The sequence below is a fragment of the Poecilia reticulata genome, linkage group LG5 (genome assembly GCF_000633615.1).
Source record: "Poecilia reticulata strain Guanapo linkage group LG5, Guppy_female_1.0+MT, whole genome shotgun sequence".
In the NCBI taxonomy this organism is placed as follows: domain Eukaryota; kingdom Metazoa; phylum Chordata; class Actinopteri; order Cyprinodontiformes; family Poeciliidae; genus Poecilia; species Poecilia reticulata.
The window spans coordinates 28165687-28217787 of record NC_024335.1 but is presented as its reverse complement, the minus strand read 5'-3'; the positions used below and the strand labels follow the sequence as shown (position 1 = coordinate 28217787).

Sequence of the window (52101 nt, the reverse complement as noted above, 5' to 3'; positions counted from 1 at the left end):
ACACACACACACACACACATGTCATCATCCCTTCCCTCACTGTCGCTCAGACAATGAAAAGGGCAGAAGGAGCCAATCAAGCTGATCTCTAATAAGAATATTACCTATCAGGTTGAGTGTGTATGTTGGTGTGTGAGTCTCTATGGGGATGGATAGATGGTGAAGGCGGAAGAGTTGCCAAGCTTCCTCTGACATTTATAAAATGAATTGCGCAGGAAATAGCGCAGATCTTCACATTACGCGAGGCAGGCGATTCCCCAGTCCCGCACTTGACAAATCTTGTACCCTCATGGCGGACTGATGCGCCAGCGGGGAATTAGATGATTGCATTTGAAAGCGTGATTGAAAGGGAGACGTTGTGGCAGAGGAAAGCTGGAACGCCGCTCTGGGCGTGCCCAAGGTGTCGCCAGATGAGGAAAAATGACAAAAGTTAATGCAGGCGAACAAGTTGTTTCCTTGACTTGGCTGCAGATTCCTTCAGTTGGACAACAAGGCGCTTCAGTAAGCCCTGTGGGGATTTGGTTGGATGTGGCCAAGGGGAATATGATCGAGATAAAAAGAAGAATGATGCTGATTGTAGAAGAGGAAATGGCAGGTTCGGAAATAAATGCTTCTGGTGTGCAAACGGCTGTGGTCACATTGTGAATTCCGTCTCTTTTGGGAAAACAAGAAAACCTAAGTGAAATATTCTAAGCACATTTCTTCATGGCAGCCACATTTTGCCTCTAGAGCAGTGGTTCTTAACCTGGGTTCGACCCGGTCTCAGGGGTTCGGCGGAGCCTCTGCCGCGGAGGTAAAGACACACTTGTGTAAAGTCGTGATGACGCCCCGCTTTGCCGTCACTTGCTGCAGAGGATCACGTTACATTGCTTAGCCAATCAGAGGATCACGTTACATTGCTTAGCCAATCAGAGGATCACGTTACATTGCTTAGCCAATCAGAGGATCACGTTACATTGCTTAGCCAATCAGAGGATCACGTTACATTGCTTAGCCAATCAGAGGATCACGTTACATTGCTTAGCCAATCAGAGGATCACGTTACATTGCTTAGCCAATCAGAGGATCACGTTACATTGCTTAGCCAATCAGAGGATCACGTTACATTGCTTAGCCAATCAGCGCTGCGGAGGAGCCCTGATTGAAGGAGCTCCACTCAGCATGGATTTGAACTTGTGTCTTTAATTACTTCAGCAAAGGTCACAGTTTTTACCAAATTGTGTAGCTTTCAGTGTACTTCTAAATCTGCTCTTTAGTCGCATCTTTTCGGGGTTGGTACTGCCTCTAGTGGCGTGGGAGTGGTAACACAACTATAATTACATTACTAAATCAGAATACCGCAAAGTCTTTATTATTTATTACTAATTTTTCATTCTCTTAAGAATGTAGAGCTAATTAAATGATCTAAACAAAACCTTAAAGTGGTTCCAGTTTCTCTCGATGGCCAACCTGTTGAAACTGTGGCAAATTTGAAATACCTTGTGTCATTCCTGGACAGTCAGCTCAACTTTGCTGAAAACACTGACTATGTTTTGAAGAACTGATCTCAGAGACTCTACCTTTTAAGAAGACCTAGTGATCATGGGGTGATCACTAGGTCACCCCTAGTGATCACCCATAGACTCTAGTTGGGTCACCGCTGAGTTTTGAATCTGGGAGAAAAAAATCAGATTTTATTAATCACTACAGAAGGGTTCAGTTAATGCGCATATGAAACTGGTGGGTGCGGTACCTCAAAAAAGGTTAAGAACCACTGCTCTAGAGTCTTATGTCTAACTGGCAACCAGTCATAAGAGATCACTGCTATACAGCTAATATTAAGTAAGTAGTAAAGTATCAACACCTGATGAGCAAAAGAAAAAGAAAACAGAATCCAACAAGAACTTCCAGACAATAGTATACACCGTCATCTAGGAGCTTTTTTTGGTACCAGAACATGGAGGAAGGTCTGTTTGTTAGGAGGAACCTGAACTGATCCTGTTGAAGAATGTGTTCAGTTCATTGGCTCTGTCCAGACCTCCACCTGTCTGCTCCTCCTTTTGATTTCAAGTCTGGGATATGAATCTGCCCTGACTCACTTTCAAACATTTATTCTATATATTTATTCTATATTTTATATATTTATCTCCAAGCATAATCAACAGATGAAATCTAAATTAAATGACCAATTCTAAGTTAAGACTAAGAATGATTAGTATATAGATGAATTAACAAGTTTACTAAATTAAACAAGACTGCTTAAATTTAACTGCTTATTTTTAAATGGTGAAGTTTAGAATCTACCTTAGGAGTAATTCTGAAGGAGTGGTTTAGCGTCTTTCAACATCTGTGAGGATGCGTGCGTCATTGAAATGTGTGAATCACTGCCTTATGGTAGAAACTATGGATCAGTCAGAGCAAAAGTAATGGATGTCAAAGGATTGACGTAACTGACACATATGTATAATTAGCTGGCATTTCTTCTACCTGTGCTGCCCTGTTTCTGGTAATGTGAGAACTCCAGTGCTGCTTGATGGACTGAGAAACCAACTTTAGTGACCAACAGGCTTTGGGTTGTGGCCTTCAGTGCTGCAACAAAACAACAGTTTGGGTTCAAAAATAAGTGTACAACAGACTCTTTAAAAAAAGTACTGTGATCTCCCAAATATTGAACGCATGTATATAATATAAGCTGTACACACTAACTTTGAAAAGAAATAAGTACAAATATAGGTCACACGTGTCTATAACCTGCAGGTGTCCAGGTTGTAACATGAGATATTTACACAGAAAATTGTTCCAACATTAAACGTTTAATACATACTGGTAAAATGGCTGCTCACGTCTGCAAAACCCTTTCTGTCAGAAAAACTCCATTGAAGGCTACGTATCTCCATCTTCCTCCTGGGCATTAAAACCATTAAATTTGTCTCCTTCGGTGTTAGAATTGAACATCCTCACACACACACTTCCCCACGTCTCTGTTCGTTGTCGGTCTTAATGTTCCTTCCGTTTCCAGGTGACGGCACAAGCTCCTCTTCATCACCCGTCGGTAAAAACCCATATGCTACCCACATGGCAATGTTCAAAGTGTGTGAAAAGTAAAGCTCAATAAGATCCACGCACATATGCCGGCTCTATGATCCATATTAGACTCAGCATACACGACCAAGGAGGAGATGTTGACTCTCAGTACAATAACACACGCAGAGAGGAAATGTGACCTTTTTAGAAACAGCGCTGAGGAGATTTTTTTTCACTTTTTCAGACACATGCTGTGTAAAAAAAAAGCCTCTGATGTTGTTTCTCTTGTTTTCTCTGTGGATGACCTTTAGGTTTTGGTAGATATGGTATACTGTATCCCAGTAAACAAGTCTTTAATTTACTCCAGATCCCGTCTGTAAATTAAAACCCATATGCTTACGTTCCAGCATGCATGTTCTTCCTGGGAGAGCGAGAGATGTGACAGTGCAACCATTGCCATGTTTGCTGGGATGAAGTTGGATTATTTGTTCTTGCACCTGTTTGGTAATTTAGTGGCTCCAAAACAAGCCTGTGTGTGCCGAGCTCCCGAGTGGCGCAGCTGTGGTCGTGCTATTGTAGCGCTGCATGAAATTGCACCTCTTACCTCAAACAAAAAGCTCTAAAAGCATTTTTGTCTATTTCAGTTGGTTGAAATCTGCATGCCTCAGACAAACTGTCACGAATTTGAACTTTTTCATGAACTTTTTCTCAGTAAAAACAAAGTCCTTTGAATCAGCACTCAATGTAAGGCTGGAAAATTAATTCACAACTTTGAACTTGTTGCGTCTTCCTGGACTCAGGCTTTCAGGAAAAGGCCAGCCTCAAAGCACTGCCATATAGTTGAATACTCAAACTTTAGAGTCCAGTAAAACATTACGTCTGATCAGCATTACACCACACGTATCTCATTAGATATCAGAACATTTTAGTGATGTTTACGCCCCATTAAATATTCAGTTCTTTCACAATTCTTCACATGTTAAAGTCTGTTTTTTATTTCTCCCTAAAAAAGTGATTTGATTACAAGTGGGTTTTTGGTTGCCTCTTGTATTAGTTGAACAGCTAACGGTGTTGAATTGACGGAGCGTTCCTTCATATTGTAACGCATTTCTTGCATCTTTCATCGTTTGGGCCAACCTGTCGGAGAAGCCGCAGGTTGCTGGATGGTATGGAACAGATGTCATGTGTCGCAATCTCTTGGTTTTCAGGAAAACTAACCGTGTTTCCATTAATGTTTCTTTTTCTGTACATTATGAAGTATCGGGTTAGGAAAGGTTGATGGAAACTGCAAAAATTTAAATAACTTCAGTTTCATAAAAGTTGTTACACTTGCTTGAAGTGGTTAATGGCTTTTCTGAAAAAGAGTTACTGCATTAAAAGGGAGATGGAAACACGTTTTCTGATGTCATGAACTCCTTAGACTGGTGGATCAGTGCCTTACTAGAGGCACCAAACTCAGATAAAGTCCAAATTTCCTCTATTTTTCCTGACGTGGTTCGTATTAGATTGCAACCCGTACTTCCTGTTTGTTACAGCCAAACGTAGCATCAACATCTGATGAAGTGACTCTTTGCATAGCCTGCTTGATTGGCTCCAAACCGCTAGAAAGAAACAAAACTAATTCACATTTATTATTATTATTATTATTTATTTATTTTTTTTCTTTTAAAGTTTGCTAAAAAAAATCTGCATGACAGTTGAATGGAAACAGGACTACGTGCAAGTGGACAACCAAAAGCAACCAAACATTTCTCCTGCCCCCCTGAAGGTTCCCTCCCTGACCACCACTTCAGGCCTTTTACTGTGCGCATCGACAGTTAAAGGAAACACTGTGTCCTCTAAAGGCCCTGCAGACTCGTTATCCACACAATGCCGTGGCTGAAGTGTGAACACCCAGGGGTGGAGAGGAGCTATGCACAGATCACTTTAGAGTTTGTGACAACATGAGCAGCTTTTGGCCCTTTCCTCAATCTATAAGTCAATGTTTGACCACCAGAAATAGCTTTTGTCTGTCCCTTCATCATACTGTGCAGCTACATCCAGAACTCAGTGCACGATGAAAACCAACTGCCTGATTACTTGAGCATAAAAATTATTTTGGGGGGGATCATGAATACAATTTATTTGTGATTGAATGTGTTTATGAAAATTATTTCCAAAAGGCTTAAAGTTGGATTATGATAATGGAAACGAAGTGAATGAAATGGTGATAACAGGATGAAGGAAATAATGCAGGAAGGATTAAAACAACATCAGGAAAGTGATATGTAATTAAGCTTCTAATTTGTGATTGTTGCCAAACAAATCTCTCCCATGTTTTCCTCTACGGTATTCGTGTGAAGCCAAAAATAATCTCGTCTAGTTTAGACTAACTTTGCTTTCATGTCTGCCCGGATACAGGTCTGAGACTTCACTGCAGGTAAAATAGTCTCTGGTGGATTTTAGACTGATAATAATTCAACAAGCAAATATTTACGAGGCTTTGTGTATAACAGATTGGTCCACACACCCACACACGCGCACACACACACACACACGCACACGCACAACCAGCTGCTTTGACTTCTGTTATAAGTTAGCATCCTCATGAATCAAATGTATAAATCAAGACATTAACACATAAATAACACAGCATATGAAGCAATACCTCAAGCAATTATTTTAAGATAATGGATTAAATGAAATACAAATTCTGTTCAATAAGCCATTAAAACAAACCTTGGGTTGTTTATTTATTTTAAAAAAACATTTAAAAAAAGAAGAGTTAGCCATAAAGGCTAGTTTTCATCTGTAATCCCTCAGGGTACAATCAATATACACATAATACATTACAGTGCAATACAGGCAAATTAACAAGCCTACTCCATCAAAAAAGAAAATAACGGTTTATAAAAATAGTCTTTTATTTAAAAAAAACACATCAGGTTACAAATAAAAAGTTATATATTGTGATGGACTGGCGACCTGAACAGGGAGGGGATAAATGTGTAAGAAAATGGAAGGATGGATGGAAAAAGTCACATAGCGCAAAAATTCACACAATACAAGCAATGTATAAAAAAGCAGAATAAAAATAAGAATCACATGTGGATGATTAATTTTTAAAATCAAGATTTGTGATTTCTTTCTCTTACTGCTGAGCAACAGTGTAAATCCTAAGTGTGGACATTTTCATCAAGAACAGCAAAAGGTGGAGGTGAGGGAAGCCAGTCACAAGTGAAGCACACTTACAGTCTTTAATGGATACTTAGCAAAAGCTTTCAGAGTGCATTTTGCCACCTAAATTAATTGATTCCACTTAATTGCTGCTTGGCTGCCAGCTATGTAATCTCATTAAAGTGGACCCACACAACACAATGACTTGCTTTGATTGGTCGCTCTGATCTTGAAATAACTGCAAAGAATCAAAGCGTGTTGTAGTTACTGCCATGTTGATGTGTGAAAACATAGCAGCAGTCCAATTTTTCCAAACTGTTTTCAACAATTAAATCACATTAACATTTTCAGCATGGCTTACTCTGACATTTCATAATGTCACTCTGTAGCTAAAGAGCAGATGAGCATATTCATGGCAGGAGGTGTGGGCAGTGACACAAATGTTAAGTTCTTATGACACACTAAAAAAAAACAACTAAAAAAAACTATCCCATAGGTTTAATGATCTTTATTAGCGAACGTGAAATATGAGACAAGAGACAAAATGGGGAAAGTTTTCTGACCACAGATCGACTATCTGATTTTTGAGAGTATTTGTCATTAATCCTTTAACAACAATTTTTATCAGTGTTGTACTGAGAAGCAGCTCCTATAATGAGCTCAGCAGATGTGCTGTTCCACCAGGTGTTTGCTAATTGCTGCTGGCTAGTCTGAAGGTACTGAGTGGGAAGGAGTCGCTGGAAAAGGCTGCTCTGTGAGGCAGAAGCTTGGAAACTTGTAGCTGCAGCTCTGAGGAGGAGTTGCGTCTAGAAGGCAGGGCTAGGTCCACCCAGGTGTTTGGCAACATTCTCCTTTTACAGCAGTCTGCTATCATGTTTGACCCTCAGTCTTAGAGTGACTCTTAGGAGGAGTGCGGCAAATGTCACGGTCAGACAGCCAAGAAGCGGGGGCGGTTGTTTCCCGATACCATACAAAAAATAAAATTCATAAAACTGCACACGGTGTCAGCGACATCCCTGCCGGACTGCGGTCAGAGAAAAAACTTCTGTGGGGTCTAAATGATCTGTCTCTTCAAACTAATGGAAGTATGAGGGAGTAATGTCAGCTGGACTCTTTCCTACTTCACCTGTGCTGATATGACTACACTGAAATAAAGTTACCTAATAGACTGAGACAATAGTGAATTTTGTCATACAGTAACATTCTAAGCTAATAAATTATGTATCTGATTAAAACAATCAAACAACTTTTACCACAAAATAATGAAGGCAGAATGTTTTCAAAGTCAATGTTTTATCATGGCGGTCACACAGTCCTGATCTCCGTCCTATGGAGAATTTGTGGTTAAACCTGAAAGGGCGTGAGAGTTGTTGCGCTTCCGTTAGCCATATAATTTGACATTTTTTAAATAAATCTGCTCAATGAAAATGTGACAATTTTGAAAAATAAAACCTAAATAAAAAGTTTTGGCAAAAGGCACGGCTTTTTTGGCCATGTCAATATTGCTTTATATCGCAAAACTGTGATGGAAAAATGTTTTTGCATCACACGAGTCACATCCATAATCAACAACCAGGCCACTGGCGCAAACCACGAACAAGAAAAAGACAGGAAGTAGTTGAAGGATGATGGCGGGACATGTTTTTTTAACCCTTGTCTTTACAAATGGGGTCCAACCAACCCCACACCCGTAAAACTTGTATAATTTGCCACAGTCCTCTACGTTTGCCTCAGTCCTCGCACACACAAGGGTTAAGAACTTATCGTGTGAGCAATCTTATTCGCAAATTACTTTAATTGTGTTTCTTATTTAATGGAAACACCACAATTGCAAAATTGGGTTTTTTCAACATTTTCAGAATACAGGCACACATTCGCAAATGAAACGCAACACCTATTATGTCCATCTACCGCCTCTTCTAACCAATTCCACGTATTGTGTCAAATGAATAATATATATATAAAACAATAGACAATAATTTGATTAAATTGTGTTGAATTATATGGAAAGACTTGCTTCTGGGAAGCACACCATTGAACTCTGATCTGCCAGAAAGTGATTACATAAAAAAACATAATCACTTCTCTTGAAATACAAAGCGTTCTTTGTGGAGTTACAATAATTAAATTTTTAACATCCGACAACCTGGATTGTTCGCTTGATTTTCTCTCAATCTGTGCAGTCTGAATGAGGAAAACTAAATGTCTAAGTGAATCTCGCAGAGTACTCATCGACGAAATGACCTGAGAGAGGCTAAAAAACTTTTTTTTAAAAAAGCACATCTGAGCTGCCACAGAGCGCCGGAGATCTTTTCTCCCTTTCCCCATTCGATTCAAGAAGTTTTCATCTAGCCTCCTTGAACAAGTGTTCAGCTTTCCAGCTTCTTCACCCCCTCTAAGAAGAGCCCATGCTCCATCTTGTGAAAGCGTACACGCAAACACACAGGGACACACAGGACACAAAGACTCACTTCCATGAACACACAGTCAGTGGGAACAATAGACGTAGAGGGGACACCTGCTGGTCTAACACACCCCGTCCTCCTCCCTCCATCCTTTCTATTAAGATTCTCTGTGGGTAGTTTAGCCATGCATGTCGTGGTGAAATCCCGTGAATGATAATGAACTGGGAAAAGTGGAGAGTTTTTGTGTGTGAATGGACCGAGAAGAGGTGGCTTGTTGAATCAGTCCCTCCATCCCCAGCATTCCATCCATCCATCCGGTCCTCCTCCGTTACCTCACCGCCTCCTCTTCCTCCTCCTCCTCCTTGTCGGTGGTGTGTCGGCTGGAGGGACGGCCCCCGTGCTCTGACACAACTCACACGCAGACACACACCTCCGCGATGTGTCACTACCCATTCCACCTGCCTCTTCCCGTCATTCCCCGCTCACCGCTCTGTCTGCCCACACTTGCTGCTCTTCCCTCCCTCGGTTTTTAACCCTTATTTATTCATTTCATTTATTCTGTCCTGAGTCCTTCCTTTCACTCTTCCTTGCCCTCCATCACCCCCATCACCACCACCACACACACTATACACGCCATGTGTCACCACCACAGAGAAGAAAGAAACATGCTCCAGTCGACAAGTGAAAGAGACGAAGAGGAAGAAGACAGCAAAGTGTGGAGCGCGTGCGGAGCCCGGCGACGCCACCGTCCGCCTCCAGCCGGAGCCTCCTTTGATGGAATATCCCGGACGGCGGAGCGCGAAAGGAGGGAGCAGAAGAAAAGAGAGGAGAGGAGAAGATTAACGGGGCTGAGAAAACGGGACAGGCAGCGATCGCCTCGAGAGGGTACGAAGACTCACAATGAAAGAAAAAAATATATATTTATGACGTTCTCTTGCCAATCAGGTCTCTTTAACAACTTCGGCGCTTTCTTCTGTCGCTTTCGGCGTTCTCCATTCGGGTGTTCATCTCCCGCTCTGCAGCTGCGGCTCCAGTTTTGTCCACAGGCTCTGTTTGGGACTTTGACTAATTGTGAAGCCATTTCCAGGACTTGGGCGAAGACGAGCCTTTCCTCCTCCTCCTCCTCCTCAACCTCCCCACTATTCATTTTTTCATTCTAATTAATTCCTCCCTGTGCAGACCCTCAAAGAATCCCGCTGTCTTTCACTTTCTGTAAGTCTAACTAATTCTCCCTTCAACCCCATGTGCTGTATTCTCCCGGCTCCCCCCATCTGTCTGCCTTTGAGAGGCAAATAATTGGACGTGGAGATTGGCTTTTCTCTGCCGAAGCCAGAGGACAGAGGCACAATTACACACACGCACACACACACACACACACACACCTGGAGCGGAGTATGTGTGCAGTGGTGCTCTGTGTTGTGTATTTTATCTCAACGCTAGAGTTGAAAGTTGCTTCAGAAATGTTCTGATGTGGTTATGTGGGTTATGTTCTGAAGACGATCCAGGCGTAGTGGGTTTTCTCTGACTTTTCCAAGTTGTATGTGGTTTAAATAACGTTTTGTTTGTTTTGTGTGGCTAAAGAAGGTGAAAATCATTCTTGCATCCATATTTATGTCGTTTTCCCACTTTGACCTTTAGGTATTTTGGCAGTTTTGTTTTGGGGTTTTTTTTGTATCAGAAACTTTCTCACATGCAAGCAAGAAAATGCCAAGGGGAATGTTTCGCACTAACTTTGATTGTTCCATTTTTTTCTGTTTTTTGTTCATACTCTTCAGTAACAAAATGTGGTTATGCGATATGGATAAATGTTACCTATCGTGTATCTAAAGGTCATGGTCTCTCATACTGCGGGAGAGCAGGCGAATCCAACCAGGACTGGAACCACAATTGGTGAAAAACAGGAGATTTTAAATATATTTATGATAATTTCTCTCCTTAAGTGATCAAAAATAGCTAATCAAAGAAATATACTGAAATTCAATGCTTAGATGCGTGGGTAGAAAATGGAAATAGATTAGGAGGAAATTGCAAAATCCGGGTAATGACTGGTCAAACCGACCGGAAGTTCTATATTGTAGGTAAAATATTGCGATTAAAGGTTATACAAAAAATATTCGCTGGTTTTGGTAAAGAAAGTACCAATGTTTAGCTAATTAGAAAAACATTTTGACATCCTCTGACATATTTGCCTTATTGGTGAAATTTCATTTTCATTCGCCAGCTTGTAAGGATTTATTTCTGCGAGTTTCCCAAGTGAACTCATCTGTACGACTTAAAACAATAAAGAGACTTGTTGAGGCGATGATGAGGAAGACGCAGCGGAGGTGTTGAAGTGGGAAAACCTGGGATGTGTTGCCATGCTGGCCACATGTGGCCTGTTGGAGGAGATTAGGACATGAATGGGAGGCTTTTCGCTCCGTCTCACTCGGAGGCTTGATGCCAAGTCTCAGAGACGTGACGCAAACTCACCAAAAAGAACCAATCAGATTGTCCACTGTACACATTTTCCTACACACAATTAACAAAATGGGGACTCTAACAGTGTTCCTGGAGTATCCGGTAGTTTTCTCAGCACTCTGTTCAGAATCTCATGCCGTATAATTCAGTCTTTTCTTCTCTCCATTCTCTCCACCTTCCCGCCCAACCATACATCTCCCTCCTCCTCTTCCTCATCCTCCTCACGCTCATACTCCTACTGCACAGCTCCATCGAGTCCAGCCTCACACACACACACGCACGCATACACACACACACTTTGCTGTGGAGCGTGCACATGTGTGGGCACTCACCACAAGTGCATGTGTGAGTGTGAGGATTCAGCCGATCGGACCGACGCAGCGGCAACTCGGAGGTGAGTGTTTGTCGTCCGTTTTGTTCCACAAGTTTTCCTCCTCTGGTCTCGTTACCTCAGGAAGTTTGAGTGCGGAACTAGTGACAGCGGTGGAAGGAGTTGGCATTAGCACTGTGAGTCAAAGGTGGCACTGGTGACATTTGGAGTAGATATGGAGCTAAGATTTAGTTGGTGTCAATTCCGTGTGTGTGTGTGTGTGTGTGTGTGTGTGTGTTGGAGTTGGTGCCACAGGGTGAGCCTGGCTCAGTCAGTACGTGCTCTGGTTAAGAATGACTGACCACAGCTTGAATCTTTTTCCCCGACCAGATCGTTCCACTTGGAGCCTGCGAGGCGTCCTCCCAATTTTTCCCCACTTTCTCATCTCTTTATTCCGTCTCCAGCCCCCTGTCCGTCCTGACTCTAATTCATTTCACTTCAGGGACTTAATTGGAATTCCAGTTCTTAGGCAGGCTCTTGCGTGCTAATTACGAATTTTCACAGAAATGATTTATACATTAAACGATCTCTCTTCGCCTCTTTCAACCCCTATCTTTGTTGCTCTCTTTTTCACTACCCCCTCCATCCCCCCTGACACACACACACATGCACACGCACGCACACACATGCTTGTCCGTGGCAGATTTGAAAATTTCCCGGCGGGGTTGGAGGGCGAACAGAAATAGATCTGGTTCTAAATCAGGACGAAGCGCTTGGCACATGCAGCCTTGCTATCCTCCCTCCCTCCTGCTGCTGCCAGCAGCTACTGCACTCAACATATAAGGGAATGAAAATAACAAAGTGAAAAGTTTAAAAGACTGCTTTAATGCAATGGAACTAAACAGAATTCCATTGCTGTTGGTGGAAAAACCAATCGGCAAAGCTCGCCAAATCCTACAGGCACGAATTCCCAGAGGACAGAAAAGGACATCCTTAATGTTTAAAGCGAATTTCACCTTTAAGACAAACTGCCAATAAACATGGGATGAGCTGCGATGACGTGAAACCGATAAATCGCTTCTGAACAGTCAAACTTTGTAAAAGATTCCAGGCGGCTTAAGCCGTATGGATCGCTCCGTTCCACCTCCCGCGGACGGATTAAGAATCTCAGGCTGGAATTGAGATACGGATCTGAAGCTGACTAGTTTCCAACCGCCCCGTCTGTCTGCCCACCTGTCTGTCTACCTGCCACATGTACGTATGACAGGTCTGATCCAGGAGCAGTGATAGGATAGGTCACAGCCCACCAGCTGCCTCCGGCGGTGCTGGATAGGCGACGGGAAGACATGATGTGGCAGAGGGGGGGAAAAAAAGAAGAATGATAGGAGGATGGGAGGGGGGTGCCAGGTTGAAGCAGTGAGTGTGTGTTCATATGTCAGACTCTGAGCTTGTGACAAGACAGTGAGAGATAAGTGGAATGGGGAGGGGGTTGTAGGGGTGGCATAAGATAAGCAGCACCTGAGTTAGACAGAAAATGAAAGATAAGAACAAACAAAGAGGAGAGGAGAGGAGAGGAGAGGAGAGGAGAGGAGAGGAGAGGAGAGGAGAGGAGGTGGTGGTGAAGCCCATCTCTTCTACCTAACCAAGGCTGGTGTCGCAGTAAGACCTACTTGTCCTCTACACCCCTTTTTTACTCTGTGCTCTCAATTTTTTTCCTTTTCTTTTTGTTTGACAATGAACTGACAGCAAAGAACAAAAGAAGACATAATGTATGCAAACCCTCCTTTCCCCTGCACTCAGCAGGGGAAGAGGATGCAGCAAGGAGAACGTAGGCAGCATAACGTACGGGCTGATTGCAGTCGATGCACAGCAACCAAAAGCATGAAGCAGTAGCTGCTGCACAAAGTAGCCGCTCCACTAAGGATTTGCGTGAACTGATTACACTCTATGGGACGCCGTACCTCTTAAAGAGGTGAGCAAAATAAATTACCTTCTTTTCATGACTTGTTAGAAAACACAATGGAAGGATTGAGTTTTACTCGGCTAAACTTACTTTTACGTGTCGATTTTCCTTCACCTTAAACCTAATAACTTGCTTGACCAAACGTAAAGAAGCACTTATATCCACACCTAGTGGCAGAAATGCAAACTGCAACTAGTCTAACAGCCACTGTCACAACTTTCTGTTTTGGAACATTTGATCTGCATCAGAAGTCATATCTGACTTTATGTGTTCTGGTTGCAAAAAGATCAGTGAGATTTGCTAACTGTTGTAACGCTAACTGTTAATGACAACAAAGGAGTAAGAATAGGGATAATTGCATCATGGTTTTCTAATTTAAAGACTGAGAGAAGCGTCATAAAAAGCTTGTACTGGCAATTTTTTAAATGCTGAGGTTTTGGCTACTCAAAATTTTTTTTTTTTCTTTGGTAGAAGTCCAAATATTCTTGCTATATTTTTGATTAGAAAGTCAAAATCCACATGAGAAATCAAATGCAGCGCATCATTAGTTAGACCTGGACGATATGGCTGAAAAACAAACCACAATACCACACGTTTAATTTCAGTCGATATTGATAATTATGGATTAGTTTTTTTTGTTTGTTTTTTTATATCTGAAGCTTTCTCATTTTATCCACAAATTTCTCTCCACGCTGTTACATTTTTAAGCAGTTATGAGGCAAGATGATGAAATCTGAAACTGCTACTGGGCAAGTTACTCAACGACTTGTTGCTAGGTAACCAAAGAGCGAGTTGAGTTAGTTGATGCCACCAGTTTTGTCATGAGAGGTTAAACGGTTAAAGTCTTTCCTCTGTCTGCATCCCCCAGAAGCCTGTGTAGTCGGGATCAGAGTTCAGTGAATATTCTGTCAGACATATTATCTATTGATATCTGTCATGCGTCTATGGCTATATATATTGTTATTGACTTATTGTCCAGCTCTACTATAAGGGAAGCATAGACTGGATTGACAGTACACCAAGGTTTCAAATCCTCTAAAATGGTCCATATTATTATTCCTTGTGTCTACACTTACTTTAATTAGACACCATACAAAGTGTTGGAGTGTTTTATACTGCTGTATGAAGCACAGGGTGGCAATGCTTTTGTTTATCAGAAACAAAACTCTTGGTTCAATAAAAATATATGTGAATCAAAATCTGCCAAGTGTATGAATAATTCTGGGTCAACCTCTACATATGCCACCTTGGCTGAGCTGATAATTTTCTTCGAGCTACTTAGTCTGTTTTTACTCGTTATTGCATCATGAGCATTTCATAGCAGCCCATGCTTACCATCAGGCAGATATATGCTTTTGTAACATTGTCAGTTCTGTCCTCCTTGGCTTTGATATCTTCTACAGATCCTAATAGTATCTTTTCTGTTTGCTTCCCCAGAGAACATAGTGTTCTACTACAAACAGAAAGTAGAAAATAAAATAAGAGTGGAAATTCATTCATTGGTTGGATTTGTACCAAATGGTACAGAGCAAAGTTAGCCCAAACCATGACATTTCATTCATTAAGTGAGCTACTACAGTTGAACAGATTAGTTTTTCCTTCACGTTTTTTGTCATCAGTGGTGCTTATGTACAGAAAATAGGAAGAGATTAATGGTGGGAGTTAAACCCTGGAGCGCTTATGTCAAAAACTAAGATTACGTTCACAAAGCAGGCAACTGGAACTCAAACCTGATTTTTGTTTTCTTGCCCAAAAGCGACTTTTTCACTGCAGTCTGAATGGCCCAATTCTGATCATTCACCCCCCCCAAAGCATCTGATCTGGGCCACTTCCGTATGTGGTACTAATTTGGATATGTGTATGGTAGTTTTCAAAGCGTCTGCCGTCTGAACGGTCAGGTCGTGTTTTATCTGACTTTTACATCATTGATGTGACATGCATCATAATTCTGCATGAGAAAGAGCCAGACTCTGTGAATGTGAACTTAAAGAAGGACCCAGAGTACTGAACAAAATGCTATTATTTTTATGAAACAGTATTAACATATTTAAGCTTATGCTTGTCTTTTGCCTGCCCAGAAGCAGGTGTGTATGTTACAAATAGCCTCAGACTGCTTGGCCAACAATCAGTGCCAAAGCAACAGCACTAGGGGTGCTTTAGCTATGTCTGGTTATCGGCCCATTGTTGTCCTCCAGCATGGTAAGAATGGTTTGGTAATGTCAAATAAGAACTGATCATTCTGGTCAGCACAATGGAGAGGTAATGAGTAGATGTGTCTGATACTTCATAGTTTGGTTCAGCGCTTACCAATACCAGAACTGAAACATTTTATTTAAATTTGATATAAAATCAAACTTTTGACCTTTTCCTTTGAATTATTTTGTTGAAATCTAGGACAGAATTAGGACCAAGTTTATAGGGGTCTACAAAATACTTTAATAACACATTAACATTAACTATAGAAAAACAAAGCAAATTTTGTGAATTTTTTATCTAAATAAAGTAAAAAAAAATTTAAAAAAAAGATAATTTGGGAGCAAGTAAAAACCAAATCTTTTTATAAGTAGAGTTGAGGTGAAATTTCAAGATGGAATTCGAAACTAAAGTATCGATCTTACCACGCCAGTATCAATCCGATACTGATATCGATTCGGTACCAACATTGTTGGTATTTTGGATCCTTCCTGTTTCCACCTCTAGTAATCAGGTTCAAACAGAACTTCTACCTGATAAACTTATAAATGATGGGATTGTTTTCCACGTAGATGCACAGAATTCTTTGGCTCCTCACTTTGGCCAGCCTCCCTTATGTCTCCCCACTAGATAATTGATGGTTTCTCACACACACACACACACGCACACGCGTGCGCACACACATGCACACACCCACAGGAATCCTACTTGACTGATGATTTCAGCTGCGATAATTAAAGAAGCATTAGTCGTGAGTGAATAAAACATGCATCAATCCTGCTTCTAAACTTCCAATCTTTCTGACCCCCCTCTTCCTCCAGTCATGGCTGTGGTTGTTTGTTTCTTCCTCTCCCTTCTCTTCTATTGGATTTTTTTTTTGTTTTATTTCATCTCTCCTCCCCATGCTATTCTCCTTTATCTTTTTATTCTTCTTTCTTCCGGCTCCTTTTGTCATCTTCCCCCTGCTATTTTTGTACTCATATCCTCTTCTGTTTTTTTTCTTCCATCTACCCCCATTTCCTAATTTATCATTGCCTCTCTGTTCTTACACATCACCTCCTCCCCTCTGATTCCATCCTCTAGCTTCTTGTGTTCAGCATTCCCAGGAGAAGCAACAACGTTCTTAGCCGAGCTTCATGTGCACACATGGAGACATTTGGAAGCACACTTTATCTAGCCCGCACACAAACACACACACACACACACACACACCTTTTCGACACCGCAGGTGCTGCATCAAGATAAATGAGCCGTCATTAGCCAATCAGGTCAGCCGGTGGGAGGGCGATGGAATACCAAGGAGCGAGATCAGCCGGTGGAGGTCAAGCTGCTGACAGGGAGGGTGTTTGTGTGTTTCTGGGAGTGTGTTTCTATGTTACCTTGTGCCACTGCACGCTGTGATATTGAGAGGGAGGATTCCCTGATTAGATCTGAGCTCCTACAAAGTTTTCTTCTCCTCCTCCTCCTCACAGCCCGAGCTTTTCCTTCCCTTCCTTCCGCCATTGCCGTTTCTTCTTTTGTTTTTTCCCCCCAGCAGCTCTCCTCTGGGAAGTGGAGGAGTGCTGCAGATTGTTGCTGCTGCCATTTGATGGCCTAATTGGTATCTCCGGCCTGTTGTTTTTATCTCCTCATCAGCAGCTCGTCAAAGTGAAGAAGGCAGAGGTTGAGGAGGAATTAAAAGCTTTTCACATGTTTAGCATCTGCCTCTGAATTTCCTGCAGGATGGAAAGGTAGACGCATAATTTGTGTTTTTCTTGGCATCATCTCAAGAGAAAAGGCAACTGAAGTTGTACAAAACAAAGTTAAACTGGCACAAGTTTGCGTAGCGGCTCTGTAATCATCCATTATCTATTGCATGTCAAGATTGCATTAACATTGAAAAAAACACAACTGAGCCGTTTCTATTAAATAAGGAATGCAATTAAAATCACATGTGAATAACTTAGTTCACATTTGAAAACACACCGCACCAACATCCTCCTCCTGTTTCCTGTCGTCGTCTTTGTCTTTTCCACCAGTAGTAACAGTCGACTGTTGATCACATGACTTGTGTGATGTGAAAGAAGGTGCTTCCATTGCAGTTTTGCCAAACATGATAATTTCCATATGGCCACGTTTGGTTTTGTTTTGGGGGTTTTTCAAAAAATTGGTGCTTTTGCATTAGGTGAATTTACTTTCATACTTCTAATTTGCGCAATGTCAGGGTTAATGGAAATGTAGCTACAGAGACACACACGACAAACAACCCTGCGCACCTAAGGAAAGTCAACCTAACAATCAGGTGTTTGGAATGTGGGAGGAAGCCTAGCTACCTAGAGAAAACCCACACATACAGAGGAAGAGCTGGTTCTGGTTTCAAGTACCAGAACCAACAAGAAGCTACACACATATTTGTGTTTCTCCTGATTAGTCTCCAAAATATTGGTAAAGTAAATGAATGTGGCTGTTCTCACCAAACCTAAGAATAGGGAAGGCAAAGAACTAGTCCTATAAAAACTTTGAATATGATGCTCTGAATCTACAGACCTTCAGCAGCTGCCCATCCTACATAGCACCTGAACCTTTAGCCCATCCCAAAAGTAGTGAGTTTGTGAGATGAGAGAACCTCATCCCTGACGCTATTGGTCAGGGACGAGGTTCTACAGCAAGTGGAGGGGTTAAGTATCTTAGGAATGTCTCCACAAAGAAAGGAATAATGGAAAGGGAAAGCAATAGGTTGATTGTTGCTTCATCTGCAATGATGCAAGTGCTGTACCAGTTTGTCGTGGTGAAGGTGTAACTCTAAATTTATTGGTCAATCTATGTTCCTATCCTCACCTATTGTCACAAATTTCAGGTAGTGACCAAAAAACAAGATTGTGGATACGGTATGTCAAAATAAGTTTCCTCCGCAGGGTGTTTGGGCTCTTCTTTAAAGACAAAGTAACAAGCTTTGTCATCCAGGGGGGACTTACAGTAGAGCTGCTGCTTCTTCACGTCGAGAGGAGCCAGTGGAACATGGCTCAGGGGTCTGGTTAGGATGGACGCCTCCCTGGTGAGGTGTTCCAGGCACATCGCACCAGAAGGAGACCCAGAGGAAAACTTCTTGGTCTGAGTTAGGACATGGAGGGACTATGTTTCTGGGCTGGCCTGGGAACTCTTTGGGATTCTCCCTAGAGAGTGTTCCAAAGTGTCCACGGAGAGAGAAGTCTGGGTCTCCCTGCTTGGGATGCTTCTCACACAACCTGATTATGGATTATAAATCCATTATTATAAGAGATAATGGATGGATGAAAGGGTAACTTTTTCAAGATTGAATGGAAATCCTCATTTTTTTGTTCTTGGTTACACTGTGGGCCAAGGTAATAGATAACTGGGTTTAGGCCTGGGTTATGTTTGGGGTTTAGGTTAGGGTTGACACATTAATGGTAACCTGATATGAATAAGTGACGTAATAAGGACTGATATAAATTTTAGTTTTGTGTGTGTGAGAGTGTGTGTCTGTGTATTTGTTCAGCTATCCTATCAAGGACCTTCTCTGGCATATTTACTAACCTAATGAAGACCGATGGGCCTCATATGGACCAAAGCCCGGTGCTTGATGGACCCCCTTGTTTAGGATGTGAATTAGATGTGTGAATTAAGTTTAGGTCAGGTTTAGTGTTAGGCATTAGGTGTAGGGTAAAAGTCAGAGTTGGGCTGTAGAAATGAATAAAAAATGAATGGAAGTCAATCCAAAGTCCTCGTGAAGATAGAAAGATGTGCTTGTGTGTGTGAGAGAGAGTTCAGTAGGCTTTCAGGATGGCTGCAGGCTTTCTTTGATCACTAATCCTTCCTCTGGCCTGACTTTCTGTCCCTTACACATTTTTCCGTCTGACCATCTTTGTGTTTTTCTCTCATCTCCACTCCAGCGCTCACCTCATGCGTCCCGTTGCCATGTCTGCATAGAGAGCAGCTTAGAGGCGGATATCTAGGGCAGGGTGTCCTCTCTCTCCGTCTTTCTGACTCTGTTTCTTTCTCGTTCTTTCACATGCCCCTACTTTAATGTTGGATTTTTTCTTCTCACATTTAGAATGTCAGGCTTTTCAAATACAAACACAGAGACTTTGTGTGTTTTAGTTCACTGATTTAATCCTGTGAACTAGAACACTTTTCCACCACCACCTACATGCAAAGTAGGTACAGGCACAGAGTTAGAGTTTGAAATGCTTCCTCACTTATAGGATATACTGCTTTAGATAAGACTACCATTACCTAAAATATTCATTCTGTTTGGAGGACAAAATTAGTGTTTAGGACCAGGACATTGGCAAAAATGTGAAATAAGTTATTTATTCCTATAAGCAGAATAACCTATAGGAAGATTATTGAGTTTGTCAAAGATGCCAGTTGTCTTTACCAGAAAAACAGATTCTCATGAGGATCCCTAAATCCTCGTGAGAGAAACTAATTACCTTCCTCATGTTCTGAGCTGAGTGTTACGGGATACATGACACTAGACTTTATTTGGAAAATATTTATTTTAGATGTAAAAATAATACAGCAGTAATACTGTAGGTTATTTAGCTTAAATATTGTCACCCAAACATCGCCATGTTGCAGTGCATTCTGGGTAAATGACATCTAATGGTCTAGCCAAATCAATAAGTAACATTATTAAGCCTTTTCAAATTGAACCAGAGCTCGTTGAAATCAACAGGAATGTAGACATCACAAGAGGTGATGAAGGTGAGGAGGACCAAACAAAAGAAGAGGACAGAGTTGCTGTAGCAACTGAACCTTGTTGTTTCAAGACAACAGTGGCGCCTTCGTATCATGATATTCATATTTATTTTTCACAATTCTCCATGTAGGCAATATTAATATAGATTTTAATGCCCAGAAAAATATGTTGGATGTTTCCTTATATTGTTATACGGAACACGACCGGCTAACTCTTTCAACACCATAAGGCTCCTGTTGACCAACCGTAGAATGTTTCAATACGTTGAATATATTTCAGACCTGAATTGCAGAAGCATTGTGAAAGACTAAGTAAAGGATTTGGATGATAAAGTGAAGCAGTGGTTGGCAGGTAGAACTAAGAACAGGTGGAGTGGTGATGTTGGTCTGATTTCTCATGTGGGTATGGAGGAAGTTAGAGATGCGAGTGTGTATGTGTGTATGTGTGCGTGTGTGTGCGCATGTCTGCGTGCATGTGTGTTGGAGACAAGCACAAAGCAGAGGCCTGTGGAGAAGGGAGAAAGCTCCTGTGTGTTACAGAGTCAATAGGCTCTTTGTTTGCTGGGCCTGGGAGACAGTTAGCCATTAGAACAGACTGGGACTCCACCATACTGAGCCTCACCTGAATATAACCGCACCTGATGAAACGTCTTGAATACCAAACAGTGACAGAATGTCAGAGATTATTTCCAACCATATTTCCCTTTTGGATGCACAGTTTTGTACTCTGAACCTTTGGAGGATCAGGGCTGCTGGTTTAGTTGTGGCCTTCAGTTAATCTGTGATTTTGGGGGAGGGTGGCGCCGGACAGTGTACCTGAGAACTGGATAGAGGGCATTCTGTGTTGAACGAGGGAGAGAGCAGTAGCGAGAAGGAGTCGGAAAAACAGAAAATGGGAGGAGTGGAAAACAAAATGAGGTGGAGATGGAGGTGGGGGTTAGGGGGCAGGAATGCAGCCTGTACAGGTAAAAGCTTTGTCCAGGTACCAAAAAACTAGCAAAGAATTCCCGGATCTGCACCGGTTTCAGTGTTCACGTAATGGTATGGAGAGTGAAACTCGGAACAAAAGAAGGATGCGGAGGTTGGAAAATCACCAGTAGATAGACTTCTGCACCACAGCCAGAGGATGGGAACTGGGAACAGTTTGGAATAGTTGGAACAAGATGTAAGTAAAAACAAAACATTTTCTGAGCTCTTCTGCTTTAAAGTACTCTGAACATTCTTTAGGTTGTAATCATCCTCTTCTCAGCTGTACAACTGCATTTAACTATCTAAATATCCGGATAGCGAATAATTTTGAATTATTTGTAAATTTACAAAGATGGAGAATGTAAAGAAGGCTTAGTGGTAGATGTTTCTCAGAGACAAATTATGCTGCAGTACAAGAAGTCAGACACATGTTAGTAAAAATTTTATAAACAGGATTTCTTCTTTACGTATCTAAATTTGTCCGTTAATATCAGACTTCACACTTTTCACTCTTATTTGATCATGTTGGGCTCCATGCCTGGTTCCTCTGCCACTAAGGCAGCTACCACTCAACTGTTGGTGCAGAACGGAGAAAACACAGCAAGTTACACTATGCGCCCTCACGACTGGTTGACTCAACATTATCAGCTTTGTGTCACATACAAAACAGTACAATGCGAACGCTGTTTCCTGCCGAGTGACTTCGTGACGTACAGATATGTCCATTTTGAGTCCTTGGACCTCCGAGAAACGAAGCATGTCCAAGTATGACGGTGACAACCTAACACTGCTGCTGCACGTGTTGCGTAACAAGTTATTGCCAGCTGATGTACCAACCTTTCATAGCTGGCTGTGAGAAGTTGAGAAGCTAAAGTCTTTCCTCTGTCTGCATTCCTAAGAGTGATGTTGTCAAAATTCTATCAGATGTATTTTTGTTGATATTGATCATATCCCAATCACAGTAGATATCAACGACATATCTTTCAATTTCCTTGAATTTGAAATAATTCAAGGAAGGAAAAGGCAGAGAACATATCTGAGAATTGATGTTAGAATATAAGGGAAGCAGAGCAGTAGCAGTCAGGCAGGAGACAGATGAGCATAAAAACACAGCAAGGAACAAGGAAGTTTGTGGTGATTTCCTTTCCGATCAAATACTGAGTAAAATTGAAGCTGATATTGGCGATACCGATACGATACTTTGTACAAACACTTAATTTACCTGTTAAATCTTGGCTTCATAAAATACAAGACATTACTGTAATGAATTCATTTCAAACACAGAATTACACTGAAGTAGCAGCCTCATTTGCTATGGCTAGGTTATTCAAGAACAGCAGAAAATCATACAAAATATGTGAAAATAGTGTTGCAAACTAATCCTACTGAAATAAATCCTTGTTTAATTATTAAGACCTACTGTAAAATAAAAACCGTCCTTATAAGGGGGAAGAAAAAGTAGTTCCCATCCATCCTGTCTCATTTAGGCAAGATCTCTATAATTAAGTTACTTTCTAACATGCTGTTAAGATACATTATCTCAAATAACTGAAGTATTAAAAGTATTGATGCTTTGTTTTGATCTTTTTAAAACTCACAGGTCTGATATCGGAAGTATTGATATTTTAGTATCAATCCGCACATGAGTACAAGAAACACAATGGAGGTAAAAAGAAAGGACACAATATTTAGAGAATCATCTATGCAATCCTTCTGCAAGACATAGGAAGCCTACATCCAAAGGCAGGTCGTAAGTTTGAATAATGGAAAAAGCTCTGGGTGGAAAGTCTTTGGAGTGTTGACCACTGGGATCGGCATTAGGATTCTGTCACTGAAACTGAAAGGCGCAACGCTAAGCTTATCTATGCTTTACGCACGGACACACACAGTACGCACACGCTCGCATGCCTGCGCGCTCTCCTGCAAACACTGATCGCCTTATCTCCTCGTCCAAACAAGAAGATAACAAATAAGGCACATTGTCTGTTTCCACAGTGGATCTCGATAAGACTCAAATCAGCTTAAATGCTCACAAACACACACCCATGCATATAATCACATAAAGGGAGGCAGAGTGTGTATTCACAGGAAGCAGGCTGAAAAAACTGGGATTTAAAACATGGATAGATGACTTTGACAGTCATCCTACCAGCTCCAAACTCTTTGAGTGCTCGTCTTTCATTCTTAAACCCTTCTTCTCTGCTTGTCTTTCCAGGCCTTTGACTCTCAAATCCCCATGTTTGTTAATAGAGCTGCCTTCTGAAATATAGAAACTCACCTTTTCTTTTCATCTAAAACAACATATTCTGATGCAGCAGATTATTATTATTTTTTTTTTAATCTGCACTGTTCTTTGTGATTAAGGTGATGCGCTTCCTAAATATTTCAGGACTGAAGATAGCTGCTTTATAGTTTAGCTTAAATATAAGAAAGATCAACAAAAATAAAAACTGATACATTGCTGGCAAGGAGTGGCAAAAAAGTGAAATGTTTGCTTTGTTTATTTAATGAGATTATTAAGAATGATACAACAAAACTACTTTAGTACTTTTTACTACAAAAGCTAATTCTACTTTTATAGCAACAATTCATAGAATTAGGTGAGACTTTCAAAACAATACAACCACGGTCAATAAAACTAGATAAAACACTTATATTACTTGAAACTTTTTATTCTGCTTGGGTTCCTGTACATTTTCTCTCATTGGTCTAATATGAGATTGTCATAGAATGGTAGTCATAAGGAAATACACCTTTCTTTGACCACAAGATGGCAGCAAAGTACTTTTAATACCATCCTTGGTATGTGTAAAATTTGCATTAACAGGCAACTTGTAGCCCTTTTCCAGACGCATTTCTGCTCTCTACACCGTTTGGTTAGTTTTTCCATTACATCCCCCAAATCATGCTACTTTTCGGCCACAGAGTCTGAAAAGTAGCATGATGGAATCTGTACAAGACGCTAACACAATACAACGCAACAATGGAGAACAGGGAAACTATAGAACATCTGCTCAGTCTGTCATTGTTCTTCAAAACTCCAAATATGCTCAGTTACCATTGCGAGTTTCCACAAATGAAGGGTTATTGTAAGGTAGTCAATCTTGTGTCACAACTGGTGACTCTGCTGCCTAACCAATCAATGTTAAGTAGGTGCTAGTGGGAAAGAGCCGAAGTGGGAGCAGTAAGGTGCAGTTCTCTGGGGCTAAATGTAATATTAACACATTGTAACATGACACAATGTCTCTGGCTCTCTTTGTTTAGGTCCTGGAGACCCAGAGTAAGCAAGTCTCTATTGGCCTGAGGAGTACACATGGTTTAAACTTGGCAAGTAGTTAGGAAATGTTTTTTGTCAAAGACCATTTAGTGCTTCAAACACCAATATATACATTTTAAAATCTATCCTTTTACAGGAGTCAATGCAGTGATTTAGGAACTGATGTTGTATCATCCATTGTATGGTGTTGGTAAGGACTCTGGCAGCAGCAATTGGATGAGCTAAAGATGCTAAACTGTTTTTACACAGACATGTAAAGATAGCCATCTTGTAATTGGATCTAAATCTAAATTTCCTTGCTGGACTGCAGGAGGTGTTATATACAGTCTGGACAGGTTACCAGTCCATCACACAGCAATACGGAGACACAGAAGACAAACAGCCATTCACAGACCTAAGAGCAATTTGGAGAAACCAGGTAACCTAGCAGTCATCAGGTAACTGCATTGTCATTTTTCAGGACTGAGAGGACGCCTGAGTACCTGTAGAGAATCCGGACACGGGCTGGGAGACCCTGTAAACTTCATGCTGAACGATAAAAGCATGTGCTCTTTATTCTGTGCTTTGTTTGGTCAGTACTATCCTTTATCTTTGCAATATTTTAAGATGGTCATATGATTTCCCAACAGTTTTTTTGTGGATGTTAAAATTAGGTCTGTGTTCAAAACAACACAGAGGTTTCTTGCATGCTCTTTGGTCCCAGACAGTCGAGTCTATCCTTATATTTATTGAGACCAAATAATAGTGGAAAGAAGTCATGTAGAAAGTTGTGTGTCATCAACAAACATATCAGAAAGAGGCATCATATGATGTTCAAATAAGAAATTTACATACAGAGGATAAAAAGACGCATCTACTTTTTTTCCTCATTCTGAAGTATGACTTAAAATAAGTTTGACTTTGTTCATTTAACATCTTAAAACTGGGAGTCTGTCTCTTTAAAAACTCCTGCTGAAACTCTGCCTTCAGGAAGTAATCACAACATGACTCCTCTATGAATCCTCTAGCAACTTTTTTTTAACCTTTATTACATTGAGAAGTAGCTCCCATAATGAGTTCAGCAAACTCGCAGTTCCACCATTTATTTACTAATTACTGTTGGCTAGTCTGAAGGAGCTGAGTGCAGGAGGTGTGGGGAGGGCTGCCCTGTGAGGGGGAAACTCGGAAACTGCAGCTCCAAGGAGGAGCTGAGTCTCTAAGGCGATACCAGATCCACCCAAGATGTTTTGCCAGCTGAATGGTTGCCATTGAGATTAACTGATTTCTCAGGTATGTTTTTAATGAGGGAATAACCTGATAACATCATGATGCAAAGCTCAAAAAAGTTGATTTTACATAATACTGCCCCTTTAAAAATATAATCGGTGAGCTTATTCTGAGAAATATATTAAATTTCCTTTGAACTCAATTATAATTCATGGCCAGGGTTACTGCTTTTGAGGTGACTGAACCAATTAGATGACATGGACACATGGGCACACCGCTCTCTCAGAATGAATAAAACTTTTATCAGATTACATAATAAACTCATGACTGATCCGTTGTTTTCCTTCAGCCAGTGTCCCCCCACACCCGACCGTACGCTGAACCATGCCACGGTCCCTCCAAGCGTCGGGCACGTGGCTGTCCGTTCTCCTTGCTGCACTTGCGGACGCTCGTGGGCCGCAGTCGCCTCCCTCTTCCTCTCTGGTTAACGTTGAGTCATCCACTTTCAGCCGCTTAATAATTCAGAGGCTCCATAAACTGTGTTTTCACCTGTATCATCTTATGCATCGTTCTGTAAAAGCACCCCCGGAAATGACAATCCGGCAAAACAAGAAATGGCCGAGGGTTGGGTGGGGGTGGAGAAGATGTTGAAGGATGTGAGATAGGGATATGTGGGAGACAAGAAGGATAGAGAGTGGAGAGAGACAGAAAAGGAGAGGGAGAGAGAGAGAGAGGTGTCTGAGCTCTGTTGTAAAACCTCTGCAGGGCCTTGTAAGCTGTCAGACAAGCTGAGGGTATTAAAGCCACAGAACTGGGAGAGATACACACACGCGCACACACACACACACACACACACAGATGCGGATCGTTGTGAGGAGAGAAAATGTTACTCCTGATACCACCATGACTGACTCACTGCTGTGTTTTATGGCTTTCTATTCCTATGTGATTTTCTCTGGCGTGTCACATAGGGTCTAAAGCCATTGGGTACAGAGTGGGAGATCTGCAGACGGGGATTAGATGGATGTATGGGATGGCAGAGCAGGGATAAAAAGAAGAACCCTCCCACCCCCCCGAGATTCGGTGGTATGTACGTACACATGCACACACACACAGCTAAGTACAGCTACGTACTGCCGGGGGCGGTTTTGTCTTTCCTCGTAGGCAGCTTGGAGCGAGGTTCAGCTAATTGCCCCCACATGAGCCGAGCCAAAGACGGCATCAATCCCTAAAGCCACACACAAATAAACACGCGGGCTTGAATGCAGAAATTTTATGTTCAGTCTGCGCCCGTGTCACGCACACCCTCTCTCCCCCCTCCCTCGCTCCCACTTGCATCCTACCTACATACACACATGCAACACGCGCATTGTGCGCTCGCTAGCGAGGCTTGCTTGCTGCCGCCGCTGCTGCTGACTCAGGTTCGTATTTAATGAAGCTCTCGGTTTCACTTCGCCTCTCCTAATCTCACTGCTCATTTGTGATTGGCTGCGAGCGCGCTGGCGAAAACTGTTAACGTTGGGAGTTTAGTGAGCCTTAAGACTACTTTGGTGGTGAACGGGGAAAAGAGAATGCCCGGGATGGAGAACCGGTGGGAGAAAGTTCTTTGGCTGCAGATGTGGGAAGTTGGAGGGGAAAAATGTGCGAAGAAGCATAATGGAGAAAAACTTTTTCTACTTGAGGAGTGCCAGGGCTCCATGTGCTGCCAGACTTTACTGCAGTGCATGCATGTGTGCGTGAGTGTGTGTGTGCGTGTGTGTGTGTGCGCCGATTCACTTATTGATGGAACCTACACAATTTCTGCTATTGACTGTACACACATTACCATGAAAAGTACACTCCTACGTATTTTCATTACAAATGTGCACAAAACATTTTTGATATTCTACTAATGTCAAAAAAAAAAAAGCACAATTGTGAAATTGCGCTGCGTTGTTTTACCTGATTGGTATAAAAATGCATCCAGCACACAAGTCCATGTCAGGTTCATGAGGTGATGTCAGATTTTAGCAATATCTCAGAAAAATTAAGATTGACATGAACCAGTTTTTTTTTTTATTATCATGTCAAAAGAACATTGAAGATGCTCCCTTTGTGTTTTCACAATCAGACTAAATGTTTGTTCAATTTAAAACTGTTGAAACTATTCTCTGTTGACTTTGGTTTTGTTGCACTCAGCTTTATTTTGGGGTTTTGTATATTTATATTCTGCTCCCTGTGTGTGTTCTGTCAGCCATTTCTCCCGTTTTCTCAGTTCAACTTCAGTTCCTTGCCTTCCCTCACAATTGCACCAAGGGAGTAATCAACTCCCCAGCTGTAGTATCTCTCGCTTTGTTAGCCCTTTGTCAGATTCACAGCAGCCTGCTTTATTGTGTTGCTCTCATAGTTATTATGCTGAATCTTCCTGAACTTTAGTTTTTGAATGTTCATTTTTGTTTGTTTCGTAGATAGTCAGACATCTGGGTGAAAAGCCTTCATAGTTTTTATCAGATCCAGTTAACTAAGAACCGTCTGATGAATGCCTAACTCACCTGTTTTCCTGTGCAGGTCCTTGTGGATGCGGCGCGTCAGGTAGACCATGCCCTTCACCTGTGCCTGCTTCTGTGGTCTGAATGGCTTCTGCCGCAGAGGAAAGAAGAAAAAACAGGACCAAGCATCAGAAGAGGAGGTTGATGAGGACGGGCATCACCGGGATGAGGAAACGGTGGTGTGACTCCAGCGCTGTTGGCTGAACTCTCTCTCTTATGTTAAAACACTGTAACATAAGACCAAGGTTTCAGGTCTCTGCATATCAGGGGTCTGGGAATGTTCCCATAGAGGAAGTGAAGGGGTTTCAGGTTTTAAATACATATTTTTCTTCAGGTGTTTCATGGAAAAGATTTGGTGTTCTACTTCTTTTTCTACTCTCACAAACCAAAAGGCCATCCAAATTTGTTCTCATGATAAGACTGATGAAAATGAAAGCCTCTGAACTCTTTGCTCATCCTCCATTCCCCAAACCTGCTATGCTCTAATTTTCCCTGGGCATCTGCCTGAGAACTTTGCTTTTGCTGATAATATTCAAAAGATAAAAAAGAAAAAAACAAAGGTCTGATTCGTTTCTTGCCAGAGTGTGAAGAGACAAAGGTCTCTCAAAATCCATTATTCTGTTCAGGCATACCTCTCCTCGACGCCCCGTCTTTCCCTTCTCTACCTTTATTGCGCCTCCTCTGCGGCGGCTGGATTGGAACTGAAGCTCCGTGGAGCTCTGCACCTACTCACCTGCTTACTTACGTCAGATCGACTTAGTGAAAACTTCAGCCGAGTAAGAAAGTGTAGAGCAATTTCCAGAGTCGCCCGCTGAGGGGCCCCGAGCCCATCTCGGATTTTCACGCTGAGCTGACCCCGATCTAAAGCCAAAGCAGCTGTCCAATCAGTGGCTTAGCTGGAGTGTGAAGAAGGGAGTCAAGGGTCAGAATGAGAAACGGGGGTTTGGGGAACATCACTCCCTTGGTGCTGCGTCTTCTCTAATATCCGGACAAGTAATTACCGAGAGGAACAACCACAAATGCAGATGCTTCAATTAATGTCCGTCCCTGTGGGAGTTGAGTCTCTCCCTGCAAATGCCACCACAATGCACTTCCAGCTGTCACCTGTTAGAGGGCATGGCAACGCAAGCATGCTAGGGTGCTCATGTTTCTTCTTGGCTGCCACAATGGTGCTTTCGAAGTAGAAACAAGTGGTTGACATATCTTCTGCCGCCATGCCGCAGGTTTTCCCGGGCGCATCCGGACGCCCAAAGACAAAAGGCCAGCGCACTGGTCTCATTAGCATGCGTGATTATGCATTGCACGTCCAGTCAGGCGGTGGAGATGTAATTAACCTTTTCCAGCAGGAAACAGATGCCTGGATGTCACACACACACACACACACACGCATACACACATGTCTGCTGTCAGGGAAACAAAGCCGACGTCACGGTGTCACGGAAACAAAGCCCCGAATGCGCCGCCTGGCACTTTCTGATAATCCCCTCACGCATATTTACATTCATGGCTTAGAATACGCCTCGGTGACACCGCCTCCACCCTCCTACCCCCTTCACCTCTTTCCTCAGTTGGCACCCACCAACCCAAGTCACACCTTTTCTGTTCTTTTCACCTCAACCGCCCCCCCTAGTAGCCCTGCTATCTTCCTCTTTTTCATCATCTCTCCTTAAACTTTCTCCTTGGTCGAATTCATCCATTTATTATCAGTGGATGGTACATGGCCCTGCATGGCAGCTCCCATAGATTAACCCCCACTCTTGCTTTCACATATCAGGGATTTCTTCAGGCGGGTAAGAAAGTGAAGAAAGAAGCTGCTTTACGACAGATTAATGGACGGCCCTGATTGCGCCTGTTGGTGCGGTTTTGCGTCTGAGCTGAATCGACTGTTTACTCGTTCTCCCGCCACTACGAGCGGCGAAATGAAACAAAGCGAAAGCCATTTCACAGTGTAGAGCACCTATTATGATTCAGTGTTACGGCGTGGCCCTAATGAGAAAGAGAGAAAACGAGAGGAGGAGCAGAAGAAGGAGAGGAAGAGACAGTAATGAAAGCGAGTTGGATATATAGAGGAGGAGGGCTAACGCTAGACAGAGCAGTCATGCTAATTGGCTACAGTGGATAACTTTCTTCGGCGAAAATGAAGGTGTGTGGTTAAAAGAACGGCCTTATCTGTCTGCATTGCTCTCATTTAACGCTCCCTCCATTTCACCTCTTTTAATGAGAGGAATATTCACCGCGGTAATGGCAAAGAACTCTTGAGTTGACGGCAATTTGTTGCTCAGGCTCGCCGCGCTCCGAGACGGGGCTGAGGCAAGGCGCTCTCCTTGCCCCAGCCTCCTGCTATGGATCATGACAATTTTCAGGGATTGTAACTCAAGGACAAACAGCTAAAAATAGAAGGGTGGTGCACGACTCCTGCGGTAGTGGCGAAGGGAGGAGGTGAGTACGCGGAGGGATGGGGGCAGGAGGACCGCGAAAACGAGTTCTGTCGCATTAGATTTGGGTCAGAGGCGAGGGAAAAGCCGGCGAAGCGGAGAGCGTTCCAGACGGCTGAGAGATTCATCGCCCGCCGCTGCGTGCTCCTTTCCTCTTTTAACACCTCGCCTTTCTCCTGCACACACCTGCAGAGACAGCGCTGGGACACATGGAATGGACGGGGGAAGCATTGTAAAACATTTGAAAGAACAACAATAAAAAGATATAAGGATTAGTACCAGGTTAGACAAGGAGGATAGAAAGGTTAGTGTGTTGTAAGGTGCACCTTGCTTGGATCATACCGTTTAATTTATGGCCTCCTGTTCAAGGCCCTCTTGTGTTGCATTATTCACATGATCCAAACAGGCAAAACTTACTCCAGAACTGCATCAGAGGTCCTGGAAAAAATACAAAAAACCCACCATGTTAAAAAACAAAATTCCATCTATGCGGAGCAGACGCAATGTGTCATCAAAGTTTATTATGTAAATAGAACCAGTACAGCAAAAGAAAAACTAGTTGTCCACTACATTGGAAATGGCTTGTAAACGGGGCACAATGACGGGCTGTTTGGGGTTCCATAATGGCAGAGCAGCATTTGACCGGCTCAGTTGGAGGCAGATCGTCTACAGATGGCAATTGGGAGATATTTGGTGGAAAAAAAAGCTGAAATCACAAATCCTATCCAGTTTCCATAACCTGTGGAACTTGGTGGGTTTTACTCACTGGTGTGTGACACAGGTCAGGTATGAGTGCTAATTAGGCTCCATCTTCATAAAATGGGTTTCCTGCCCATGTGGTTTTAATGTATAATTCTGGACAGATAGTTGGTCTCAACTAGAAACAAGCTGCGCACGATTTATCTGGGTCCCATTTTTAACTTATGAGTTAAAAAAGTTAAACCAAATTGTGCATCTTTTACTTTAATAACTTGCTTTTCATCTTCAATGCCTCAAAATGAGATCAAAATCTGTTGATAGTGCCTTTGCTAATAGGAATCAAATTGCTTAAATGAATAATTCAGGACCTGCAATGGTCAACAAACACCATTCCTTTACCTACAGGAAAAACAGATTTCATATTTCTATGAAATCTGTTTTTTTTTTTTTTTCTAAGGCTAATGTTTAGGAAAACCTGAACCAAATATTGTGACTATTCCTTTAATAAAACACTTATTTAAACTGCCAGACTTCAATGCAAAACTCAGATGGTTATATTGCCTTGTTGACTAAAACCACTTGTTTAAATGGATTGTTATGATTTCTTTTTAACTGGGGATGTGAGCAGTTCATATGATGAAGAATATTTTCTTAACTTCCTGTTTTAGAAATGCACTGTTTTTCTGAGGATTAAAAAAATAAAATAATGACATGCCAAGACCAAAACAAGTGGCTGCGTTTCATGTAAACACTCCTTATAAACCGCCGATATGCTGTCATATTAGCCGGTAATGTACCTTTACGCCTGTGGTCATTTAAACAAAGACTGCAGTTATGAACGGGCCGCTGCGGTGTCCCTCCAACAGGAAACATATCAGGTACATTTGACAAGAGATGCTAGCTGCGTTTCCATGACAAATGTGCGCAAAATTTTTCCCATAATTCTAATATTCACAAAAAACATAATTTCACTTTTGTGGTGTTTCCATTAACTAAGAAATGCAATTAAAATCACACAGTGACTTGCTTGTGTGACAAGTCACTGAAAACCATATTCATATTTCACCTCATCCAGGCACAAAAGCTTTCTATTGATCAACGTTTCCATTCAGAAAATTTGTTTTCAGGATTCCAATTTGTTGAATTTCATGGTCAATGGAAATGCAGGTACTATACGGCAGAAAGTGATGTGTAAAACTTCTAAAAAATGCATTGATAGTTTGAGATTTCATTAAAATGACATCAGATAATTCTCTTGTCAAATGTGCTTGCAATATGCTGTTCTGCAGTACCTGTTTTACAGACCAACTTTGTCCTCTGTTTTTTTAATTCACTGCCAATTTGTAAAGAAATGCCTTGCAATGTAAACATTATTATTATTATAATGCAAACATGACGCATTCAGGGTTCCACAATTTTTCATTAGGAAGTATTTCTTCACTTTGGATCGCAAGATCCACAATATTCCATTTAATCACCTTCACCAGATGTTCAAAGTTTTACCTGTATTGTGTCCCTATTAAGGAAACCTAAGAACTGATGAATACCTCAATATTTAATAGAATGGTCCAGTAAAATTTTGAAAGCAAAGTCAGATTTGAAAATATTGGTTTAAATGTTTAATGTCCGATATTTTGTTAAATCTCCTTTGATGGTCCAAATGAATTTTCTGTTAAGTTAAATAAGCCAGAAATAAATGAACATTATAGGTTGTAGTTGGAAGTGACAGAGCTAGCCTTTTAGCTATTAGTAAATCATAAATTTACCAATTTATGATTGGTAAATTTTACCAATCATAAATTGGTAAAATTTATGATTTATTAGAGAAGCATATTCTCATACTTGAGACCTCAAAAGTGTTGGAAGGAAATGAAAAAGAAAAATAAATAAATTTAATCCAATAATTTTTTTAAATTAAATTTTAAATTGCTTTTTTCTTTGAAATATCTTTTTTTTTTTTTTTTTTTTTATCCAAAACCTGATTTATATTATTTGTGGACATGTTATTTGCCATGCTTAGCTTTCTGATTGGCTGCTGGACACTAATGCAAAAACCAAGAAGTCTGGATATGAAACAAAATTTAATGTGTGATTTATATAAAATGTAACATATTTTCTAATAATTCCAAAAAGAGTATTGTGCTGGCTTATTATCAGGTAGCAAATTATGACTTTATCAATCTATTTATGTCATAATACGTTAACTGATACTAAAAAACGTGTGGCCAGTAAAAATAAGAATCGCAGCTTTTATGCTAAACAAATGTAATAATAATTGAATAGTGAATAAAAGTGAGGAAAATAAACTGTCTAAAAGTCAACACTTTTTAAATGTTTTGTAGCGATTTCTGTGGCTTTTCATGCTAATGCTGATTGGGCAGCCATGGCATTAAAAGGTTTTGGATTCTCTGGTTTTGAAGTCTGTTCTGTCGTTCCTCTTGGAAACAGGCTGCTGAGAGCATCAGAAGGTTGCTGCTTGTTAAAGCAGGAGAAGAGCAGAGTGGAGGAGAGTGGATGAGCGATACACGTGTTAATTGAGATGGTAACATGTTTTGTCAGCAGCACCTGTCAGGTTAACGTTGCTTCAGTAGCTGCGTTTCTAATACAAATGTGCACGTATCTTAGCTAATGTTGAAAAAACACAATTTTGCAATGGCGGTGTTTCGATTAAAGAAGAAATAAAATTAAGATCATACATGAATAAACTTGTTCACGCAGTAAGTTATGAAAAATAATGGCAGCGACAGAGATATATTCATAATTCATTCAAGGCGCTAGCACTCATCATCTATCAGCCATTGGAGGAGATGTCGGTGCGACAAGCCCCACCTACTTTGGAGTGGCTACATATATAGCATTTTAGGGAAATTGTAGTCTGTGATTCTACATAAGAGTTATGGATTGACAAACTTTCTCGTGGATCCAACTGCACACTGTCTGAAATAAACAGAAACAGGACATCCTTTGTCTTCTTCACGGCTTTCACCAGTAGCAACAACCGGCTGGCGATCACGTGACTCGTATGATGCGAAAAAAATGTTTCCATTGCAGTTTTTTGAGCTACGTCCACTTTGATATGGCCGAAAACCCACCTCATCCTAGCACAAAAACTTTTTTTATCGAAAAACGTGAGTTTTTTCAAAATTTGTGTGTTTCGATTATGCAAATTTATTTTAGTTCTTTCAATTAGCGCCAATTCTATGGTAAATGGAAATGCAGCAAGTGGCAGAGAAGATGAGGAAAAAAGAACAGGCCATTATCCATCTCAGCATCACCCTATTTCCAATTTCTACTCGTCTGCAGGAATCAAACACAAGCACATGCAGGCATGCTAATACCGCAGATTACAGAGTACAAACCAGCCAAAACCCCATCTTCAAACACTAACCCACATGCGCACAAAAACACACACACGCACACACACACACACCATCAGCACACCTACATCAACATATTGGACACATCTAGCCATTTAACAGGATGTCTACGGTCATAACTGACAGTGTGATTCTGAAGAAGCGACTGGCACCGTTAAATATCTAATTCCCCTTCACGTCTAGATGAAAATAAGGTGCAGAGCTGATTAGATTGCTGCCTGCTGTGCCAGCCTTCGGGTTTGTGCTGTGTTCATTACCAGCCCCAACCTCCAAACCCCCGGCCCCCAACCAATCCTATCTCCATCCATGTTCACCTGCCAGCTGCAAATAGTCTCTGATAGAAAAGAAATTCTGACACACTTGAGAGTTACGGTCGATGCCTGAGGAGTGATGATATTAAGTCAAGTATGATTTATTTAGAAATTGCCACTGAAGCCACACATGGCGATTTAACACGCTGTCAGGCTCGAGTGGCTGTGAGAAATAACTGAAATTTAGAACTTCAATTCCAAAGAGTTTTAGTAAAGGTGCTGTCAGTAGATGCAGAAAGTGATTCAAATATATTACCCTTAGGACAAAAGTTCGACTTTTTCTCCTTTAAGGTTTTGCTGTGAAAATTTCACATGAAATATTTTCAATCTAGAAAGCTTTGTGGATGTTGGAGAAGTTTAGATGAAATATGAAAAGTACTTTTTGGTGGAGACACATTATGCTGTGCTATAGATTAAAATAATGTTATCAAGTTATATTTAGTTACATTAGTTTAGTTATATTTAGTTACGTTTTAATCAGTGTTTCAGGAACTAGTGATCATTCATGAAACTTTGCATTGAGATGCTAGATTAGGCTTGAATAGCTTCACCAATATGCTAACTCCTTTTAGCATAGCTTGAACACACAATAGCCTTTTTTCAGCATTTAATCAGATTGTTTCTTTAGATGCAAAAAAAAAACAAAAACAATCTTAAGTGGCTTTGTGGTATTAGTTTGTTGCTTGTTCGTCAGACAAGTGTACCAGAAACACATGAAAAAAAATGCTATTCCAATTTTTGACATATTATAATCAATTAATTGATATTGCAGCATTTTGTATAGACAAAATAATTACAGTTCATATTTATTAATGATAAACAGTCTTTGAGACCAGTTTGATTGGGTATTGAGGCAAATAGACCAGTTTGACTAAAGCAGATTCCATGTATGTATTTTGTTGTGAAATATCTGAAATTATATTGCAATAAGCATATCACGAGGTAACGCATTGTTTTTTTTTAACAAAGTTAACATCTATTCCTGTCATTTAAGGAATAGACAGCACACAATGATATTGTGTGCTGTCTTTGCCTTGTGAGCTAGAGATGCCGGTATTAAGGCTGATGTGACTCACTTAATACATTTATTTCAGTTCAGCATAAATGGCAAGCCAGAATAAGTAGAAATACCAGGTAAAGCAAAACTTTAGGAAAACAAATAAATGTTCCTTGTATTTATCTCCATATTTCAAGAAAATATAAAATTACAAACAAATAGTAAGCTGACACCCAGCAGTATAAGTAAACAAGTGAAACAAGGAGCCAAGTGAGTGACAGTGAGGTTAACTTTGTAAAGCATTTGGTTGGATAGTTTTTCATGCCTTACATCTTATAAATATTACAACTGACATTATCTTCATCGTTACCTGGATGATTGTCACCATGGAGATTACGTCTGGAAACAAAGTAGGAGAATGAGAAATACAGACAATAGACATAAAACTGACAGACACTAACTCTGCTCTAAAAAGATGCTCTTCAGAGCGGCCCCAGAGTGCAAAGGAAATATCCATTTAAAATATCCGGTTCATGTCTGTTGCAGATTTCGAACATGTCCTGCAGCCTTCAGTTTTAGTGGGCTGAAGGTTAAAGAAGATGCTGAGTGAGATTGGAACTTTATACCATCACCTTTAAGGGAGTTCTCGGAAATACTGAACAACTTGCACAAACGCTCTGGGCTACTGGAACTTATTTCACACAGCTGCTGATCCAGGATTTTATACTAAGTAAACTATAAGTAGTGTGGATTAAGCTGCTTTTTTTTTTTTTTTTATTGTGCGAGGAAAACTTTTACACATTGCCCAGAAGGCTGGAACAAAGGTTAAGTGTCCCACACAGCTGGTTCCAAACCACGATCAGCTAGAAGCGCTAAATTGATTCTTTGCTCTTTTTTTTCTTCTTTCCTGCGTCACCTCACATTTTCCTCTCACTTTTTTTCTTTTTTTTCTTTTCTTTTTCACTCATTTTCCTCACACTTCTGCCAGAACTGGTCAATACTGGAGCAGCTATCGAGCAGCGGCTAAATGAGACTTTGATTCCCCCTGGGGCGAATGGTGGGGGGTTATTCCCTGGAACCAGGGTGTCTAGTCCTTCATCAGGGACCTCTTCACTCATTGATGAAGCACGCGATTTAAACTCCATTTGATTTAGCCATGCTTAAGGACAATACTTTTCATTAGCGGGTGATAGCATTCATCAAGAGCCGTCCAGCATGGCCGCTAATGAGCTGATCTGCTTTCCGTTCCGTCTAGGAAACAGTGACGCCACGAGGACACAAAGACAGCGCTGGCGCTTTATGAGTCAACTCTCGAAGCGCTTCCCGCTTCATCTCCAACTAGGCCGATTCTTGTAAATGTATTTATGCTGGGGCTGACAAACGATTAAAATTATTAATCTGATTAATCACAGGGTTGCTGTGAACTAATCACGATTAATTAGTTGTTAAAAAAATGAACTGAGTTGATGAGTTCTAAATGTTTTTATTAGGGTTGCCAATTGATTAAAACAGGACGTAACACACAATACATGGGATTACTTCTCATGTCGTTGTTGCTTTTGTATTTATCATTGTTCATCTTTTTTTATTTGTTCTTTGCAGTTTAGTGTTACTTCAGTCATGAAGGTAAAATGATGCATTCAGTTGTTGTTGACAACAGCAATTGTCAACAATTGTTGAGGTTCTGCCTGCTGAGATCACAGTGCCAATACTCACAATGCGCTCCTGTCCGCTCTCAAGCTGGTTTTAGAAATGACTTTTGTAAGAAAAGCAAAATTAGTCCTGTACAAAATCAGCTGATACATTAAAGGAAATTATGTTCAAACTCTGCAGCACAGGTGACGTCCAAAAAGTACAGAAACCTGTGCAATTAACTGCTTATTAAAAAAAATGTAAGCACGCTAAAATAACGTGAAGTAACACGCTAATTTTGACAGCCCTAATTCATACTCCAGTTCATATTTTGTCACAGAGTCACAAACTACAAAGTGTTTTATTTGGAGTTTTATGTGATAGACCAACAAGAACAACTACATAGTGGTAATGTGAAAGAAAATAAAGCATATAGAATTTGTTTTTTTGTATGGCTTTAATTTTGTTCACTCTGACACCACTGAATAAAATATATAATTTAGTTTTTCTCTTTCATTTGAGGTGGCACTAAAAAGGTCGTAAAAAGTCTTTAAACATGACTTGTGATTGACTGGTTTTCAGCTCCGATCTGGTGACATCTGGTAGGTGGAAAAGAAGAAAAGGAGGAGGCGGGACAAAAAAGAATACCAGGTCGAAAAAAGGAAAGGAAAAAACAATCAACACACCTTCCTTTGACTAACCTTCTTTTTTGACTTTGTCCCACAGTTGAGCTGAAAACCCAACCGCTCATTTAAATCTGAAAAATTACCACCCCAAGTGCTAAATACGCCCACTGAACACATAGCATGAGTACAACTTTTTTGTAAAAAGCACAAAGGGTGGAGAGTCATGCTGCATCCATGAGCCAGTGAATTAATGGAAATGGGTTTTGGCAGGAATGTGACGCTTCACAAAATTACTACCACATATCACAGTGAATACACCAACCCTACGTAGAAGCATAATGGTGGTAGCGTAATGCTGAGGGGACGATTCCCCACGTAACGTCCAGCAAGAACAGGGAACATGTCAAACTGGGCAGAAAGATGGATGCAACTAAAGATGTGACGATCCTTAAAGACAAAAAACAGTGGTTAAAATGAATGGGTTGACCTTTACCAGTACACGCCATCTTTTGCTGGTCATCATTAAAGTCCCAGAGAAACACAACAAAGTTTGAAACAAAATATGACAAAGTCTGTAAAGCATTTTCCTTATTTAGGCAAAGACTTTACAGAAGAGAACAGTTTTTCTCTTCTTTGCTCGCCGAGCCATGGAGAACAAACACTAAATGTTTGTTTTCCACCGTCTGGCCTTGAAAACCGTCTCTCTGTGAGCTTTCACATTCACTTTGAAAATATTCTTTTGCAGTTTTTTTCACCCCAGTTTTGTACACACATCCAAAAACACACATTATAGTAAAAGTGTTGCACTCTGTCCCGTTTGTGGCGTTCTTATATTATTCATATCTCAGGGCCTTTTGCTGTGGGAAACAAGCAAAGCTGAGATGGAACAAGCAAGAAAAGAAAAAAAACACAAGAAGGGACCTTTTGACAGAGCAACATTGATGAACAGCCCCGACATAGCGAGATACATAAACATGAGGTCAGAGAAGATCGCTAAGGGAAATGGAGGAGGAGGAGAATGGAACAAGCAAGGGGAGAAAATGTGAGAGAGAGAGAGAGTTACGAAGAACAGCGAAGAGGCAGAAATAGTCTTAGAAAACGCTCTGTCGCTGACAAGCTCACGCTTTACTCACAAAACCCACCAATCAGTCCTTTGGGACAGATCAACCTGTGTGGTACTGTGTGTGTGTGCGTGTGTTTGTGATGGAACACACACACACATATAATGGGAAACACCGCCTGGCGCAGCAGAGAGCATCTTTGAAATGCAGAACGCATCGAGAGTCCTGGAGAGCTCCGCTTTGCAGCAAAGCCTCATTACAGAGACAGCAGCCTTAAAGCCGGACGAAACACACACACACACACACACACCTAAACATACACACACTCCTAAACACACAGAAACATGCTAATGCAGCCTTCTGCATTTTTTGCAAATCAAATTGAAATCTCAGCAGAGCAGAAATGCTGTGAAAGTTCTCCTTCCTCTAATCCTTTCTGCCGTTTTCGCTCCTTGTTCTCCATACGAATAAAGTTTCATTTACCCCCCTGCCCTCCCACTCCCTCCACCTCGCCACTAATATTGTATTCATGTATATTTGATTGTGTAAACTCTGTGGAGATTGGCTGCGCTGTATCTGCTGTGCCTTTTTAAAAATGCATCTATGAATAAATAATGTCTCTCTGCGTTGATTGAAAAAGCCATATTGCCAGAAAGCCATGATGAAACGATAATGTAATATCTGTCCTCGTCCTGATTAAAGCCAAGCATTCTCCTTCTTTTTTTTTCTTTGCAGCCCACTTCTTCTTCTCTTTTTTGTTTTCTTCTTTCAATTCTGTGACTTAATGAATCCTGAAGCTCTGCCACCTCACGCCGCCTGATGATGCCCCTCCTGTGTGGCGCCGCACCTCCGTGTGTGTTTTAATAAAGAGAAGGCCTCTTTCTACACGTCTGAGTGTTATGTGGTTGTTTGCAGATATTAATAAAGAGCAGCCAGGCGCCTCCCCTGACGCCCCCACCTCGCTAATTGACAGTGATAGCAGAGACTCGTCTCCTGGGCTGATGTGGGAGCCTAATAAAGATGCATTACTATGAGGCCGGGCAAATGATGCACGTCGTATCACCCCGCTCCGTCTCCCTCATGCAGCCTGATTAAACTGATAAAGTGCGCCAAAAAAGAGCCAGAGATTGGGATGTAAATAATAAAACAGCGTCGGGTGAAAAGGAAGAGTCAGCAGAGGTGGGGGAAGAGTCACAATGCTGAGAGAGAAATCTCATTAGGAGCAGTTCCATACCTAATGAATAAAATGCAAAGTTCCTCATATTGCTCGCCTAATTTTTCAAATTTTTAATTGGTGTGACATTCCAAGTTAAAAGCTTCGGCCTTTGGATGACCCCGCAGTGTCAAGGCTGTTTAAACACACGCACACACACACACACTCATGAGCGCGCGATGCATACATTGACAGGCGGCTGTGCTCCTGACTTTGATGTACTCTCATTAGCATAGCAACAGCAAGATGACCGTCCACAGGGGAGGCTGTAACCCAGGCAACCAAAGCTGGCAAATCCAACTAGCAGAACCAGAGGCACGAATGGAAGTGCGCTCCCAGCCACATTCCTCATGTTTGAGTCAGTGTTGTTGAAAGTTGGCCTTTTAATATGAAGTGGTACGTTCAGTTCGCACAAACCTGAACTGAATAAATTCCTGTCGGTACTTCATTAATGGAAGTAACGGTATCTCTAGCTCACAAGGCAAAGACAGCACGCAATATTAGAATCACAGGAATAGATGTTAACTTTGTTAAAAAAACAATGTTAAAAACAATGTGTTACCTCGCAATATGCTTATTGCAATATAATTTCAGATATTTCACAAGATATGAACATACATGGAAAAACCTTAAGAAAGCCTTATATAATTATAAGGAAAAATGATGGCCACCGTAAGAAAGGCTTACAGCATTCAGTTATGCCGCATGAAGTGATCAGTACATTATTGAGAGAGAACTCAAAACCTATTGCAAGGGAACGCAAAAGAGAAAAAAATCCTCCGTGTCCCCTAGAGGGCTCTGTAGTATATAAATATCGGTTCTGCTTTGCTCTCAGTAGAGACATTTAAAATATAAAAAAGGCACTAAAAGCTACAAAAAAATGTAGCTTTTAGTGCCTTTTTTATATTTTAAATGTCTCTACTGAGAGCAAAGCAGAACCAAAGTCAAATTCCTTGTTTGTTTGTGTGGATAAACCTGGTGGCCAAAACAGATTCTGAAGTCACAAATGACCTCCAGAATCTTAAAAACCAAACCAGACAAGCTGATTTATTCACATTGGTGTATTCTGCTGCAGACGAAGTGAAACTACGGTGGATTAAAGTGACACTAGGGATGAATCTGCTAACACACATTAACATGGCGTAGTGTGTGGCTCAACAAGACCAAACTGTTAGGATTGTTTTTCTGTTCACATTTCGAATTTAGAAGTTTACTTTGAGCATTTAGTGAGGAAAMTATTTCATGTTTCAAATGAACCTTCCTGAAAGTTTTTTTTTTCTGGTTAGTTGTTTTTGCTTCATTTATTTTGTAATCTTCACGGTGATTTTGATAAAAAACTTTGTGATGTAACAAAAAGGATGCCGGTTGTAAAAATAAAAAAAAACTTTTATAAAAAGTTTATTCGCATTCAATTTTAAAAGTTCAAAGAATGTCAGGCTTTTTACTGCGTGTTTTCACCTCACCAAATCTGGTCCTATTTGCAAAGTGTTTCAACATCTCTGGTCTACACAAATATATTACCTGATTCACCAACCGCAGAGTGAGTTTAGAAAAAATACGGATTTCTATAGTTATTGGGCTTGTTTCAATCTACAATCCTACATGAAACAAATACAAAGGGTTGGTATAGTTGGTGTTCAGGTATTAATCTTCCAATCTTTTAATAACATATAATTATCAAATTTCCTGCCAACTTTAAACATTTTTTAATTCTAAAAGACGACGAGCCACTGGACAGATAACTGCTCTAGCACCCAACCTTAGCAGGTTTTCTGGGGGAAACCTTGAATAAATATGTTTTTTTTTTAAAGTAACTAAATGTAACAGTTACATGGTAGTGTTAAAAAACTGCTCTTTTCTTGCAGCACCTCCTAGTCCTCCTTGTGTTGTCTGACACTAAACGTTCTGCTTATAACCAAAAGCATCCAAAATGCTGCCAAATCAAGAAGATAAACATGGTGGAGTTCCTGTGATAGACAAAAACTCCCTTCATTGGTTCATTTTTAAACTAAAACTCACATGATTGTGAGTGAAGAAATATTTACTTCCTGGGGTTTATCAATAAATTTGACCAATGATGTTCAAAAGAAAACGTTTATTTTGGACATAAGTCTAAGATTGATTTCAAGGGTACACATTTAAAATGATATGTGAGATCCCTGAAAGTCAGAGAAAGCTTTTTGTTTTGAATTTAATTAAATGGGAAAATCTCTGTTAAGGTTAGATACCTTTCGCTGTCCTTCAGATTTATTGAACCACAGCACTGGAAGGATAAAACGTGCAAAATTCCCTGTCAGGCATCAGAGCTTTTGACTGAAGCTTTTGTTCTCAGCTGCCCAGAATGACCTATGGTAATGCAACCTTATCAGCACAGACACACCAGCTAACTGTTAAGTTTCTACAAAAAAAAAAAACAAAAAAATCTGGATTTCTTTCATTCAGCTTTTGATGACCACAGCCAATATCTTTGAAGTTCAACCTCTGCATAAAATGTATGCTAGCCCATGTGAAACAGTGCCAATCCTGCCATCACATGCAAAATGGTTAGGCTAAGATTTCCAACATAAATCAACCATGCGCGGCTCTTTGTTATCCTTGAATGCCAATCACGAGGTTCACCGTATTTCCAAAGGGAGGTAAACCCCGAGAGGAACTGACGAGTGGCTGACAGGTGATTCTAGGGGGAGAAAAGTGACGCACATGTGTCAGAAAATTATGAGTTCTTGACTGGCAGACACCGTCTTCTGTCCACACCTCATCCAGAAAAATCAGATAAATAACTACGGGTAGAATTATGTTTCAATCTGCCAAACTTAGTGTTCAATCCATGAAATGGGAAGAATGCCATTTTTTACACTTTTTTATATAATGAAAGCTAGTCAAAAGAAGCTAAATAATGCTAAGCTAATTTTTAGGATGTGCTTATGGTGTCCTAGTCTTAAAAGATTGCTTATATTTTTGGAAGAAATAAAAGGGAACCCAGCATGAAGAGCTCATCTCACCTGAAACACATAAAAGCTTTAGATTGTGAAATCAAAGGTGGATTTTTCTCCGTTAGTTTGCTAAACTCTGTGGGTTTTCATGTCATATTCAAATTTTGTGATGTTTGTTCTGTCTAATTTACCAGAATGCAAAGTTTTCAATCATATAACCGGGAATCAGTAGTTTTCACCATGGCAACTGCCAGGAACTGACCAGTAAGGTCAAGATGTCACTATCTGACGAAAGCAGATATAGTGACAACAAAGATATTAGACGCACATCAAGAAGCTAGCTGTCATTATCTGACCATGTCAGGTGTGTCTGCTGCTGATGACACACCTGTAATTAACTTGCAGAGTTATAGTTATTCTTACTTCCACCTCAGTGGCTGCTTGCTATAACTAATCACAATTAATGCACCAAGTACATTTACACATATTATAGCTAAAAAGATTAATGATAAAACAAATTCCCTGAAAACAATAACCTGTGTTGTCAACCTATTTTTTTTTCTTTTTCAGCTATTCTGTTACAGATTTGACTTTCTTTTTGTGATTGTTGTCCTGTGGCATGACTCAGCTGAAATGGCTCACAGTTATGTAATGTTACTCTCTTGAGCATGCTGTGTTATTTACTACTGATTTTCAAACATTTCCAAATTGTGGTGTTTCCGTTAAATAAGAGATTCAATTAAAATCACTTGAATGAGCAAGAAGTCATTAAAAATCATGGAAGTGATGGATGTAAACAGTTACGCAAGATATAATTAATTCATAATTCATAATGTTAGCATGTTATTCAGGCGTTGGAGCATCAAGCCCCACCTACTAGAGCAGCTACGTTTGCGTCGATTTGGGGAAATTGTAGTCTATGATTTTACAGAAGAGCTATGGATTCAACACGTTGGAATGATGAGAGGTCTGGTGGAGCCAGGGGCACATTGTCAAAAAACAAACCATCATCCTCCTACTCCTTCCTGTATCACATTACCGTCTTCAGTGTTTCCACCAGTAGTAAAATCCGGCTATTGATCATGTGACTTATGAGATGCGAAAAAAATGTTTCCAGTGCAGTTTTGCAAAATACATCTGTTCCGATTTTCATAATTTCAATTTACTCAATTTTATGGTTAATGTAAACGCTGACAGACTGCTGCATTGTAGGTGCACAAAGGAGCTTTGCCACAGGTCCTTCCTCTCTGCAGCTGTTGGACTTTGTACCTGCTCTCAAAAGATTAAATTATAGTTTCATTCCTGCTGGTGTTTGCATAGTTTTTTTTTTCACTACTTGTAACAGTAGTTGCAGTAGTTGTCTTTTGTTGTGGTTTTTGAAAGAGAGATCTCCCCATTTTTCACCTTTAGCTGCTCAAATGGTAATATTTTATTTCATTGTAAAAACGAACAAAAAAAAAACGCTTAAAACTTTCCCTTCACTGTACTGACAGTGGTATAGCTGCTACATCATTCTAGTAGCATATTATTTGAGAAAACAAGGAGAGCCTGTGTCGTTAGTAAATTATCCGCTCCTAATTATCTGTGAGTTTGCTTGTTTGCGACCCCGTAGTAATTTGTGCTCCACTCAGTAGGCTGCGTTGGTGATTATTTAAAATAGAGAGAGTGTGTTCAAAGAGCACAGAAACATTAGTGGATCAGCCACAGAACCCATCGCTTCTATGTGCATCTTTTTTGGATCACAACCTCACCTTTTAGAGATCTCTGTTCTTCCTGTGCCGATGTGCTACATCACAGTATGCTAGCAGTCGATTGGTAAATAATGTACAGCTGTTTGTTTTAGAAATGATCAAATCTGCAGTTAAGATTGTACACATTAAAAGGCATTACTATAAAGAAAACAGTTACGTATTATGGCATACAGTTTCATTTTACAATCTGATTCAGAACAAATATGAAATGTGCCTTTGCCAACATTTTAGTTCACATGCAGAAGCTGATTGTCTGCTTTTGTGTGCTACTGAAGACAGGCCAGTCTAGCTGGAAGCTTTATCAATAAGTAAAGTTTTAAGCATCATCTTAACAGAAGACAGGGTGTCTACCTCACAGACTAAAACTGGGATCCACAGAAAAAGAGGAACAAGATCTCCTCTTTTAGTTTACGTTATTGACTCAGAAGTTTCTTTTTCAAAAACTCTGTTGGTAATAAAATATATGAAATACTATGTTTGTAATGTGATAAAATATAAAATAGTTCAATGTCAATGACTAATTTTTTAAGGCACTCTTTAAGTTTCTCTCATTTTCAACAAGGTTCTGTCTTTCCTAAGGCCATTTTGAGACCAGGCTGTATGAAAATGAGTTCGCTCTGTGCTCAAATCAGGTTTAAATTAAATTAGCTTCATTATAAAGCATATTTATAATAAGCAGAGATGACCGAAGTGTTGTAAACAACATTAATCCACAGTGACAGAAACTACACACAGCAAAACAGAAGAAACTAAATTACCCAAAAGAGAAACGGCAGAGACATTAAAGTTTGCAAAAAGAGAAAAGAACAGAAATAAATCCTGGCAATGCAACGAGTCCCTAAAAGAAATAGTAAAATGTTAATAGACCCAGAGAGTTAAAAGGCACAGAGAAAAAAAAAAAAGTCTTATGGAGAGTATTAAAAGTGTCAGCAGAGAGGACGGATTTAATTGGCAGTAGAAAGCTGTTCTGCTGCTGTGGAGGCAACACTGCAAATACCTCGGCCTTACGAACAAACATTGATCAACCAACTGCTAAAAGCTGTTTTCTTAGGTAGGAAAAAGAAGTCCAGCAGTGATTTCAGAAAAGCACTCAGGTCCCTGACTGTGCAAACCTAAAACTCAAGCACACTTCTACTGTGAACAGCATCACACAGCTTGTTGCAGCAACTCTACTTTTATTGGCTTTTTCTCTTTAAAACTTTTCCTCCTCATTTTTCTGTCCATGTTTAAATCATAGATTTTCATCCGCCTTTCTTTTTGCACAACGACGTGCAATTAGACTGTCACTCTGCTTCATAAACAGTTGTGTTTTGGCTAGCTGGACAAATTTGTTGAGCTAATGTGTCCATCTAGCTCAACAAATTTGCTTGTATGCTTTCGTATTATAGGAGAAGAATGAAATAATCACGAAATTCCAACTGTGTGCAGACAGTTAAGAGTCTGCCAGATACCAGTACGCCCAAGTCTGAGGGGGCATTGAAACTACCCATCCTGCTCTCTGGCTGAACAACCGACTCCTGGTGGTTGAGTAGTTGGGGCTGGTTTTTCCACGAAATTCTGACCAGTCACTCAACAGTTTTATATGGAAAAGAAAGGGGGTGCAAAGTTCGCCACGGGGTTTGTGACAAGATGGGGCGGATGACATGAGGATAAAAACAACATTTTTATCATGCCACTGTGACATCGAGAACAGATTTCGGCAGTTTGGCTCGACCTCGGAGGGCAACTTGAGTTGATGAGATTGTTTTTTAGTTTTTTGGGGGTTTTTTGCCTAATGCATGTCCTCTTTTCTTTTTTTTTTTTTACTGTGTTTTGGCTTTTACTTAAGTCTTCTTTTGTATTAAAATCAGTTTGTAAGTGAGGCTGGAAATCAGTATAATCCACCACAGCACTGTAAATTCTCAGAACACATTAGGAGTTGAGCAGCCTTTTCAGGTTGAGTGGGATGTTGTGCTCAACCTCTGCAGCCCAAACAAACAGCAGGCTGCCAAAATGGAACAGTGTCAATCTCACTCTGCGTCACCTGGCCTGGCAACCCTGACGTCGGTTTTGAAATGCATATGGTGGATCCTGAACAGATGGGAGATTTCATTACACCTGTCGGTGTTTATCCCTCACGCTCGCTCGCTCGCGCGCACACGTGGTGGGCGGCGGTGCTGTTGTTAATTAGAAGTTAACATCTCAAACTGTGTGTTTCGCCGTAACTCAGAGTGTTTGCGGGTGGGAAGAGCGGTGGTGGGGGTGGGGGAGGAGGGATAGGTTAATTGTGTGGGCAGAATGACTAGCTTGGTGGTTGTTTGTGTTAACTCGACACAGAAACACAGGCTATGTTTGGGAACGTCTAATAATAGAGCCACGGACAGATTGGAGAATCCTCTGCCCAGGCAGAATGAAAGTGCTCTAACTGCATCTCTGAGTAAGCAAACAGGCAGCAGGAGAGGAGGAGGAGGAAAAGTTGAGAAAAAAAAACAGCAAGAGAAGTAACGAGGGTTTTTTTCTTTCTTTCTTTTTGCAGAGCGTTGTTTGGACTGTGTTCTGTTTTTTTTTTATCAGTGCAGCGTTTCTCTCTCTGTGCTCTTTGTGCAGACCTTCTGCAGGCCTCCCAAAGACACAGCTCTTTAATGAGCATATCGATCAGCGTTTCTCACACCATCGGTCCCCCCACAGAGAGAGAAGGCGAGAGACAAGGGGAGGAGAAGAGGAGGAGGAGGAGTGGGGAGCGATGAAGAGACGAAAGCCTCTGAAAAAGCTTTAGACTCACAAAGTGGAGCGTTTTTTTTTCTCTCTCTCTAAAGACCGCAGGGGAGTCGGCTTTGTGCCTGTAAAATTCAATTTACCTTTTCATAGATGGGCTATGCTGAGCGGCTGGTATTGAGGTGCACATCTCATAAGCCGCTTCCAATGTGTGTGTGTGTGTGTGTGTGTGTGTGTGTGTGTGTGCGTGTGTGTGTGTGTGTGTGTGTGTTCACCTAGGAATCTGCGTGCCCATGTCAGTGCATGTGAGCGAGCAGCATCAGGCGCTCTGGTGTGAACCTGGGTTCTCTGTCAGAGCTCCGTCTCGCTCCGATCGCTTTCCTGCATCACATTACCGCTTCACCTCCACCTCCACCTCCACCCAGCCAGGCAGCCAGGCAGGCAGGCAGGCAGGCAGGCAGGCAGGCAGAAAGATGGAGGAGCAGAAACATCAGAGCCACTCAGCGAGGCTGAGGAGGGAGCGAGTTAAATTCGCGGATGCGATTTTCTTTGTTGACTTGAAAAGGGGAAGCGGTCAATAACGTCCGGTTTCTCTGATAACATCCATTCCCCTTCTGTAGAGTTAGGCACTAAACTTCAACAAACACGGCGTGGTGCGGTATGCGCGGTCTCAGCGGGACTTCCGGTTTCACCTTGGATGCAACTGTTGTCCTCCCAAGTGACTGATTGTTCAAGGAGAGCAGGGAACTGACAGTAGCTGCATTTCCACTAGCCATGGATTTGAATTTACAAAAATTAGTTTGCTTACTGGAAACACGGCAAAATAGAGAAAAATCACGTTTTTCAGTGAAAAGTTCCCATCCCGCTAGGATAAGGTGGATTTTCAGCCGTATCGAATTAAATGTATTTCACAAAACTGCAATGGAATTTTTTTTCTCGCATCACATTGACAGCAGCAGGATGTTACTACTGGTGGAAACACCGAAGAAGAGGACAGGAAGTAGTAGGAGGATGATGGTTATTTTTGTTTTTTGTGACAGTCTGCAGCTGGCTCCACTAGAGCTCTCACCGCATCACAGTTCATAAAAGGTTGTGTCAGTCCAATGTGTTGAGGTCATGTAGAAAGGTTAGCATATCTGATTTGATCAAACTAAGTCAGTATTTATTCATCTATCCATCCATTATGATTATTCTTGCGGGGGTCTTGGGTGGCCGTTGCCTTTCTCCAGAGGTCATTAGACTTTTCTTAAACAATGTATGAAAAACAGAAAGTGAAAGTCTGCTGCGATTTCAACAAACTTGATTCTGATAATTGCAACTCAGTGGAAACCATGTGGAAGCATAGCTTACTGTTTTAAAGTGGAGCGGAGAGAGCCGGTCGAGTTCTTTTTCAGGTGGTATAATCCAGAACACAGATGAATCCCAAAATCAAGTCAGACAAGAAGGTTCTGGGTTCAAATCCTAAACTACACTAACAGGAGGCATAACATCTTTAATGTGTACATGAATGTCTCTCGCCTGTTGACCTCTGGAGAAAGATAAACCGTAAAACCCCTCAGCAGAATAAGGCAGGCGTAGAAAATGAATGCATGCACACATTAAAAAAAACACAGAGCTGAAAGCCAGAGGCAGTTTCTGAAACACTAAGTATAGCATTATGTCTTCCCTAGACATTAGGAGCTCATCATTCTGCCAAGAAAAGTCTATTTACTGCTGTGAAATGATCAAGAGAGCTGTCCTTCTAGGAGAGGAAGTTTATTTCTGTGTGAAAACACAAGGTCACTTTATCCTTCAGCTAAATCAGAAGTCTAAGACTCCAATCCCCTCACAAGAGGAGTAATATTAACAATACTGAAAAATGACACCAACCAATCTTACACTAGCCTGGCCACTGCCTTCCTACACAATTATGAAAGATTCACATCTCTCTTCAGTTCTCAGTCTGGGATTTCTCCCATTGAGCTGGATTTCTCAGGATGTATCTCAACTGGGCTAGTCAGCAAACAGGAGGAGGAGTTGGGAATGATGACATCAAGATTGTAGTCTGCCATGATCATAGTTCTGCAATGGCAGTGGAGGATAAGTGAACAAAGCCATTCGGTCCGTGTTGGTCACGCTTTCAAATATTTAATCGACTAAAGTCAGAGAAAGACGAATGTTTAAAACATTTTATTGCTGGCAAAGATGTCATGGCAACTACTCCCCACAAAGAATAGTATGGTATTTTGCAGCACACGCAGTGTCCGGTTAGCTTCGTGGTGTGGCTTCCTTCATGATCCAGCCTGGCACATTACTTATGTTGCGGTCAAATGTTAGTGAATGGATAAAATAAGATTAAAACATTTAAAACTTTCACACGTCCAGCAAGCAACTGTTTCTCAATAGAGAAACTTTCGTATGAAGCAAAACCTAGAACACCAAGCTAACTGTCCACCAAACTACCAACACACCCGCTGTCTTCCCTCTTTTGTCAGCATACATTGTCAGGTTGTTGTAAAATCCAGCTGACACAATCAGTTAAAAAAGACTATCTGAGAGGTGGATGGGTCAGAATATCCATCTTATGCTGGTAGATGATATTGCGTGTAGTTCCCCCTGCAACTCCAGCTGACTGATGTCGGCCTTTGCTGTTCTTTATATTCTGTAAGGATAGTGGCATCTAACCTGGGCAGCGACCTTGAGAGGATGTAAGTCCAAAGACTGCCACAGGGACAGCCTTGGTCAACCACCTCCGGATGGTAGCAGTGACAAAGTCGGGATGAAGTTCTTTGGTAAAGACCCAAAACTGCTGAACCTTGCAGCCCAGTTGCATTTGCTGATATATTTACTATCAAGTTTTTTTTTTCTTCTTTCTCATGCATCCCTTTACTTTATTGTTTTTCACCGTGTGCAGCTCCACTCTGCTTTAAAGACATGTCCTAAGTTCCTGCGTCCAGGGGATTCCAACTCAGACGAGGCAGACAGAGGCTCAGGTTGTCACCTAGGGTAGGTACTGCTGTCAGCAGCTACGTTTTTGGTTTCATATTGTAGAGATACATTAACCCCCATGGACACCTACATATGTTGCATTCTTGCTGTAAAGCTAATCCTCTCTCCTGCTACAGTAAGCACATTTAGTCTCACCAACTCTTCATGTAAGCTCCAGCTTGTTTGGGTTTCTTTCTTCAGTTTTCTGTCCAGGGTAATGTACACATGATAGCATCTTTGACCTCTGATTGTTTTCTGTTTATTCCACTTCTGGAATATACAATCTTCGTTTTTATACAATCTTAGACATAATATGTGCTCTTTGCAGAAGGGGTCACATACAAAAAGTGAAAGAAGACACTAGGGGTGGGTGATATGAACTTAAAAATGTTATCACAGACTTTAAGAACTATGATTTATTATTTCCTTGTTAGATAACTGTATGGCTCAGACTGCATGACGCAGTAGTTATAGCCCCACAAACACAAATCCTGTTCAAAAATAAACTCTTTAGTTATATTATCACCTTGCTAAAATAATGGCCTAACTCATTTTTCTCGTAAGTGATATGTTCTTACCTAAAACAGATGATGTTTTGGCAATGTTTTTATTTTTTATTTTTTTTTGCCAAAGTGAGTTTTGTCAAAAAAAAAAGACTTCGGCCAATAGGCTTGTCGCGATAAACGATAAATCAATTAATCGCACGATAAATTAAACCTATCGACCTCATTTTAATTATCGGCTTTATCGTCTCTTCCGGCCTTTTTTCTTTCTGTTGATGACACTGAATGAAAAAAGGCTAAACTCCGGTGCTCTCCATTGACCCTCCCTTCCTCATTTCCTTAGTCTAATGTCCAGCGCACACGACATGAGATGTTGGATTGCCGACCCATTTTCAAAACCTAAGAGACCACACATTGGCAGACAGAAATCCTAGGTATAACGGTTCGATCAGGTTCGATCGTGCTGTGTGGTGTCCAGCCACATGGGTAATGGCTACAAGCCAGTTAACTAATTTTAAAACCAGGCATTAATCAATGCTTTACTAGAATGTACCTGTGATGCACGTGGCTAGAGTCAGTGTAAAGTCCTGACTGAATGAAAATCATTATAACCTATTTATGTCACGTTAACGAAGAACAGCTGAAAACTTACCGGGTTTATCAACTGCAGTAGCAATTTGGCTCGAACTCCTCCCCTTGTCATTTCTATATTCTTTGCACGAAATGTTGAATAA

General features: G+C 41.0%; 1 long non-coding RNA gene across 1 annotated transcript; it reads left to right on the top strand.

Moving 5' to 3' along the window:
* The first annotated feature begins 7772 nt into the window (after positions 1 to 7772).
* Positions 7773 to 35629, top strand: LOC103465433 (uncharacterized). Its single transcript, XR_533792.2, has 2 exons — positions 7773 to 11415; positions 28188 to 35629. It is a non-coding gene; the product is annotated as an uncharacterized LOC103465433 (long non-coding RNA).
* Positions 35630 to 52101: the final 16472 nt, after the last annotated feature.